Raw genomic sequence first — 59,048 nt, 5'->3', positions numbered from 1 at the left:
GATTGACCCAATGCGATAGATTGACCCAACATGATAGATTGACCCAATGTGTTAGCGATTGACCCAACGTGATAGAGAGATTGACCCAACGCAATAGATTGACCTAACACGATAGAGAGATTTACCCAACGTGATAGAGATTGACCCAAATACGATAGAGAGATTGACCCTAATGCTATAGAGAGATTGACCCAATGCAATAGATTGACAATTCCAACACGATAGGTTGACCCAACGCGATGAGATTGACCCAATGTGATAGGGATGATTGACCCAAGGGGTGATAGATTGACCCAATGCGATAGATTGACCCAACGTGATAGAGAGATTGACCCAACGTGATAGAGAGATTGACCCAATGTGATAGATTGACCCAACGTGATAGAGAGATTGACCCAACATGATAGATTGACCCAATGTGATAGAGAGATTGACCCAACGTGATAGATTGACCCAACGTGATACAGAGGTTGACCCAACGTGATAGAGAGGTTGACCCAATGCAATAGATTGACCCAATGCAATAGAGAGATAGACCCAACGTGATAGAGAGATTAACCCAACGCGATAGATTGACCCAACGTGATAGAAAGATTGACCCAACGTGATAGAGAGATTGACCCAACGGAATAGAGAGATTGACCCAATGTAATAGATTGACCAAACATGATAGAGAGGTTGACCCAACGCGATAGAGAGATTGACCCAACGTGATAGAGAGATTGACCCAACGTGATAGAGAGATTGACCCAACATGATAGATTGACCCAATGTGTGATAGAGATTTTGCAATTGGGGAGACCTTGAGTTTATATCTATTGTTTGCTCTCATATTGTTGTGGTTGAAGCGGAAGGTTTCATCGACAGGTAGGCTAGATAGGTAGTTCTGCTCTCGCTGTTTTGGTCTTCCCTGTGAGCAGAGAGGGAGTCCCAGCCCCTCCCCCTGTCTTTGGGGCTCTCTGGCACCCTTCACCCCACCCCCTCCTGTGCAGGCACCAGGGAACCGGGGCATGAGGGGGAGGGGATGCCATCTGTTGGGGTCTCTTGCTTTGACCGGGTTCAAGTGGTATCTATGTCCTTCCCCCCCAGATTGTAAACTTTCCCCTCCCTCCCCTCCCTCTCCCCGGGGTTAGTTCTCCATCCTTCCTCTTCCCAGAAGCCCCCGCAGGTGAAGCGAGCGCTCCAGGCCGTCCTGCCACAAGGGAGCCCCGACATTTCCGTTGCTAAGGGAAGCCGTTGTTAAGCAAGCTTTGGCTCCCTTTTCCTTAGCCAAAGGAGTCCCTGCATCTCTTCGGTCCTTGAAGGGAAGCCGGCTCCCTGGGGACTTTGGGAGTCTGAATGTTGATCACGGGGCCACAGAGAGCCTGCAAACGGTCCTAAAGTGGGGAAAAATGGCCACGGGTCATTTTTTTCCCCAGTCCCGTCGTAACGTCAGTTGCTAAGCGATCTTTTGTAAGTCGAGGACCAGCTGCACTGCAGAGGGGCTCCCAAGAATTTCTTTTTTTTAAAAAAAAACAAATTTTATTGATTTTACAATTAAAAACAAATCAACAACACACACACAAATAGAAAAGCAAAAAAGACAAAGAAAGAGAGAAAAGAATGGAAAACGATTAAAAAAAACATTCTCTTTTTCGACAGTTTAATAAGATTTTTTCTTTCCGTAGTTTATGCCGTATACACACACCTTATCCGTATGAATATTTATATGTCCCTCGTATGAATTTGTCCTAGTCTTTTTCGCCTTGTAATATAAAATCTGTCTTTGTCCTAACCATTTATACCAGCAATTCCAACTATTATATTGAAGTATCCTTATTTTTTAAGGCTAAAGTTAATTTGTCCATTTCTGCACAATCTGAGATTTTGGGGGTGATCCTCTCCTCTGTAGGTATTTGAGGAAGCTTCCAACATTGGGCAAAAGCTAATCTGGCCGCTGTTAATATGTGTATTGTTATATATTTCATCTTTTTTTGATAGTTGTTTCTCAAAAATCCCCAACAGAAAAGATTCTGGTTTATACTCGATCGGTTCCTTGGTTATATCTTCCAGCCAATTCTCTGCCAGTATTTTGGGGGCTTCTGTACAGGACCACCACATATGAAAAAATGTTCCATCTTTTTTGGGGGGTACATTTCCAGCATTTCAGACTCCTATTGGGGCGCATCTTCGCTTAATCTCGAAGGAGGACGGTGCCATCTGTAAACCATTTTATAAGCGTTTTCTTTGCATGCCGCCAATTTGGTAATCTTATTTTTTCTACTCCAGACCTTTTTCCCCCATTCTACTAAAGTGATGCTCCGTCCTACGTCCCTACTCCAGGCTATCATATTCCCTTGGACTTATTCCCTTCTTCGAATTCTACTTCTAATAAATAGTTGTCAAATGTAGTTATATTTTTTCTTTAAAAAAAAAAAAGTTTTATTGATTTTAACAACGAACAAAACCACAGAACACATAAAACATAAAAACATCCTCCTCCTTCATAGATTTACAAACAGTGTATCGGTTGGTTTACCCCTTTTTTGTGCGTGCATCCATTTCCTAGTCGCCATTATAGTTTATATTACATAATAACTCATATTATCAATCAACAATTGTACAACCTAGTATCATTACTAAGAAATCATTTGATTATAATTTTGTTAATTCATACTTTAACGAGATAAGTGTAATTTACTTAATTTATTTTACAACCAATCATAAAATCATACCAAATCTATCTTAATAAAGTTTTATAAAAATAGTATCAAAGAAAAAAAAGAAAAAAAGTATATATTCATTATATCCTAAGTTTCTAAATATTCTATTAGTATGTGTTATTATCTAACCATTGATAAAAAAAGATCCCAAACTTCATAAAATTGTTTTATCTTCTTGTTCTCTAATTTCAAATGTCAATCTACTCATTTCAGCACAATCCAATTTTTTTAGTATAGTTTATTAATTTTTACTATTAAAACCAATCACAATACATACACAAATAAGCAAAAGAGAAAAAAAGAAAGAAGAGAGGAGAGGAAGAGAGGGAAAGAATTTTGAGAAAAGAAAGAAAAAGAAAGGGGGAAGAAAGAAAGAAAGAAAGAAAGAAAGAAAGAAAGAAAGAAAGAAAGAAAGAAAGAAAGAAAGAAAGAGGTAACAAAGTAAAAAGTATTCTTATTTTAACAGTTTGCAAGATCTTCAATATTGTCTTAATAGTTTCTTCCTCCGATGGAATTTTCTCACTCTTTTTTTAATTGGGAATTTTACCTGATACATATAATAAAAATTAGAAGTATTTGATTGTAAATGTACTAACAGTGGCTAGGATTGTATTTGCTAAAAATTGGAAATGTAGTTATATTTTTTCTTATCTGATCCTAGTAAAACGTTGTCTGGTTGCTGGACTTTACTGTTAATTCCAAGAATGTCAAGCTGCCTGGGGACTTGGGGAGTCTGAACGTTGGATCACGGGGCCACGGAGAGCCTGCAAACGGTCCCAAAGTGGGGGAAAGATAGCCACAGGTCATTTTTTTCTCCCCCAGTCCCGTCGTAAGGTCAGTGGCTAAGCGAACTTTTGTAAGTCGAGGACCAGCTGCACTGCAGAGGCGCTCCCAAGAATTTATAGGCTCTTGAGCGCCAGGAGACCCCCCCCCCTCCTTCCCTCCCCCCCTCCCTCGGCTGGAGGGAGCGGCCAGGGCTGGCTAAGGAAGATGGTTGCCGGGGCGCCGGTTGGGCTCCGCTCAGAGGAGGGTCTCTGCCAGGAACGGCGAGGAGGGGGTTCCTGTGGCTACCACCCCACCCTTCCTTCCTTCCTTCCTTCCTTCCGGCGGCTTCTCAGGGTGGGTGGTCTCCCGAAATAGGCCGCCTTTCAGGGCCGGGCCTCGCTTTGCCCTTCCCTCGGCCAAGGCGGAGCTGCGCCAAGCCTTCAGCCGGGCTGCAGAGCTGTCCACAGGCGGAGGTGCTGGAGCGACCAGCCAAGGCCAGCGCCGGCCTCCCCCGTCTGCCTTGGAAGCCCTCTGCACGCGCTCAGAGGCTGCACGCCATGGGCCCTCGGGATGAGGGGGACGGGGGAGGGGAATCCAACCCCCTTCTTTTCCAAGATCGTCAGATTTCAGGGTGCAAAAGACTAGAAATGCGGGCTGAGGGGGCCTGGAAGCCCTCTGCACGTGCTCAGAGGCCGCGCGCCATGGGCCCTTGGGATGAGGGGGACAGGGGAGGGGGAATCCAACTCCCTTCTTTTCCAAGATCATCAGATTTCAGGGGTGCAAAGGACTAGAAATGCGGGCTGAGGGGGCCTGGAAGCCCTCTGCACGCGCTCAGAGGCCGCGCGCCATGGGCCCTCGGGATGAGGGGGACAGGGGTGTGTGTGAATCCAACTCCCTTCTTTTCCAAGATCGTCAGATTTCGGGGTGCAAAAGACTAGAAATGCGGGTTGGGGGAGGGGGTTGCGTATCTTGTAGCCCCTCTCCGGATCTGACCCCTTCTGGCCTCCTTGCGACGGGGGGGGGGGGGGGAGGAAGCGACCCAGACACGTGAAGCGCCCTCGCACGTGAACCTTCCGCTTCGTTTGGCCACGGAGGGAGGAGGCCGGCCACAGTTGGCCGCGGGCTTGCCCCCAACCTTGGAGCTGACCCGAGAGAGAGAGACCCCCAACCAAACGTGCCAGGGGGGCCTTGGGCCTCCCAGCCAGAGGAGGGAGGGGAGGACAGAGCGGGCATCCTGGGAGGTTGAGCGGCTTGAAAGCGGAGAGTGTCCCCCCTCGCCCAGAATGGCTCAGCGGTCAGCTGTCCACTTTCCAGGGAGGGGCGCACACGGGGGGGGGGAGGGGAGACTCCAAAGGAAACGCGCTTCGTCCCGTCCGTCCCCCACCCCCAATTTGCGGGAAGTGAGAGGGAGCGACGAAGAGGGGAGGGGTATCTTTTTCCAGGAGCCCCAAATCTCCACACACCCCCTTCCCTCCCCCTCCCCACCAGACTCCTGCAGACCGTCGGGGATCCCGTGTGGGGGGGGGTGCTTGGTCTCCTGGGAGGAAGGGGCCAAGACCAGCCCCCTCCCCTCCCCTGGCTAAGGGGACTTCTCCTCCTCCCCCCTCCTCCCGCCCCGGCGGAGGAAGGGGGCAAGGCTCGCGAGACGTGGCCGCGGCCGCGCGGGGAGGCAGGGCTGGGCCGGCTGGGCTGGGGGGGGAGGGGGAGGAAGGGGGGAAAGAGGAGGGGGGGGGCGCCACCGCTGCCACCGCCGCCACCGCCCGCCCGGCGTCGCAGACGCAGCCCAGCCCGCGGCAGTGGCAGAAGCAGAGGCGCCCTCCTCCTCCTCCTCTTCCTCCTCCTCCAAGGTAACGGGGTGGCGCCTGTGGGGGGGGGGTGGGGGGAGAAATAGTTCCCAACCGGGTTCATGACGACCCCCCCCTCCCTCTCCCCGCTTCCCTGGGCGTTTGCTCGGGGCCTACAGCGAGACCCCCCTCCCCTCCCCGTCCGGGAGCCTCCTCCCCTCCCTCTCGCCAACCGGAGCGCGAAGTGACCAAGCGATGGGGAAACCTGGGCTCTCCCCCACCCCTCGCACCCCCAACCCCTCCCCCGGGCCGGAGACTCCCCACGAAGCCCGGCAGGGGGAGTCCCCCTAAGGTTTCCCCCTGGCTCTGAGCCTCTAGGAATATGCAGAGCGCCCCGGAGTCCTCCTGGCGCAGGTCGAGGCGGAGGGTGGGGTGTGGGGGGGTTGGTTGGAGGAAGACCCGGGTTTTTTTGGGGGGTCTCCCGTGCAGGAGGGACACCTTGGCCGGGACCCCTGGGACTGACAGCCCCCCACCCCCGAGCCACCTAAGCCGAGGAGGCCAAGAGTTCGCTTGCAAACCCCCCGCCAAGCCTGTCCCGCGGCCAACACAGCAGCTGCAGGAAGCGGAGAAAGGGGGCAAGGGGGGGCCGGCAGGTCTATTAAAAACCTGGACCGCCTCCGGCCGGACAAGGCGAGCGAGAGGCTTCCAGAATCACCCAGACTAGCCGGGCCCCCTCCTCCTCCCCCAGCCCTTCCACGCATGCTCCGGCTGGACACACGTGGGGCTGCTCGGCGCCTTCAGGGGTCTCCAAGTGGCCTAGCGTCTCCCCTCCCCCTTTTTCCCCTTCCAGGGCTCCCCCCAGAACAGGTGGGGCTGAGGCGCCTCGGTTCCTCCCAAGCGAAGGATGGGGAGTCTTGGGGGAGGGCAGGGGAGAGGGCAGGGGAGGGTTGGCCTACTGCAAGGCAAGGGGCCTTGGCCCAAAGGGAGCCCAGGTGGGGCTGGGGGCTGCAGGAGAGAAGGCCCCGTTGGAGCCCCCTGGCCCAGCAGTGGGACGCTCTGGCCTACATAGGGAGAGATGATAGATGAATAGAGATAGACAGGGACAGTTAGATGGTGGATGGATGGATGGATGGATGGATGGTAGGTAGGTAGGTAGATAGAAAGATAGATAGATAGATAGATAGATAGATAGATAGATAGATAGATAGATAGATAGGCAAGCAGGCAGGCAGGCATAGTTAGATGATGGATAGATGATGGATAGACAGACAGGCAGGCAGGCAGGCAGGCAGGCAGGGATAGATGATGGATAGATGATGGATAGATGATAGGTAGGTAGGTAGATAGGCAGGCAGGCAGGCAGGCAGGCAGGCAGGCAGGCAAGGATAGATGTTGGATAGATGATCGGTAGGTAGGTAGGTAGGTAGGTGGTAGGTAGGTAGGTAGATAGATAGATAGATAGATAGATAGATGATGATAGATAGAGGTAGATAGATAGATGATAGATAGATAGATAGGCAGGCAGGCAGAGTTAGATGATGGATAGATAGATAGATAGATAGATAGATAGGCAGGCAGGCAGGCAGGCAGGCAGGCAGGCAGGCAGGAAGAGATGATAGATAGATGATGGATAGATGGATGGATAGATGATAGATGGATGGATAGATAGATAGATAGATAGATAGATAGATAGATAGAGGCAGAGATAGATAGATGATGGATAGATGATAGGCAAGCAGGCAGGCAGGCATAGTTAGATGATGGATAGATGATAGATAGATAGATAGATAGATAGAGAGAGAGGCAGGCAGGCAGGCAGGCAGGCAGGCAGGGATAGTTAGATGATGGATAGATGATGGATAGATGATAGATGGATGGATGATAGATAGATAGATAGATAGATAGATAGATAGATAGATAGATAGCAAGCAGGCAGGCAGGCATAGTTAGATGATGGATAGATGATGGATAGATGAGACAGGATGGAGGCATAGATAGATAGAGGCAGGCAGGCAGGCAGGCAGGCAGGGATAGTTAGATGATGGATAGATGATAGATAGATGGATAGATAGATAGATAGATAGAGAGATAGATAGATAGATAGATAGATAGATAGATAGATAGATAGGGAAGCAGGCAGGCAGGCATAGTAGATGATGGATAGATGATGGATAGATAGATAGACAGGCAGGCAGGCAGACAGGCAGGGGATAGATGATGGATAGATGATGGATAGATGATGGATGGATGGATAGATAGATAGATAGATAGATAGATAGATAGATAGATAGGCAAGCAGGCAGGCAGGCATAGTTAGATGATGGATAGATGATAGATAGATAGATAGACAGACAGGCAGGCAGGCAAGCATGGAAGGCATAGATAGATAGTTAGATGATGGATAGATGATAAACAGGTAGGTAGGTAGGTGGAGAGATAGATAGAAAGATAGATAGATAGATAGATAGATAGACAGACAGATAGATAGATAGAAAGAGAGAGAGAGAGAGAGATGATGGATAGATGATGGATAAGTAGGTAGATGGATGGATAGAGATAAATAGATGATAGGTAGATAGATAGATGGATAGAGAGATGATAGATAGAGAAGCTGGACCGGCCTGGCTCAGCTTTTCAGGCGCTTTTCTCGGCCCGAATTCCCCTCCGCTCCCTTCGCAGCACCAGCTGGCCCGCTTCTCAACAGGCTCCTGTTCCCAGGTCAAGCATCCTCCCCCCACCCAGCCACCCACCTCTCTCTCTCTGCTCTCTCTCACACACACACACCCTGGGCCTCGAAGGATTTTATCCTTGGATCAAATTGCGAAGAGGAAATCTCCTCCGCTCAACCCTTAGAGCAAACATTCTTTGCCCCCATTCTTTGCCTTGGATGTCCCAAGTGCCCAAACTGAAGCCCCCACCCCGCCCCGCCTCTCCTTCCTCAACTGCCCCCACCCCTCCCTTGGGCGGGGGTGGGTGGGGGTGAGCCTCCCTCCTGCCCCAAGCACAGGCGGCCACGTCTTCAGCTTCTGCGAAGGAGGGACGGGCTGTGTGTGCTCTCGACACACCCTCTCTGCCCCAAAAGACTGCAAGGGGGGGAAGCAAGTCAGACCTGTGGCTTGTGACGGCCCCTGGGTGGAGGTGGTGGGGGGCTGGGACTCTCAGCAGCCACCCAAGAGAAGGGAGAGGCGCCCCTTTGAGCCCCATGTGCGTGTCCTGGGTGGCTGGGCGGGGCCTCCTTGGCTGATGTGGCTCAAACGGCAGCTGCCATGTCTCCACACCAAAGGGCCACCGGTCACGAGGCCCGGCCTGCCCCCACATTGGAGGGCTTCGCTCCAGAGCCGCGCTCTCCAGTCGCGCTCCGTCGTCCTTCCCTCGCCGACCTGCCCGCTCCCATCCCTGACGGGTTGGCCTGAGCGAGGACGGGCGCCCGCCAAGACCGGCCCGCGGGCCCGTCACCTGCGGAGCGCAGGCACCTGTCGCGGTAATCCCCCCGGGAGGCTAACGGAGGGTCCCCGTGGAGACAACAAACCCCCTCCCCACTCCCCACCACCGTCTGGGCTCCTCCCTTCCCCTTGCAGCCAGGCCGGCCTCTGCGGAGGACTTTGGCCACCCGAGATCGAGGCGCGTAGGAGGGGAGGCTGCCCACGGGAGGGGCCCTTCCTAGGGCCAAGGCAGGGTTTGGGTGGCGGGACTGTGGGGCAGGAGGTAGCCAAGCTGCCACGGGTCAAAGCCAGCCCCTTCCTTGTGGTGCTGCCAGCCCAGGAGACAAACACGCTCAGGTGTCCGGCTCAGTTTTCAGCTGCTAATCCATGGGGAGGAAGGGAGGGAAGAAAGGAGGGAGGGGATTCCTCTCCTGACCGATCCGTGATGACAGCAAGGATGCTGGCGCTGCTGGAGCCTTTTCCCTGCCTAGCCTCGCTGTGGGGGGGGGGAGGCAACAGCTGCTACCCCCCCTTCCCCCTCCCCCCCTTGCCTGAGAAGCGTCTACTTTGACCCCCCATCCTGGGCGGATGTCCGAGGCCTCAAAGGGGGGACCCCCGTCTCTCTCTCTCTCCTTTGAAAGACAGTGCCGGGCCAAGAGGGGGGGCACTTCCCTTGGCACCTGCTGGGAGGCCCACTACACACACACACACACACACACACACACACCACACACACACACACACACACACGTTTTGTCTCACTTACTGGCCCCCTCACCCAGGCCCGGTTTATTTCTGACCCGAGTTCTTTAAATAGCCCAACAGCTGCCGGGCAAGGGGCCTACAGAGAGGAAGTGAGGAGGGAGGGGTCCAAACACCCCCCCCACTCTGCTTGGAGGTCTCCTGTCCTCCCTCAGCCCGAAAGGAGCCAGACCCAAGCGAAGCCCACCCCCCCCCCGGGATGAGCGGTGGGAGGGAGTTGGCGCTAACGGTGCTTCGAGCTTCCAGCTACCTACTACAACCCTGCTCCCTGCGGGAATCCAACCCCCCTCGTCCCCCCGAACCCCTTGACCCCAGGCAGTGCAAAACTCTACCTGGAAGATGGCTTAGCCGCCCCCCCAAAAACACCCCTGGCTGCATCCGCCCTTCCCAGTATCCTACGGCAGGCGGGAATTCTCTCCCCGTCACCCCAGCGGTTCCGGCTAGAAATGCAGCTTTGGACCGATCCTTCAGGCGGGCGGGGGGGGGGTGATCCTGTTCACTCTGATCCTGTCCAGCGGCAGCCAAAAAAGCCCCCCCACCTCCCCCACCTCACACCGCGGAGAAGCCCCTCCCCACAGCAGTCCCGCTTCCTGGCCTCGCCAACCGCCTTTGTCCGGGACTCCCAGGCTAAAAGAGGCCGTAGCTCAACCGGTGTGGAGCATTCTTTGCAAGCAACCTTTGGGGTGCGGGGGGGCAAGGTGGGGGGGGCGCTCTCTCCACCGGTTCCCATGCCCCCTTTTCCAGGGCTCCGGCAACCGAGGACGTCTAGAGAGAGGCCCGCGGACGAAGACGCGGAAGGGACCCCCCGCCTGTCTACGGAAACGCGCTCCGCCGTTTGGGTAGGCTGACTCCACAAGGCCTGCTTTGATTCTCGGGGGAGGGGGAGGTAAAACATGCCTCTCCCCTCCCCCTTCTGAGACCCACAAAAACTCCCCTGCGGAGCCGGAGGGTGGATCCCTGGCGGTGGTGCAGGGGGAACTTTCTGAAGCCATTTTCTCCCCTCCCCCCGGTCTCTGCGGAGGCCCCACCCAGCCCTTCCACCAACCCCAAGAGTGGGGGGGCGCCCTCCCCACCACAGCACCCCAAAGCCAGTCCCCTCCCACAGCCTGCTGGCAGAGGAAAGGGTTCAAGTGTCCCAGGGAAGCAGAGGCTCCTGGGACAGAAGGGGGAAGAAGCATCCTGTGCCCACTCCCCACCCAAATGGGGGCCCCCCGATCCAGTCCTTTTGGGGGGGGGAGTGTCTGTGCCCCAAGAGCCAGCGAGGGACACCATCGACCAGGTTGGAGACGGCCCGGATGACGTGAGAGAATAGGTCCGCAGAGATACAGGTAGGCCGTTTAGCATGTGACAACACACACGCACACACGCACGTACACACCCTCCATTGCCCCCAAAAGTCACGCCAGAAGGGGTGGACAGGTAACCTTTCCCTGGCAAAGAGACGGATTCCTTCCAAACAGCCCCCCACCCCCCCATCCCCCCAAGCTTGGGAGGCGGAGCCCTTCTAGAAGCTTCTGGGCAGCCTTCCTCCCAGGCGGCGTCAACCCTGGCAACGCACCAAGAGCCACACGCAGCCCGCCCACCTTCCGTGGACGGAGAGCGACACGCTTTGGCTAAAGACTCCGCCGTGGGCTGAGACACACACGCGCACCACACGCACCCCGCCCGATCACCGGCCTTCCCTCTTCCTCCGTCCATCCCCTCCACGGCCAGGCCCTCCCGGGGCCTTAGCACCATGGGACCAGGGCCACGCACCTGGGACCAGCCCCTACCTGCTAGGGAACGGGACGTCTTCGATATAGGAAGAACCAACCGTCGATCAGCACACAACGGGGGGGACGGGGCTCCGTAAACTGGGGCTACCTTATCACTCCTTCCCGCTTCAACGACAAAGGCTGAGGATGGGTGGGCCAATGAACTGGCCCCGTTGGGAAGGGGGGGGCGTTCAATACTCCTTTTAGGAAAGCCGCTTTGTGACGCTCTCAGCAGCCTGGCTCAGCTCCCCCCACCTTAACAGTCAGTCCCTCTTGGGGGGGGTGGGGAGGAGGCCGCTCCTGGCTCCTCCTCCCACAGCCGCTGCTATCTGCCTGGATCTGATGGGCTCAGTCGCAGGCTTGGGCCGAGCTGATAGGCGACGGAAGGGTCTTTATCAGGTGGCCCAGAGCTGCATTTCTCACTTTGCCCCCCTCCTCCCCTCCCCCCACACACAGATGCCCTCCTACCAGCCTGGCAAGATGCCCGCGCCGTGGCCTTGGTGGTTCCAGCTTCTCCTTTGCATCCTGTCGTCCGTAGCGGTCTTGCCCGGCCGGGCAAGCGAGCTGAAAGTCTCCACCCAGATGGGCTGGGTGCGTGGACTGAGCCTGCCGGTTCTCGACGGCCACGTCTCGGCCTTCCTGGGCATCCCCTTTGCGGAGCCTCCCGTGGGCAGGATGCGCTTCCTGCGCCCCGAGCCGGTCAAACCCTGGCAGCACGTCCTGGACGCTACTTCCTATCGGCACGCCTGTTACCAGATGGTGGACAACAGCTACCCAGGTTTTCACGGCACGGAGATGTGGAACCCCAACCGGGGCATGAGCGAGGACTGCCTCTACCTCAACATCTGGGTGCCCTCCCCGCGCCCCAGAGATGCCCCCGTCCTGGTCTGGATCTACGGAGGCGGCTTCTACAGCGGCGCGGCCTCCCTTGACGTCTACGACGGCCGCTTCCTGACCTACACACAGAACGTCATCCTGGTCTCCCTCAGCTACCGCGTGGGGACCTTTGGCTTTTTGGGCCTCCCGGGCAGTCCGGAGGCGCCGGGGAACATGGGGCTGCTGGACCAGCGCTTGGCCCTGCAGTGGGTCCAGAACAACATCCATTATTTTGGAGGCAACCCCAGCGCGGTCACCATCTTTGGGGAGAGTGCCGGGGCCGCCTCGGTGGGCATGCACCTCCTTTCCACCCAGAGCCGCGGCCTCTTCCAGCGGGCCATTCTGCAGAGCGGCGGCCCCAACGCACCGTGGGCCACCGTCACGCCTGCCGAAAGCCGGCGCCGGGCGGCCCTTCTGGGAAAACAACTGGGCTGCCACTTCAACAACGATTCCGAGCTGGTCAGTTGTTTGCGCTCGAAAAGCCCACAGGAGCTGATCGACGAGGAGTGGTCCGTCCTGCCGTACAAGAGCGTTTTCCGCTTCCCCTTCGTCCCGGTCATTGACGGGAACTTCTTTCCGGACACCCCGGAGGCCATGCTGAGTTCGGGCAACTTTAAGGACACCCAGGTGTTGCTGGGCGTGGTGAAGGACGAGGGCTCCTATTTTCTGATCTACGGGCTGCCGGGCTTCAGCAAGGACAACGAGAGCCTCATCAGCCAGGCCGACTTCTTGGAAGGGGTGCGGATGGGCGTGCCTCACGCCAACGACATCGCCACCGAGGCCGTGGTGCTGCAGTACACCGACTGGCAGGACCAGGACAACGGGAGAAGAACCGGGAGGCCCTGGACGACATCGTGGGGGACCACAACATCATCTGCCCCGTCGTGCAGTTCGCCAATGACTACGCCAAGCGCAACAACAAGGTGTACGCCTACCTGTTCGACCACCGGGCCTCCAACCTGCTCTGGCCTCCCTGGATGGGGTCCCCACGGCTACGAGATCGAGTTTGTCTTTGGGTTGCCCCTCAACGACAGCCTGAACTACACGCCCCAAGAGAAGGAGCTAAGCCGCAGGATGATGCGCTACTGGGTCAACTTTGCCCGGACAGGGTAACTGGAGGGGGCCGGGGGTGCTGGTCAAGGAAGGGGGAAGGTAACCAGAGGGGACTGAACTGGGGAGGGGGAGCAGCCAGGGGGCCTGGATCAAGGAAGGGGAGGGGGCGAGATGGAAAGTTGGAGGACGCGGAGGGAAGCGGGAGACCCGGCAGGCACGGAACGCCGTCTTGTAAAAGGAGAACTTGACCGTTGACGGCAAGAAAACGAGTGTCCAGGTCTTCAGGCCTCCAACACAAACGAGAGACGGGCGAGAGGCCAACTTGGGTTGGCAGCTGCACCAGGAAAGGGGACTTCTAAATGGGGAGACCTCCTGGGAAGGCTTGTCCCTGCACACAGCTGCGTGATGACGCGCGTCAGAAGAGAGACCCTGAAGGTCTTCTAGCCCAACCCTCTGCTTAGGCAGGAGGCCTCCTTCTACGGGACCTCTGGTTCTAACTTGGAGACCGAAATGGGGGCAGGGCCAGAGGGAAGTTCTGGGGTGGAGCTGGATTTGGGGGATCTGGCCTGGGGAGAAGGGGAAGTACGATCGGGGCGCCCCGCACGGGGCTGAAGGGCAGCCGGGAGGCCGGCCTTGTCAATCGCCGGTCCCCCTTTCTCTCTCGTCCCAAGGAACCCCACCGACCCCGCCGATAAGAACGGGGCCTGGCCCACCTACACCGCCTCCCGGCCGCAGTACGTCCAGCTCAACACCCAGCCGCTGGCCCCCCCAACCCAGTCTGCGGGCCCAGATCTGCGCCTTCTGGAACCACTTCCTCCCCAAACTGCTCAACGCCACAGGTGAGCCCCCCGGAAGGGGGGGGAAGGGCTGTGGAGGGACGGGTGCCGGGGACGGGGAGGAAGGCCGCGTCCAGCCTAGCCGGAGGTGGGGAGAGAGGCTCCTCCCGCCTTCCTCTGGCCGGTCATGGTCCTCCACTGACCGGCCTTGGCGGCCCCTCCCTTCTTCAGGCTGGGTGGCCTCTTCTGCCCCCCGCAAACTGCCCCCCGCCTTGGGTCAAGACGCCGCCGTTGTTGGTTTCCCTCCGCTGAGCATCCTTTGAGTTGCTCAGGCCAGCAATTGGCCTCACCCACTCCACACACACACACACACACACACACAGCCCGTAGGGGCAGGGGAGAGAGGAGGGCTGGCTTGCACCCTTCCTTCTCTTCTCCCTTGTAGGTTTTGCAGCATTTACACCGCTGCCTCCTCTCTCTCCTCATGTCCTGAACGGCCCCCCCACCCCGCAAGTCTGGGGCGGGTGGCAGGAAGTGGTGCTGCCAGGAAAGGGAGCCCAGTGGCGGTTAGGGGGTGAGAGGAAAACTCGCCGCAGCTGCTCAGGGCACCGGTGCCAGGCAGAGTCCTGGAGGGGCAGGAAGGGGTGGGGGGGTCCTGGGACCCAGAGTATCTGAACCGCCCCCCACCCTGGCATTTCCACCTACCTGGGAAAGACCCAGTCTTGCTCTAAAAAGACTTTGGGGACCCTCTTGTGTAGGGAGTTTTCCCTGCGGCGGCTCCGCAAAGCACCGGAGCACCGGCTTTCCGGATGTAGCCAGGGCCTTTGGGATGGAGGGGAGGGGTTTTTGCAAGGACATTGGGCAGCGAGGGAGGTGGGAGAGGGCAAAGCGGGGTGGGGTGTGAGTCAGCCCCCAGACACCCACCCCCTCTCCGATGAGGTTCCTTCAAAGCTCTGGAGGGTGGCAAGGTTTCAGCCGGCCTTGGGACCCCTTCCCAGGGGACGGGGGTGGGGTGGGGGAGATTCCAGTCAGGGTGGGTGGGTGGGTGGAGAGAGTGGGGAGGGGCTGGACTCCCAGCTCTGGGAAGAGGAGGAGAAGAAGGGGAGGCTGCCGCCCCCTGCCGGCGGCCTTGCTCCCCGCAAGGAGCAGCCGCGGCTCCCCTGGCGTTTTCCCGAGGGCGTCTCCCGGCCCCTCCGGCAAACCGGCTGATGGTTCTGGGCCCCCGTGGCGGTTCGGGCCGGATACCTGCTGAACCGGGGCATGGGGGTGCAGCCCATTCTTCTCAGCTGGGAAACGACCCATAAGCCCCTTCCTGGCTGGGCTGGAGGAACCAGGGGGACGGGGGACGGACGGACGGGGGACACGGGGACTGATCCGCGTCTCCCAGCCAGAAGAGAAAACAATGGTGATGCCTTTTAGCTCCCCCTCCCCATTTCCTCCTCCCCAAAGCAGAATGCCCCCCACTCCAGAGGGGGTCTTCCACCGGGCCCTTCCGCCTGCCGACCCCCTCCTCACTCGATGGCCTCCCCTTAACCCTTCTCTCCCTGCTCCCCCCTGTGTCCCTGGATATTCGTGTCTCCCCTCCCCCTTTTTCTCTCTGCTGCCTCTCCCCCTCCCTTCCCCCAGACAACATTGAGGAAGCGGAGCGCCAGTGGAAACTGGAGTTCCACCTCTGGAGCGCCTACATGATGCATTGGAAGAACCAGTTTGACCACTACAACAAGCAAGACCGGTGCTCGGAGCTGTGATGGGAGGAGCTGGTATCGCCCCCCCCACGACGCCCCCTCCCCTCCCACGACGAGGAGCCGGGGAGGAGCCCAGCGCCAGCCGTCCCCCGCCCCCCAGCAGCAAGTTGATCTACTGCACCTTGGGGAGGCCGACCCCCCAAACACCCCCCCGCCCTCCCCCTGTCCAACCAGCCCCGCCCCCCAGCAGGGCTTTTGTAAATAATATTTATTGAAAAGAAGAAATCTATCGTCTATATCTATATTTGAACTGTATATAAAAGCCGGCGAATCCCCTCCCCCTTCCTCTGCTTTCTTCCAGTCGATCCCCCCGCGCCGATCGCAGACGCCGTCTCGCCCGGGGCTAAGCGCGGCTCTCCCTCCCCTCCCGGCGGACGATCGGGACCCTCCCCGCATGCCTGGCCGACGCTCGCGGACCCCTGTGTTTTGCCCCCCACCCAAAAATAAAGTTCTGGATCCCGAGCGCTGGTCTCTCTCTCTCTCTGCCTGGTTGCGCTGGAGGGGAGGGGAGGTGAGAGGGAGGGGCCTGTGGGGTCAAACCAGGGCCTGCGGGGGGTCTTGCGGGTGCCGGGGGCTCCTTCCTGGGCGGGAGGCGGGGGCGCGCATCCTTCCCCACGGGGACTGACCGATGTAGGGCTGGCGGAGGGAGGGGAAGCGGGTGACTGACTCCTCCCCCACACACCTGGGTTTGCAAGGGGGGAGAAGAGCGGCTGCAGGTGAAGCGCAAAGTCCTCCTCCCCCCTCCACACTCCGGAGCCTTGGGTGCGAATCCCCGTCCTTCTCCGGCCGCTCTCGGGAACTGCTGCGCCACCTTCTGCCGCGCCCAAGACCCCATTTGGCGCTCCAAGATCCTGAGGCCGGAGCGCCGGGCGGAGCCCCCGTGGGGGAGCTCCGAGAAGGGGCGGGGCTTCCCTCGCCTCCCTGCCCCGAAGTCTTGGGGAGGAGGGGGCGCGGGGGTGCGGGGCTTAGTGTGGCTCCCCGCCTATAAACACTCGCAAAAAGAGGGAGGGGCGGGGGAGGGTTGGAGAAGCCCCTCCCCCATGTTAAGAAAATGCCAGCCAAGCTTCCTGGCTGGGGAGGGACGGGGTCCCCAAGCGCCCCTTGGCCACTTCCCTCCTCCCCCTGCAGGAAAGAGGCCCCCTCCCCACTTCCCTCCCTCCCCCTGCGGGAAAGGAGCCCCCTCCCCACTTCTCTCCCTCCCCTGCGGGAAAGGAGCCCCCACTCCCCACTTCCCTCCCTCCCCCTGCGGAAAGAGGCCCCCTCCCCACTTCCCTCCCTCCCCCTGCGGGAAAGGAGCCCCCTCCCCACTTCCTTCCCTCCCCCTGCGGGAAAGAGGCCCCCTCCCCACTTCCCTCGATCCCCTGCGGGAAAGGAGCCCCCCCCACTTCTCTCCCTCCCCCTGCGGAAAGGAGCCCCCTCCCCACTTCCCTCCCTCCCCTGCGGGAAAGAGGCCCCCTCCCCACTTCCCTCCCCCTGCGGGAAAGAAGCCCCCCCCACTTCTCTCCCTCCCCCTGCGGAAAGGAGCCCCCTCCCCACTTCCCTCCCTCCCCCTGGGGAAAGGAGCCCCCTCCCCACTTCCCTCCCTCCCCCTGCGGGATAGGAGAGCCCCTCCCCACTTCTCTCCCTCCCCCTGCGGGAAAGGAGCCCCTCCCCACTTCCTCCCTCCCCCTGCGGGAAAGGAGAGCCCCTCCCCACTTCCCTCCCTCCCCTGCGGGAAAGGAGAGCCCCCTCCCACTTCTCTCCCTCCCCCTGCGGGAAAGGAGCCCCCTCCCCACTTCCCTCCCTCCCCCTGGGGAAAGGAGCCCCCTCCCCACTTCCCTCCCTCCCCTGCGGGATAGGAGAGCCCCTCCCCACTTCTCTCCCTCCCCCTGCGGGAAAGGAGCCCCCTCCCCACTTCCCTCCCTCCCCCTGCGGGAAAGGAGAGCCCCTCCCCACTTCCCTCCCTCCCCCTGCGGAAAGGAGCCCCCTCCCCACTTCGGTGGAGGGTCCAGAGGAAAAAAGGGGCTATTAGGGAGCCCTTGGCCCACCTCATGGGGTGGGGGGTGGGGGGTTGGAACGAACCTGGCCCATTGCAAAGGCCCAACAGATTGCGGGGGAACTGTACCTGGGGAGCGCGTGTGTGTGTGTGTGTGTGTGTGTGTGTGTGTGCGCAATCGGCAGGATTCTTTGTATTGTCCCTGTTCAAAGATCCGCTTTGTGTCTTGGGATAGTCAGTCTGCCCCCCTCCCTCGGTGAAAGACCAGTAACGGCTCCCTTCTGGTCACCCATAGTGTGTGGGGGTGGACTAGATGACCCTGGACACGCCCTCCCTCAGCCCCCACCTTGGCCCCCAGGAAGGTGGGGGTTTCCGGGAGCCGTGCAGACAGGGTTACCAACCCACCCCCATTTCCTCCCCGCCACCATATTGGCCTTTCCTGCCTTCTCCCCCCCAAAAAAAATCCTTCCCACAGAGCCCCTGAATCTACGAGTCTGGGGGAGGAGGAGAGAGGCCCTCTTAGCCTCTCCTGTGGGGGGGCAGCCTGCCCCCCGGTGGAGCCCCCCGTGGCTGTTGCAATTGGGGCTTGCAGCCAAGCCCCCTTGGCTGCCCTCTGACCCTTCCCTGCTACTGGGAGAGGCGGGGGGCAGGAACGGGGCTCATCCGGGGAGGGGTTGACTGAGGACGGGGGCGGGGATTCCCTGTCCCATGAGGCTGCCTTGTCCAGAGCTGGGATCTGGGGTCGCCGTGCAGGGGGCGGGTAAAATGGGCTCCCATTCCCCCGTCGGCAGATTCGTGACGGAACCAGCGCACACGGGTGCACACACACACAGAGAAACACACACACACAACCACACGTTTCAACACCGCCACGGCCTTGTATGTTAAGAAAGAGCCAGCCAGTGCTTTCCCCAGATGGGGACCAGGGGTGGGGTGGTGGGGTGGGGTCCTCCAGGCCCACGGGGGTGAGGGGTGTGTGTGACCCCTGCCCAGGCCGAGACCGAGCGACCGTTGGAAACGCTGTGGGGGACTGCCAAGCCAGTCGCACCAAGTTGGCACGGCGACAAACTCAGCCATTCAGGCCGGCGGGAGAGCCCAGCCGAGCGAGAGCGGTTCAAAAGCTCGGGATTTTTTTCTGGGGAACCGAAGTCCGGATCGGTACCAAATTTCACACACTTCCAGGGGGGCCTGGCCTCCTTTCTGAATTTTTGACAGATTTTTCCCAGCACCCCAAAGGGGTTTATTCAAGTGTAGAAAGTTGCGCCGGGGGAAAAAGGGCCAGTCTTTTCTCACTTGCCCTGTTTTTTTCCCCTTTCTCTCTCTCTCTCTTTCTCGTTGCCTTCCCCAAACGCAGCACGGAAGGGGCTGGCAGCTCTGGGGGGGGGAACACACACAGGGGGTCACCCTCTGATTTTCCTTATTTTTGGGGGGCTCCCAATTCTGGATTCCCTGAAAAACGGGGGACGAATCTTTGGAGCGAAGTGCAAGGACCTCCCAAATTAGTTGGAGCAAGAAGGGGAGATGATCCTATTTTGGGGGCGGTGAGGGTCTCCCCCGTGGATCCAGAGAGAACCGAATGCCAAGATTGGAGAGAGGGGGCGGTAGGGCACACCCCAGGCTTGGCTTGGCTTGTGCGGTGGCTGCAAGATATTTTTGTCAGGGCTAAACTTAAGACTTCTGGGACCCAGGATCCCTGATCCCCCCGAGGGGGGGCGGCGGGGTCTTCAGAGCAGGTAAGTCGGGGTGTGGGGGTGCACAGGGGTGGGGGGTGGCGGGTCTCTGCCTCAGAAGAGACTGCTAGGCCAGAGGCAGGCAGGGCTCTCGGCTCGGTGCCCAGAACGACACCCTGGCTGCTAGCAGGCCCTAGTCAAGCGTTTGCCAGTCCAAAAATGGGGGTCCCTCGGAGGCGCGCCCCCCAAATTGCCATAATGTTCCCCCCCCCCACCAGAGGGAGTCCACCGGGGTGGGTGGAAGCAGCCCTGCAACAACGGCCGAATCGCGCCCTGAGCGAGGAAGGGGGACCAAAGCAAAGCCAGGCTGGATTTCGGGAGGAAGCTGGCAGGTGAGGCTCTCCTCAGTTCCCCACGCCACCCCACAACCCCACGGAAGGCACGTTTTTCCCCTCCCCCTGTGCAGGAGCGTTGGACGTTTCCGAGGACCCCCACCCACCCTTCTTCCAGGGACCAGGCCCCGGTGGGGGGAGGAGGGGGGTGTCACACAGGGCCGGGCTGCCGAATGACGGGCTCCCACCCTGCCAAGGAGCCCCCCGATTTGAAATGGGGGCTGCGAGAGGACCAGAGAGGTCAGGCCCCGGACCGGTGGAGACCTCAGCCCCTCCAGCCCCTCCCCATCCCATCCCATGTGTTTACGGGGTGTCCCCCCACCCAAATCGGTCTCCCTCCCCAGAACTCCTCTCTTGCCTTGGGGAGGGGCTTTGTTCCACCGCCTGGGAAAGCAGGGCCCCCCTCCACCCCGCCCCGGTTTCCAGATTTTTCTTGTTTTTAAGAGCCACCCCAAGATCGCCCCAAACTTGGTGGCAACTGATACCATCGCCCCACTTCAAGGCGGCGGGGTGGGGAGGGGGCAGCAAGGTCCCCACAGACGGTTGCAGAAGTGGGACCACCGAGGGGGGACTCGGGAGGCAAGATGGCGGAGGCCGCCCAGATATTTTTTTTTCCCGCCCGGCCGATTGACACCCCGGGTCCTATTTTTGGGTCTGAATGCTCCCTGCCCCATAAAGGGGTGTTCCAGAGCCTCCCTCCCAAATCTTCCGACTTAGCAGATGGCGGGCTGACTATCTGTCACCCCTCCCCTGCTGAGAACCCCCTCCCCCTGCGCTGTTCTTCCTTCCCCGGGGGTGACAGGAGAGGACCCAAGTGAGGCCCACGGCTGCCAATCTCACCTGGGGAGGCCCGTGGGGTGGGGAGGGGGGAGAGAGAAGGAAAGTCCTTCCCTACGGCCTACGGACGTGGCGATAGTGCAGGCGGGCCGGCCCCACCCGTCAGGAGCAGCCAAGTCCTGGACCATTGTAGGCCTGGGGGGGGCAAGGGGGGAAGGCAGGTCTTGGGTGCTGACTTGACCTCTTCTGCAGAATGCCTGATGCTTCCTCACCCCCCACCCCGGTGCATTTGGGGAGGGGGCGCGAAGCCCTGGGTGAGGGGGCACCAGGCCGGAGCATGTCTGCTCCCTGGAGTCCGCGGCTGCAAGCTGGCCAGGCAAGGAGGCCCTTACGCTCTGTGTGTGTGTGTGTGTGTGTGTGTGCGCGCTGCATGTGCTGCGGGGCGGAGGGGGGTCCAGTCCAAACCAGCTTTAGGCGTTGTCCGTCTTCGTTTTCCGCTCAGCAAAAAGTGGGCCGCGTCATTTATTTTTTTGGGGGGTGGTGGTGGTTCTTAGGGCCCACTTGGACACACCCCCGTCCCCCGTTTGGACCAGCTGGTGCTGCTATCCCCCTCCCCCCGCCTGCCCTCCCGCCCACCCCGCCCCCATCCCTCAAGTTCAGGGGTGGCGGGGTGGAAACTGGGGTCTCCCCCACCCTGGCTGACAGATCCCGGGAAATTGGGGGTAAGAGGTTCAACCTCCCCCCTGTGCCTGCGGTCACCCCGCTTTTCTCCGCCCTGAGGGCTGATGGGAAGTCTGACAGATGCGAGGAAGGGCGAGTCGGTGGTCTTCTTGCTTCCTGTGTCACACACACACACACACACACCCCAAAAATCCGTTCCGAGCCACACGGATGCTGGCCGTCCGCGGCAGCAGCACAACATGGTTTGTTGCCAATCCGGAACCCACAACCCATTTTGTGGTGCTAACGCGAGCGGCCAGGACGCCGCCTTCTTCGACCGGCAGCCGGGCAGAGGCCAGCCACCCCCCTCCCGTCCCCCGCCTGGAACCAGGACTCACCTCGGGGGGAGGGAGGGGTCCCCACCGCACCCCCAAACCCACTCTGCCAACCCAGCTCTAGCAGCACCGCAACACTGGCACCGCGACTGCTGGCGGCCAGTGTTCCTTGTGCTGCTGCAGTGAGGGGGGGCCCTGTCGCCGCTCTGGAGGAGGGGGGGGCATCCCACCCACCCCTCCCTCACCCCAAAAACACACCCAGCGAGCCAAACCAGAGCACAGCAGCCTTTATTGGACTTCAGGGGGCAGGGGACGAGGAGAGGCACAGACCGCCTGGTGGGCAGTGGGGAGGGGGCCCCCGCAGCCAGGTCCTGCACGGGGGGGTGATGGTGGTGGTGACGGCAAGAGGGGGAGGGGACATCCGGTTTCAGCGGGAAAGCAGCGGCAGGTCGGCTCCGCCGGGCGTCAGGAAGCATCCGGGCTCCAGGTTCAGGCTGTCTGCAAGAGAGAGAGAAAGAACGGGGGAGAGAGAGAGAGAGAGAGAGCGGGGAACCCTCCCGCGATCCCTACCCTGGTCAAGCTGAGCCTCTTGGCGGCTGGTGGTGCCGCCTCACCCTCCTCCTCCTCCCGGGCCGCGTCGCCGTTCAGGGCTCACGGTCAAGTCCGACCGGGCTTCTACGGGAGCCCGGGCCGGGGAGCAAGGCGCTCACGGTCAAGTCCGACCGTGGCTTCTTACGGGAGCCCGGGCCGGGAGCATCCCTACCCTGGTCAAAGCTGAGCCTCTTGGCGGCCGGTGGCGCCGCTTCACCTTCCTCCTCCTGGGCCGCGTCGGCCTCATTCAGGGCGCTCACGGTCAAGTCCGACCGGGCTTCTTACCGGGGGAGCCCCGGGCCCAAAGCAACGGGGAACCCCCCGCGATCCCTACCCTGGTCAAAGCTGAGCTTCTTGGCGGCCGGTGGCGCCGCCGCCCTCCTCCCGGGCCGCGTCGGCTTCGTTCAGGGCGCTGAGGGTCAAGTCCGACCGGGGCTTCTTGCCGGCGGGAGGCTCCGGACCGGCGGGCGGGACCGGTGGCGGCTTCCGACCGGCGGGCTTCTTCGGGAGTCGGTGGCGGGAGGCGGCGGCGGCGGAGGCAGCCCGGCGTCCTCGTAGGCTTTGCGCTTGGCGGCCGCCTTCAGCTGAGCCCTGCAAGAGAAGAATGGGGGGAGGAGAGGGAGGGGCTCCGGTCACCGGGAGGAGGGGGAGGGGGACCGGGAGGGGGGAGGGGAAGCGGGGGCGGCGCTTACACGGTCCGGTCCTTGATGAGGGCGCTGATGCGGTGCAGGTCGTCGCCGAAGCGCTGCACGGAAGCCCGCAGGAGGGCGATCTCGGCGTCCGTCCACTTGGCCCTGCCGGGAGGCGGACAGTCAGCGCCGCCCCGGGGAGACCCGATCCTCCCCCGCCCCGCAACTCACCCGGCCGGGGAGGAATCCGCCACCGGGTGCAGCTGCATGGTCAGTTCGCCCAGCTTGGTGAAAGCGGCGCCGGCCGCGGAGAAGATCTCGCCCACCTGCGGGTCGGGGGCAAAAAAAAAAGGCGGCTCAGCGCGGGGACCGCGCTCTGCACGCTCTCAGAGGCGCCCTCGCCCCGGGTACCTTGGTGGAGGCGGAGGTCATGGCGGCGTCCCGCTGATGGCGCGGCCGGGCGCATGCGCCCTTCCGCCAGCAGGCCGCTCCCGCCTTCCCAAGCTCTATGGTGCCAGGTGTCACACGCGGGAAAGGTCCGGGCTCCTGCGCCGGCCCGGGGACGATGGGTTCCGGAGGGGGGGGGGCGTCTCTCTTCGGCCCTTCGAGCTGGCTGCGGGCTGCACCGCCTGGCTGTCGATGGCCAAGCCTTGGAGCCCACCGACCCGCTGACTCCCTCCCACCGCCCCCCCCCGGGACCGACCCCAGCCCGCCTCCTTCGGGCGAAGGCAACCCAGTTTGGAAGGCCCTGGCTCTGGCATCCCCCCACCCCGCTTGGAAAGAAGAAGAGCCAAGAAGCCGGATCCAAATTGGTTTATTGCACACACGACTCTCATGGGCACCACCAGCAGCAGAAGGAGCTGGCACCCCAGCGTCCCTTTCCTTTCCCGGGAGGAGGCATGAAATGGGAGCCCCTGCCAGCCCCCTTTCCCCCATGTCCCCTTGGAAAGAAGAAGAGCCAAGAAGCCGGATCCAAGTTATTTATTTCACACAGACTCTCGTGGGCACCAGCAGCAGCAGAAGGGAGCTGGCACCCCCTGCGTCCCCTTTCCTTTCCCGGGAGGAGGCATGAAGTGGGAGCCCTACCAGCCCCCATGTCCCCTTGGAAAGAAGAAAAGCCAAGAAGCTGGATCCAAGTTATTTATTGCACACACGACTCTCGCGGGCACCAGCAGCAGCAGACGGAGCTGGCACCCCAGCGCCCTCTTTCCTTTCCCCGGGGAGGAGGCATGAAATGGGGAGCCCTGCCAGCCCCCTCCTTTCCCCCCATGTCCCCTTGGAAAGAAGAAGAGCCAAGAAGCTGGATCCAAAGTTATTTATTGCACACACGACTCTCGTGGGCACCAGCAGCAGCAGAAGGGAGCTGGCACCCCCAGTGCCCCCTTTCCTTTCCCCGGGAGGAGGCATGAAGCGGGGAGCCCTGCCAGCCCCCCCATTCCCTCTGCATGCCCTTTCTTCCTTTCAGTCCCCGGGCAGCAAAGCGGCGTCACGAGCCCAAGACAAAAACGAAAGACACGGCACGAAGACACGGCTCGAAACCGGGCAGGACTGGCTGCTGGCTGCACCGCCTGGCTTAGCGAGGCCCAAACCTTTGGGAGCCAGGAAGGTGGCAAAGGAGTGGAGGGAAAGGAGAGGAGAGGGCAGGAAAACCCCGCTGCTTATTTACACACAACAGGCCCGTTCGGTCCCCCGGGCGAAAAGAGGAAGGGCGGTGCCCACTGACTTCTTTGGCCTCGGCTTTCAAGAAAAGGGGACCAAGGAGAGAGGGAGGGGAGGGAAACACGCACACATGCAGAACCCCCCCAGCGCCTTTCTCTTGCTCAGGGCCGAGAGGGACACTTTCCTTCATGGGTGTGTGTGTGTGTGTGAAACTGGGGGAGGGAGGGAGGGGCTGCAGCCAAGGAGGATGGGGTCTGTGAAACCCAGGGAGGGGAGGGGGCTGCAGCGGAGGGAGGGGGTCTGTGAAGGAGGGAGGGAGGGGGCTTCAGCAGGGGAGTAGGGGGTCTGTGAAACCGAGGGAGGGGAGGGGGCTGCAGCGGAGGAGGGCGGGGGTCTGTGAAACGGAGGGAGAGGGGAGGGGGCTTCAGCCCCGGAGGAGGAGGAGGGCGGGGGGCCCCATTAGCGGACCAGGTACTCCTTCCGTTTGTTGAGCCGCACTTGGCAAAAGCAGAAGCCGCCCAGGATGAAGTAGAGGCCGGCGGCTATGAAGCAGTTGTAGCTGACTTGGTCGTAGAGCGCGTGGATGGCGCTGACCCCGGTCCTGTGGATGGGGGGAGAGACAGAAGAGGGCGGCTCATTACGGGGAGGGGGGGGAAAAGGGGGTCTACGCACCATAGACCCCCCAGGCCTCGCCCGGCTCTCCCCTCCAGCCCCCAGCCCCCGTCCCTCCCCGAGGAGGAGCCCCGTTCCCAGCCGGGGAAGCTCCTCTTGCAGGCGGGCGACGGGACTCACGTGAAGTCCTTCTCGGTGGCCGGCACGTCTTCGATCAGGACGGCGGAGTGGACGTTGAAGAAGAGACCCAGCAGCACCTGCCAAAACGGGAGAAGCGGGCAGGGTCGGCGGGGAGCCGGGCAGGAGCTTCCCCTCCCCTTCTTCTTCTTCCTCCCGGTCCCCGGAACGCCGCCCGCGTCGCCCGGCCACCGATCGTCCTTGCAGGGGGATCGGCCGGGGCAACCGGACGGCTGGAGGGGGATCGGCCGGGGCAACCGGACGGCTGGAGGGGGATCGGCCGGGGCAACCGGACGGCACCCCCGACCCCCGACCGGCAGGCAGGCAAGCAAGGCGGGCAGGGCTCCTTACCAGCATGATGACCCCCAGACGCTGAGCACGATCCCGCAGGCGGCCATCTTCGGCCCGCAGCACAGCAGCGAAGCCATGGCCCGAAGCCGGAGCTGCCTCTCCCCGACCCCGCGAACCGCCGACCGTCCCGCGGACGAGGCGGCGGCTGCTGCTGCTGCTGCTGCTGCTGCTGCTGCTGCTCCCGCCGCCGCTACAGCCGCCGCCGGCTGCCCTTGGCAGGTCACCAGAGCAGCGCCAACCACTCTTGCAACAGGGAGCGGAGGGGGAGTGTTGAGGGAGGAGGAGGAGCGCCTGACGTGACCTCCCCTGCGTCGGGAAGAGGATGGACGAGGCCGGAGGGGGCGGGGCAGCGCATGGGCTGCTTGAGAGCGGATCGGCCCATTCCGACGGGCGAGACGGGGGCGAGCGTCAGAGGGCGCTTTTGGGGGAGCCTGGATTTCCCTCCACCACCACCACCACCCCCGCGCACTTGGAACAGCCATCTTAGGGTCCAGATCCGCATAAAAGCCCCCAGGCGTCTCAACGGGGCAGAGCGCAGGCAGCAGACACCCCACCGGCCCTGGCGGTGTCACATGGAACAGTCCTGCATAAAAGCCCCGATGCGTCTCCCGGCCCCAACGGGGCAGAGTTCAGGCGGCAGGACCCCCACCCCCACGCTGGCGGTGTCACATGGAACAGTCCTCTTAGTCCAGATCTGCATAAAAGCCCGAGGCGTCTCTCATTCCCAACGGGGCAGAGCGCAGGCGGCAGGACAACCCCCCCGCCCTGGCGGTGTCACATGGAACAGTCCTCTTAGGATCCAACTCTGCATAAAAGCCCGAGGCGTCTCTCATTCCCAACGGGGCAGAGCGCAGGCGGCAGCAGACATCACCGCTACCCACCCCGCGCTGGCAGTGTCAAATGGAACAGTCCTCTTAGGGTCCAACTCCGCATAAGAGCCCCAATGTGTCTCCCGCCCTCAACGGGGCAGAGCGCAGGCAGCAGACCCCCCCACACACACACACACGCTGGTGGTGTCACATGGAACAGTCCTCTTAGGGTCCAGATCCGCCTAAAAGCCCCGAGGCGTCTCCCGTCCCCCAACGGGGCAGAGCACAGGCGGCAGACCCCCGCCCCGCTCCCACCCGGGTCAGGACCCGTGGGTCGAGCATGCCAAGCCCACCCGTCCCAGCAACCCAGAGGCAGTTCACACACATCCAGGGGAAAAAAACTTTTATTCAACTTTGGAAAAATTTTTTAAAAATAATAATAATCATAATCATCCAATCCGAAGGCCAAAAACCTCTTTGGGGCAGCCCCCCCCTCCCCGTCCCCCCTCCCCGATCTTCTCAGGAGCAGGGCTGGGAGGGCTCCTTCTCGTCCGGGGGGCAGTCCACGAAGTCCGCCAACATGGCCTCCGTCTCATCCAGGGGTCCGGCCTGAGGAGGGAGGAAAGAGGCGCACCGTCAGCTGGACCCACCCCTTGCCGGGGTTTGGACCAGGAGCGGCCAGTCGGGGGTCTTCAAGGGGTTCTTCTTCAGGGAGCGGTCAAGACTGACCAGAAGCCGCAGCTCCCCCCGTCCCTCCCCAATAAGGGCCCAGCGACGGGGCTGCTCCCAAGGGGTCAGCCGGGGAGACTGACTGACCGACGGACCGACGGAGGCTCTGGCCACAAACTGGTTTCCCACGGCAAGTTGCAAATCGGCAGAAGACCCCGTGCCCAAGCGGGGTGGGGTGTGTGTGTGAGACCACCCAGGCCCGGAAGAGCCAAACTCCGCGGGCTCGAGTAAGCCAGCCAAGGGCCGTTTTGTCCGAGAGGAACTATGGGGGCTGCAGGCCAGCCGATGGCCCGAAAGGACGTGGGGGAGAGGGGGGTTCCCCTTTGCTCTCGAACCCAGAGCCCCCGCCCCGCCAGCAGAGCCTGGGCCTCACCGCTTCCTCCTTCACTTCCACCACCTCTTCCTCCGTCGGCTCCGTTGGTGGCGCTTTCTCCGGCTCCCCCTGCCCGGCGGCAGAGTCCGGCCCGCCCTGCGCCAGGTCCCCGCTGGAACCGGCTTGGTCCGGCGGCCGAGAGCCCGCAGGGGCCGCCTCCTTTGGGGGTCCCTCCTGTTCCGTGGGGGCCCCCGGCAGGCTGGGCCCCTCCGGCAGGGGGAGAGGCTGGGCCCCGGGGAGCAGAGGCAAGGCCGGGTCCTCCTCCTCCGCCTTCAGCAGCAGCAGAGGCCCCGCCGTCCGCTCTTCCTCCTCCTCCTCCTCCTCCTGCCGCTCCTCCTCCTCGGGGGCTGGAAGGCTTCCTCCTCCACCTCCATCAGGAGCCCGGCTCCCTCCTCCTCCTCCTCTTCCTCTTCCTCCTTCAGGGGCCCGTCTTTCACGGCAGGCAGGAGCGCCGGAGGCGGCTGGTCTTCGCTCCTGCGGGCCAGAGGAGGGGGCAGCCCCGTCTCCTCCTCCTCTTCCTCCTCCGTCAGGCCTTCCTCCTCCTCCTCCTCCTCCGTCAGGCCTTCCTCCTCCTCCTCCTCCTCCTCCTCAAAGTCGTCCTCCTCCTCATCCATCTCCTCAAAGTCCCCCTCCTCTTCGTCAAATTCTTCCTCCTGGGCCGGAAGGGGAGGAAGAGAAGCTACTCTCACACGCACACGCACGAGTAGCTGCCACCGGACCGTCCGCGCTCCAGCCGGGGCTCCGCCGTAGCTGCGCTCCCCCCTCCCCGCTTAAGAGAGTGAAAAGATGGGAGAAGTTATAGAGAGAATACAAAATGGTTAATAAGATATGAAGGGGTGTGTGTGTGTGTGTGTGTGTGTGTGTGTGTATATATATGTATGTATATATATATGTATACATATATATATGGATCTTTGGTTGTTGGGTTTTCTCCCGCGTAAGATTCAAAGTATCTACGCGGGAGAAAACCCAATAACCAAAGATCCACATACAAATACCATGAGAACCTCAGAAAACAAATATATATATGTATATATATATATGTGTATATATGTATGTGTGTGTGTGTGTGTGTGTGTGTGTGTGTGTATATATATATATATATATATATATATATATATATATATATGTATATGTATATATTTTAGGAGAAGGCGTCATACTTCAAAAGCGATTACAGAGGAAATTTTTTGTTAAAGGGAAGAGATTCATAGATGTTTGGTAAAGAACGGACAAAAGACGTAAGTATAATGACTTTGAAATAAGATGAACTAAATAAAATATAATTAAGAGAGTGAAAAGATGGGAGAAGTTATATAGAGAATACAAAAGGGTTAATAAGATATGAAGGGTATATAAGGTGGACATGAATTTGATTTAGGTCTGTCCAAAAAGATGTAACCTGGGGCCAAGTCACTTCTCAAAAGAAGTTTTTTGTTTAGTGTGTGGATGATTTAATTAATAAAATTATTTATTCATTCTAATAAATTAATTCTAAATTAATAAAATCTTGGAGAAATGAAATTAAAGGGAGAGAAATCGGGAAAAGGTATGTATAAATGATAACTAAGGAGGTTTTTGGGGTTTTTTTTTCTCTCCAATGTTTTGCTTTAGGTTATGTATTTTGTGTGCTTAGGATTGATTGAGAATTACTGACACTTTGATAGAAGGAAACACGATTGAATGAAAGCGAAGGGAGAAATAATGAGAAATTGGGAAAAGATATATAGGTGTAAATGGAAGTGTGATAATGTGGAACTATGTTTTAAAAAATAATGCTTTATTTGCCTCGTTGAAACTTATAAGTAATTCTTAGAAAAGGAGGTTTTATACCTCTATGTGTTATATTTTGTTTGTCTTCAAAAATCAATAAAACTTGTTCATAAAAAAAAAAAAGCTACTGACACACACACACACACACACACACACACGCACGAGCAGCTGCCCTGCCACCGGACCGTCCGCGCTCCAGCCGGGGCTCCGCCGTAGCTGCACTCCCGCCTCCCCGCTCTGGGAACCGGGACTCCCCGGCCGCTCCGTCCCGGCCTCACCTCCTCCTCTTCCTCGTCCAGGAATTCGTCCTCGGGGAAATCCTCCTCCTCCTCTTCCTCCTCCTCCTCTTCCTCGCTGCTGTTGATGTTGATGACGGTGGGGTCCTCCTCCAGCAGCGCCGGAGGCAAGGGGGCTTCGGCGGCTACGGCCACCGGGGAAGGCGGCAGGACCGGTGCGGCCGGGGCCGGCGGGGGGATCGCCAGAGTCAGGGCCGGCGGGGCTCTGGGGCGGCCTCTCACAGGCCACCAAAGGGGTGTGGGGAGAGGAGGGGGCGGGCGGGGCGGGCGGGGCGGTGGGGCGGGAGGCGCGGGCCCCGGGCCGAGTTCGGGGCCGCGGCAACAGCAACGGCCGCCTTCCCCAGCTGCCCCTTGGGCACGATGACCACGCTGTCGTCCGAGTCGCTCTCCAGCGAGATCTCCACGTCCTCCTCTTCCTCCTTGTCGTAATGGACGAAGACGGAGCGCCGCAGCTTGGCGCCGGGGCCCAGGGCCGACGCCTCGCCGGGGCCCGGGGAGGGAGGGGGAAGGGGATCCTCGGGGAGAAGCCGGGGAGGCAGCGGGGGAGCGGTCAGCCCCGACAAGGGGAGGCCCAGCAAGCTAGCCGGGAGAGGGCCGGGGGCCGGAGGGAGCGGCCGGAGGGCGGGAAAGGCCCTGGGACGGCCGGGCAGAAGGGGGACAGGCTGGCAGCCGCTGCGGCCACCGCCGCCACCGCCGGGGAGACCTGCGAGGAGCCCGGCAGGTGAGCGGGAGGGCCGGGGAGCGGCATCTGCAGAGAGGGCACGCGAGGGTGTAGTAGGGCGTTGCAGATGACCGAGGCCTCCGTGCAGAAGGACGAGACCTGCGCGGGAGAGAGAGAGAGGCGGGATGTCCGGTAGCGGGAGAATCGGCACGGGGGAGAGCCGTTATTTCGGGAAAACCGCCCCCCTCCTCCTCCTCCGTTCCCACACTGACGCCGCGACAGAGCGAGAAGGCAGGGTGGAGGAAACCGGATGCTCACCAGGAGGTTGGGATCCGTCCGGCCCTGGCTCAGCAACCGGACGGCGCAGTGCAGAGGCGGCGGGCAGGAAGGGGCGGGCGCCAGGCTGAGGGCCAGCAGCAGACGGTAGAGTTCGCGTCGGCAGCCGGCGCTGGCGTAGGGGGAACCCAGAGGCAGGTCGGCCTGGCCCAGCCGGATCAGCAGCGGGATGGCCAGCTCTTGCAGCCTCTGGGGACGGAGGGTCTCTCTCAGCGGGAGGAGTAGAGCGCTCTCCCCCCCTCTCCTCGGCACGGGCACTCCCCTCCCTCTCCCGTCGCCCTCCCTCGCCCCGCCTGGCTCACCGTGTGTAGCTGCTCTCTCATCAGGCTGCCCGAGGTGAGGACGGCCCGGCTCAGGCCTGGAGAAGAGAGGAGGTTTGCTCAAAGGGGGAAGGGCTGGCCCAGATAGCGGGGGACGAGGTTGCTCCCCTTCCAGCGGGGACCGAAGAGGGAGCCTGGCCTGCGCCCCTCCCTCCCCCCCCCTCCCGAGGGCGGAAAACGTCACCTTGCAGAGCCGCCAGGCACACGTCGCTGTTGGCCTGAGGGTCGTGCTTGCGGAACGGGCAGCCCAGGCCGCTCGCCGGAGAGAGTTTGGCTTTCTTCGCGGCGCTGGGTTTCCCCTCCAAGGCGGGGCTTGGCTGGATCTGGGGAAGGGGAGGGGGAGGGGGAGAGCAGAGCACGTCAGGGAGGGCGGCCCCGCCCTCCAGGGCAGAAGAAGGGAGGGGGTGGGGTGGGCTCACCTTCAGGGCGTCGCTCGGGGGGCTGATGTCCTGGATCAAGTGTCCCAGGAGGGCGTCGCTTTGGCTGCTGTGCCCCAGAAGGAGCCCCGAGGCCGCTCCGGCCACTTGGACCCACAGATCCAGCACCTGGTACAGCCGGGCCCGAACCGCGCTGAGGAGACAGGGATCGGGGGGGTGGGTAGGGGCCCCCTGTGGGAGGCGGCCCGAGGCCCAGAGACCCTCCCCCACCAACCTGTAAGGCCGCTGCAGCCCGGGCGAAGGGAACTCCTGGCCGGCTCGCCAAGTGTTCAGCACCTGCGGGAAGAGGCGGACGAGGGCTCCCCCGAAACGCACCAAGCGGGGGCCGCAGCTGCGGAAAAGAGAGAGAGAGAGGGAGGGGAGGCCGCCTGCTTTGAAGATCCAGGCCCTCCCCCCCCAAAAAAAACCCCCTTCTCCCCTCCCTCATCCCTGACTTACGCCAAGATGAGGGCAGCCAACAGATCTAGGGCCTCCAGGTGGATTGAGGGTAGCAGCAACATCCGGAGGGGGCCGTCCCCAAACCAGCTCTGAAAACAAGGGGGCGAGGGTCAGCCAACCCCCCGTCCTGGGGTGGGGGGTGGGGTGGTCTCACTGCTTCCAGAGGGGGGGGCTGTTTTGCGCAGAACCGCCCGGCCAGCTCTAATCTCCAATCCCGCAAAAGTTATTTGGATCCCCTCCCCCGTTACGACGCGCTCCCTCCTCCGAAGACCGCCGGCCAGCCCTCGCCATCGGGTGGGGAGGGGTGTCCCCCTTTGGGGCCTGAAAAATCCAGCCAAGTGGGCGGACGGGCAGAGGGCTCCCTCCTCACCATACTCTTGACCGAGACGTCGAGGGCTCGGCAAACGAGGTCCAGGATGGCCTGGGCGGGGACCGCCACGGGCGCCCCAAAATCGTTCCTGAAAAGAGGAGAGGGGAGACGGGGCAGGTCGAGACGGGCCTCCCCCATGGTCGAACAGCCAGGGAGGGGAAGGGGGTCCAAGGCCCCGACCTCAGCATCCGGCAGAGGCAATTGGCCAAGGCCGCAAAGCGGTGTTTGGCCAGGAGCAGCGGGCTGGCCTCGTCCTCCCACGGTGGCAGCACGACCTCTTCGCCAGGCCCGTCGTAGTGCGGCGGTTCTGAAGGGAAGAGCGGGGAGTAAGCGCTGGCCCATCGGTTGTTCCCCACCCCCACCCCCTCCCGCCGACGGGAACGCACCGCGGCCTCCCTCCGAGGACCCCCTCCCCCCCGAGACCGGCGGGGTCCCCTCCAGAAGCGGAGGCCGCTAAGCTCCTCGCGAGGCGGAAACCGCCGGAAACGCCTGGATCGCCGGCGTCCCACTCACCCGTCTCGGCCCCCTCGTACAGCGTGCCCAGGAGGCGGTGCAGGGTGGCCACCAGAGAATGCGCTTGCTGCTCCCACGACTCCCGGTACTTGAGCCCCTGTGCGAATCCTGCGCCCAGGGAAGGCAGGAGCGCGTAGCACTCGCAGGCCAGCTGGCGGAGGGGGAAGGGGGGAAAGGAAAGCGGCAGGGGTGGCGTGAGCAGCCGCGGGGAAGAGAATGGACTCTCCCCACCACCACTGCCCACCCCCAGGTGGGAAAAATCCCAGCGGAGCACCAGGTGCCGTGCTGAGGACTAGCGCCGTTCGGCCTCGCAAGCGGAAGGTGGCCAACAGCTGACTACAATTGAAGGAGGATGAGAAGCAAACGCTAAAACTTTGTACTGACTTCAAAGAAAACCATTGTTTGATAAGTTGTTCCCCTAGATACATGAAAGTATAAGTTTAATGAATAAAATTGAACAGAAATAAAGGAAGAAACAGGGAGAAGTTGGAAAAGAGAAATAAGATACGAAGTTGAATATATAAGATGCATATTAAATTGTGTGTGGAAAGGTGACAACTTAGAACTATGTTGTACTTAAGTGAGATGTCTTATTTGTTTTGTTAAGCAATTTTTAGAAAAGATGTTCTGTGTTCTGATGTTTTATGTTTTGTTTGTTTGTGTATTCTCTTTGAAAATAAAATTTGTAAAAAAAAAACCAAAACTTTGCGCTGACTTCAAAGAAAACCGTTGTTTTATAAGGGTTCCCATAGAAGCCCGATACCTATTGGAAAAGGAACGCGTAAAATGCTTAAGACTGAAATGAATATTAATTTTAACGATAAGAGATTAATTGCCATGGATTATTGTTTCAATTACATTATAAACTTATAATTTTTTTAAAAAAATATAGTACGTGGCTTTAGAACGTACTAAGCAGAATCCGATTGAAAATTATATATTGTTTTAAGTGTTCAATTTAGGGGAAAGACATAAAGGCGTCATACTCATTATAATTATCTTGCAAAGTATGAACAAAATTATAGTCAAATGATTAATAGCTCAATAGTTCATTAATAGTTCAATAGATCAATCAATAATGATTGATTTATTAATGATTGATCATTGAATACTAGGGTATTCAATTTTGATTGACAATATGAGTTATCATGCAACGTAACTGTAATTGATACTATGAAATGGATGCACAAAAAATTTGTAAACCAACCGACACGCTGCTTGTACATTTATGAAAGAAAGCTGGATGTTTTTATGTTTGGTTTGTTTTGGTTTGTCTTAAAAAACCAATAAAATTGTTTTAAAAATAAAAATAAAGGCGTCATACTCCAATCGGCAATTACAGGAGAAAATTTTGTGTTAATGAGAAAAGAGAATAGACAGAGGAAACAGAACGAAGGATAGTAGTACAATGATTTAAATTGAGAGAAAATAAATAAAACAGAATTAAGAGAGTAAAAAGAAGGGAGAAACAATATAGAAAACGTAGAATGGTAAATAAGATATGAAAGGGTGTATCAAAGGGAGCGTGAATTTGATTTCATGTCTGTACAAAAAGATGTAAGAAAATATTGGAATGTGCTGAAATGAGTCGATTTGACATTTGAAATTAGAGAACAAGAGGACAAACAATTCTATAAAATCTGGGACTTTATCTACCAATGGTTAGATAATAAAATACAATAATAGAATATTTAGAATCTTAGAAAATAACAAATATATAAAGATTTCTTTTTCTTTTTGATGTTACTAGGATAGATTTGGTACGACTATATGATTTGTCATAAAATAAATTAAATAAACTATGGTTATCTCGTAAAGTATGAATGAATAAAATCATGGTCAAATGATTGTTTAATAGCAATACTAAGGTATTCAATTTTTGATTGACAATATGAGTTATCATGCAACGTAACTGTAATTGAGACTATGAAATGGATGCACAAAAAATCTGTAAACCAACCGACACGTTGCTTGTATATTTACGAAAGAAAGCTGGATGTTTTTATGTTTGGTTTGTTTTGGTTTGTCTTTAAAAACCAATAAAATTGCTTTTAAAATAAAATAAAGGCGTCATACTCCAATCCGTGATTACAGGAGGAAATTTTGTGTTAATGAGAAAAGAGAAGAGACCGCTAAAACAGAACAGAACAAAGGATAGAAGGATAATGATTTCAATGGAAAGGAAATAAATAAAACAGGATTAAGAGAGTAAAAAGAGGGGAAAAGCAATATAGAAAATGTAGAATGATAAATAAGATATAAAAGGGTATATCAAAGGGAGCGTGAATTTGATTTCATGTCTGTACAAAAAAATGTCACCTGGGACTTAAGCTACTTTCCAAAAATAGGTTTTATGGTTTCATGTTTGTTGGTTTATGTTTGTTTATTGAAAATTAATAAAATTCTTTTAAAAAAAGGGAAAATAAAATAAAACCAGGCCACCCCACAGAACCAAAGCGGGTCCCCACGGGGCCGAGCGTTTACCTGCTGCAGGTGAGGCGTTTCGGCATCCATGCAAGACAGGAAATAGGTGGCCAATTTGCCCTGGGGGGGGTGAAAGCAAAGCGGCCGGTGAGTAAGCGAGGTCGGAGCAGCGCCTGCGCCCCCCTTCGTCCTACTCCGCGCAACTTTACTCGCAAGGAGCCACAGGCTCGGGGATAAAAAGTCATGCACGCTTGGCATCCTTCCAGGACGGGCAGCTGGCACTGGGGGCAAAAAGGGGGAGAGGGAAGAGGTCAGCCTGGAAGGGGAGGGGAAGGCCACCACCCCGGGGTTTGGGGAAGGGGTGTGTGTGTGTGGGGGGTCTCACCTCCGGTTTGAGAGCCAGCAAGGAGGTGAGGAGTCCAGGAATGTGGTTGGTGCCGATGTCCCGGGCCACTTCGGGCAGCTGGGCGGAGTAGCGCAAGAGGTCTCGGAGAATCGGGACGGCCAGCTCCATGGTGGCGGGCGGATCCTGGGACTTTTTTGGGGGGGGGGGGAAAAGGTAGCGGGGTGAGGCAGGGCTCCCGTCTCGGCGGGGCGACGGGACGGGGGAGGCTCCCCCCGGACTCACCTGGAGCAGGTGCTGGAGGCTGTGCAGCCACCCCAGGCAGTTCTGGGCGAAGGTCTCCGAGCCGCTCTCCGTCACCAGCAGCGAGAGGAGGCAGAGGCCCTCGAAGCTGCCCGGGAGAGCGGAAAAATCAGGCACCAAGTGGAGAGGAATCGTAGAAGAACAAGAGTGGGAAGGGGGCCTTGGAGGTCATCTAGTCCAACCCCCTGCTTGACCAGGAGAGCCCATTCCAAAGATTAGCCTCGGATCAAATTCACAGCCTCTCGATTTGAGACCTGTAGGCCACCAGGGGGCGGGGGAGAGGAATCATAGAAGAACAAGAGTTTGAAGGGGCACCTTGGAGGTCATCTAGTCCACCCCCCTTCTGCCCTCAAATAATGGAAATCGGCTCTCCTGCCTCCCCTGGTCCTTTTGTTCCTTCAAATCAGATGATGAGTTGGAAGGGACCTTGTAGGTCATCTAGTCCAACCCCCTTCTGTGCTCAAATACTGGAAGGCTGCTCTCCTGTCTCCCCTGGTCCTTTTGTTCCTTAAAATCAGATGAAAGTCAGATGGGCAGACTTGAAGGGACCTTGAAGGTCATCTAGTCCAACCCCCCACTCTCAAATATTGGAAGTCGGCTCTCCTGCCTCCCCTCATCCTTTTTTCCTTAAAGTCAGATTATGAGTTGGAAGGGATCTTGCAGGTCATCTAGTCCAACCCCTCTGCCCTCAAATATTGGACGGCTGCTCTCCTGTCTCCCTCGTCCTTTTGTTCCTTAAAGTCAGATGAACAGAGTTGGAAGGACCTTGTAGGTCATCTAGTCCAACCCCCTGCCCTCAAATATTAGAAGGCTGCTCTCCTCCCTCCCCTGGTCGTTTTGTTCCTTAAAATCAGATGATGAGTTGGAAGGGACCTTGTAGGTCATCTAGTCCAACCCCGGCTCTCAACTATTGGAACGCTGCTCTCCTGCCTCCCCTGGTCCTTTTGTTCCTTAAAATCAGATGAACAGAGTTGGAAGGGACCTTGTAGGTCATCTAGTCCAACCCCCCACCCTCAAATATCGGAAGGCTCCTCTCCTGTCTCCCCTGGTCCTTTTGTTCCTTCAAATCAGCTTATGAGTTGGAAGGGACCTTGGAGGTCATCTAGTCCAACCCCGCCCCCTGCTTGACCAGGGGATCCCATTCCAAAGATCAGCCTCGGATCCAACTCCCAGCCTCTCGATTTGAGACCTCTAGGCCCCCCGGGGGTGGGGGGCACTCACCGGGTCTTCATGGAGCCCATCCGGGCGCTGCTCAGGACCAGCAGGCTGCTTAGCGACGACGGCGACGCCTGCAAGGGGACGGGGGGAGAGACTTTCAGGTCGGGGGCGGCGGGGGCGGGGGAGGGAAGGAGATCGGCGCTCTGCACGCGCGCAGAGGCTAACCCGAGCGAGCGGGCGCTCACCTGCGCCTGCGCCCCGCAGTCCCGCGCGCAGCGCACCAGCCCGGCCAGCCCCGGGGGCGGCGGCGGCGGCGGGGACGAGGCTCCCGGGTGAGGCGGCGGCGGCAGCAGCAGCCCCACCAGAGCCTCCAGCGCCAGGCCCGACGAGGGCGCCAAGGAGGCGAAGGGGAGGCGGCGCCGACCCGCCGCCCCCGCCGGCGGACGAGGAAGAGCCGCCGCCGCCGCCCCCGCCGGGAGACGAGCAGGAAGAGGAGCCGCGACGCCCCCCCCCCCGCCGCCACCGCCGCCGCCGCCATCGCGTGTTTCGACCCTTCAGCGCCTGCGCGCCGGCCGGGGAAAGGGGGACGGGGCCGGCTTGAAGCGCGGGGCATGCCGGGAAGAAGGGCCCGAACGCCGCCGTCGCCATGGCGTGTGTCCTCCAGCCCCCTTCAGGGGGCGGACTGCGCCTGCGCGCCGGTCGGGAGGGCGAATGAGGGAGGGACAGGGCCGCCTTGCAGCGCGAGGCATGCCGGGAAGAAGGGCCCGAACGCCGCCGTCGCCATCGCGTGTGTTCTCCAGCCCCCTTAGCCGACTGGCCTGGCGCGGCGGGAGGGGGACGCCTTTACGCGCTGCCGGAAGAAGGGCCCGCCGCCGCCTCCATCGCGGGTTCCCCCCCCGAGCCCGAATGCGCCTGCGCGCCGGCTGGACAGGGCCGCCTTGCACAGCGCGGGGCATGCCGGGAAGAAGGGCCCGAACTCCGCCGCCTCCATCGCGTGTGTCCCCAGCCCCCTCCGGTGGGCCGACTGCGCCTGCGCGCCGGCCGGAGGCCGCCTTGCAGCGCGCGGGGCATGCCGGGAAGAGGGCCCCGAATTCCGCCCGGCCCGCCCAGCGAGGAGAGGCCTCCGCCCCGCCCGGAGCCCTCCCTCCTCCCCCGTCCCCACTTCGGGGACGCTCCCCTCCCCGCCGTGTTCCCGGGAGAGCTGAGAGAGGCGGCGAAGGAGGAGGCCGAGGACCGCGGGGGAAATGATGGGGGAGAGAGCGGCGTGGGCGGGGCCTGGCCCGCCATTGGCTGCTTGGCCGTCCACGTGACGCTGCCCGGCCCGGGCATGGCTTCCTTCTGGTCCGCGCCGCCCTCCCGCCCCGCCGCGCTTCCAGAGCGGCCCCGCCAGTAGCAGCCGCGGCACCTTGAGCCGAAGCCCCGGCGCCGGCATGGGGGAGAAAGCGGGCACCAGGTGGGCTGAGCAGCCTCGAAACGGGCCCGGCCCCAAGCAGTGCGACGCCTCGCCTCGCCTCGCCTCTGCCCGGTCCGGTCCGGATCATGCCCGCCGGATGCCCGGAGACCCGGAGGCTTGCAGACGAGGGCGGCGGCGGCGGGGTGGACGGGGACGGGACGGGATCCCCCCCTGCCCTCCCGCCGCCCCCGGGCCGGCTCTCCTGCTCCGCGGGCGTCGCACCTGCTGCCTGGCACCCCCCGTCCCCGTCCCCTCCCGGTGGGGCGGCTGTGCTTGGGGGGGTGGAGGATGGAGGGGGGGGCTCCGGGCATCGGGGCGACGTGCCTGTATATGGGGAGGGGGTTGTTTGTGTGTTGTGGGGTGGGGGGAAGGTTTCTACTTCTGCCTGCCTACATCCTCTTTTTTTTTTTCCTTCCTTTTTTTCCTGCCGCAGAGTTTTCAAAAAGTCCAGCCCCAACTGCAAAGTAAGTGGCTCCGGCTCCGGTTTGGAGGAAGGGAGGAAGGAAAGAAGGGAGCGGGAGGTCCCGCGCCAGCTGCTTTGCAACCCTCCCCCGCCCTCCCCAATTTCGCCTCGCGGGAGGGGTGGGCCAGGCGGAGTGAAGGAACCCCCTCCGCAATTTCAGCTTTGGAGGGGGCAGGCGGAGTGGAGGAAACCCCCTCTCCCCAATTTCAGCCTTGGAGGGGGAGAGCAGGCGGAGTGGAGGAAATCCCCCCTCTCCCCAATGTCGCCTTGGGACAGAGGGGCAGGTGGAGCGAACGAAACCCCCCTCCCTAATTTCACCTTGGGAGGGGCCCAGGCAGAGCGAAGGACCCCCCCCTTCCCCGATTTCACCTTTGTAGGGGGTGCCAGGTGGACCGAAAGGGTCTGGGGGGGGTCTACACTGCTCTCCCCCCCAACCCCGGTCCCTGGCTCCCCGACTCCTGAAGGAGCTCCTGAGGGCCCCTAGTTGAGCCTCCCCCTCCATCTCCCCCTCCTCCTCCCCCTCCTCCTCCGTGGTGGTGGTTTCCTGTCCTCTTCCTCCCCGCCTGGCCAGCTTCCTTCCTCCCTGCCTGCCTGAGAGCTGCTGGCTGGGGGCCCCCTGCAAGGGACAGGAAGAAAGCGGAGCAAGCAGGGTGGGGGTGGGGGCCCTCTACGGGGTGGGGGGGATCTTTTACCCCAGGGCTGTGCTGCAAGGGGTGGGGGCAGGCCCCTGAGGAGGGGGCCCTTGGGCAGAGCAGAGAAGGGTGGCAGCTGGGTGGCAGCTGCGGGGCTGCTGGAGGCTTGTTGACACGCAGAATCTTCCCCGCGAGGCTCCTGGGCCCAAGTGGGTGGGTGGCTCCTGCCGCTGCCGTCCCCGGAGAGGCGAAGCCGCAGGTGCGGGCAAACCTCAGCGGGATGGGGAGGGGAGTGGCCTGGTGGCTGGAGGGGAGGGGAACAGGATGGAGTCCCCGGCGCTGGGTCAGGTGTATCGGAAGCATCTGGGCAGGCGCAGGTGTTGGACACAGGTGGAGCTTAGGAGCCAGAGGAGAGGTAGCTGCAAATCCCCGCGTGCAGCCCCGATGGGCCGAGCAGCGCCGCCCCCCTGGGCCGTGGGAGGGGAGGGGTCCCTCAGGAGACGGTCACCATCCTCTCCCCTTTTGTCTCCTCCAGCTCACTGTTTACCTGGGGAAGAGGGACTTTGTGGATCACCTGGACAGAGTTGACCCCGTTGGTAAGCGAGAGCGAGGCACGGAAGGAAGGGCCCGGGGGGTTTCCTTTGCCAAAAAAAACAGGAGGGCAGCTGGGGACAGAGAGAGGGGCCGCCATCTCGGTTGTGTTCCCCCGAGGAGGGTGCTGCGTTCAGGTGTTGTTGTTGATGCATCGGCCTGGGAGGTCCCGGAAGGGCGTGTGTGGAGGGGTGGAGACGCAGAATTTGGTCTAAGGGTTCGGCCCAGAAATGGTTACGCTGAAACTGTCAGTGGGGGGTGGGGAGGGGGCTGCCATTTCTGGGGAGGGAGAAAGGCTGGGCCCGGCGGGTCACCCGGGGGTGAGGCCCATGAGGAGAGGTGGTGGAGCGAAGAGTCTGTTCTGTGCTCCTTGTCTCTTGACACCCCCACCTTCCTTTTCCTCCTTTCTCCGTGTCAGACGGCGTCGTTCTGGTTGACCCAGAATATCTCAAGGACCGGAAAGGTGAGTCCGGCGCCCACTCGGATCCTCCCCCGGTGCGGGAGGGGTGGCTGCGCTTTGCCTGGAAGAGGCAAGGAAGGGGAGGCTGCCAGCCTGGCCTCCACAGCTTTCCTTCCGTCCGTCCGTCCAAGACAAGCCTTTGGCCCTTGTGGGAAGCAGCTCGGCCCACGGCCGGCCTCAGGGAACGGACGCTGGACAAGGAGGCAGAATTAAAATGGGGAGGGGGGAGAAGAAAGGGGACCTGGCGCCGCCGTCCGGGACACGGAACTGTCCCCGGCTGCCCTTTGAGTCTCCGAGCTCAACGGGCCCCTGTAGTCTTCCTCACTCTGGACTTCAGACGGGCCACGAGCCCGCTGGCCTCCGGGGAGCAGGGCCTTTGCTCTCCCGCCCTCTTAACGCAGCCTCCTTTCCGGGCCAGTTTTCGTGACGCTGACCTGTGCCTTCCGCTATGGCCGCGAGGATCTGGACGTCCTGGGCCTCTCCTTCCGCAAGGACCTCTTCCTGGCCTCCTGGCAGGCCTTCCCCCCTCTGGAGGGCACCCCGGAGCCCCTCACCCGCCTGCAGGAGCGGCTCCTGCGCAAACTCGGGGCCAACGCCCACCCCTTTAGTTTCATGGTAAGCTGGCCGACCCCCCTCCCCGCAGGCCCTTCCGCCCCACCTCCTGAGGGGGGGGGAGCTGCTCTTTTGTCCCAGGCGGAGCGAAGACCCTCCAACTCCCCGCCTCTCCTCCACAGATCCCCCAGAACCTGCCGTGTTCGGTGACGCTGCAGCCGGGCCCCGAGGACACGGGAAAGGTGGGTTTCGGGGCGGGGGGAGGGTGGCAACGGAGGGAGGGCGGGGGGTTCAGGTGGGAGGAAGGAAGCCCCCTTTCCCCCTCCAAAGTGATCAGACTGGCCCATCCCTGAGACCGGCGCTTTCCTGGCAGGCTTGCGGCGTGGATTTTGAGATTCGGCCTTTTGCGCCAAAAATCTAGAGGAGAAGATTCACAAAAGGTGGGTGAGCAGCCAGCCCCCCTGTTTCCCCCTCCGAGCCGGCAGGGCGGTTTTAAACCAACGCTGCCACCCCCTGCCTGGCATCGGCCTCCTCCCTCCCCCAGGAACTCGGTCCGCCTGGTGATCCGGAAGGTCCAGTACGCCCGAGAAGCCCGGCCCGCAGCCCATGGCGGAGAACAGCCGCCATTTCCTGATGTCCGACCGCTCCTTGCACCTGGAGGCTTCGCTCGACAAGGAGGTGAGATGGGCCTTGGCAGAACCCGGGAGGCGGGGAAGTCGGAAAAGGAAGCGCCGCAAGAAACCGACGCGGGCTTTCGGCCGCTCGTGGCCAATTTCCCAAGGGGTGCGATCGAGTTTCCGCGCTTGGCATCGGCGGCCTCTGCGCTGCTCGGAACGAGCCTCTCCGAAAACGAATGCCATGGACGAGAAATCAATCCAGGGGGCGGGGAATAAAGGTTTGGACGGGGAACCGGACAGCCCGCCGTGAGGAATTGCCCGCCGTGAGCTGCCGCGGTCCCTTGTCCTCCCCACCCCAGCAAACTCCGCCCGAGGGCTGCTTGTCCGGGCCGGGGAGGGGTGTCCGACACCGCCATCTTGTTTTCCTTCCCAACTCAGCTCTATTATCATGGCGAGCCGATCAGCGTCAACGTTCACGTGACCAACAACTCCAGTAAAAGCGTCAAGAAAGTGAAAGTGGCCGGTAAGGGGAACGGCGGCCCTGCTGGGTGGAGCCCTGACTTTGGGGGCGGGAGGGGGAGGAAGGGTTGCTCAGCGGGGGAGGGGTGGGGGGGTCGCCTCAAGGAAGCCGAGGATCCTGCAGGCCACGTGCTGCCCTCCCCCCCACAGCGCCTTGTTGGGGAGCGTGGGGGGTGATTCCTCGGCCCTTCCCTGGGTTAAGCGGCGGGGGGGGGCAGGGGAGGGTCTCCCCGACTGACCTGCCTTCCTTTCTGGCAGTGCGGCAGTACGCGGACATCTGCCTCTTCAGCACCGCCCAGTACAAGTGCCCAGTGGCCCAGATAGAGCAAGAGTGAGTACCCCACCCTCCACAGCGCGCAGATGTTTATTTATTTATTTCAGTTTTGGCAAGTGATTCTAAGATAACGGGTATAAGTAAAAATATGGTTTTCAGAAAAATACATAGAAACATAGAAAAATAAAAGAAACAATAGGACAGGGAGGGTATAAGTAAAAACATAGTTATGAATACATGAAATACATTGAAGAAATATATATAAGATACATAGAGGATACGTATAAGAAAAATAAAAGAAACAATAGGACAGGGACGGTATAAGTAAAAACATAGTTATGAATACATGAAATATATTGAAGAAATATATATAAGAAAAATAAAGAAACAATAGGACAGGGACGGTATAAGTATAAACGTAGTTATGAATACATGGATACATATAAGAAAAAGAAAAGAAAAAATAGGACAGGGACGATAGGCCCGATTAGTGCGCTTATGCACGCGCCCTACGGACCTCCTAGGAAAGGGGTGAGGTCCATAGTAGACAGTCTGAGGTTATTTATTTTTATTAAATGTTTTGTTACATATTTATTTGTCAATCGCTTACAAGATAATACAAGTATATACATAGTTACGAATACATGCATACGTATAAGAAAAATAAAAAATAAACAGCAGGACAGGGACGGTATAAACATATTTATGAATACATGGATACATGTCAGAAAAAATGTCAAAGAAACAATAGGACGGGGACGATAGGCCCGATTGGTGCGCTTATGCAGGCCCCCTACAGACCTCTTAGGAAAGGGGTGAGGTCCATAGTAGACAGTCTCAGGTTAAAGTTTTTGGGGTTTGGGGAAGAAACCCCGGAGTCAGGTAGAGGATTTCAGACATTGACCGCTCTATCATCTATCTATCCATCTATGCATCTATCTATACATCTATCTATCTATGCATCTCTATCTATCTATCTATCTATCCATCCATCCATACATCCATACATCTATCTATGCATCTCTATCATCTATCTATCTATGCATCTATCTATCTATCTATACATCTATACATCTATCTATGCATCTATCTATCTATCTATCTATCTATCTATCCATCCATCCATCCATCCATCCATCCATCCATCCATCCATCCATCCATCCATCCATCTATCTATGCATCTATCTATACATCTATCTATCTATGCATCTATCTATGCATCTATCTATACATCTATCTATGCATCTATCTATCTATCATCTATCTATCTATGCATCTATCTATGCATCTATCTATACATCTATCTATGCATCTCTATCTATCTATGTATCTATCTATCTATCTATCCATCCATCCATCTATCTATACATCTATCTATGCATCTCTATGCATCTATCTATCTATGCATCTATCTATCTATACATCTATCTATCTATACATCCATCTATGCATCTATCTATCCATCCATCCATCCATCTATGCATCTATCCATCCATCCATCCATCTATCTATGCATCTATCTATCTATACATCTATCTATCTATACATCTATCTATGCATCTATCATCAATCATCGATCAATCATCTCTTGATCATCTATCAATTGATCATCTATTGATTATCTATCATCTATCCATCCATCCATTTTTTCTTGTCAAGCGATTGTAAGATAACAAGTATAAGTAAAAACATATTTATGAATACATGGATACATGTCAGAAAAATGTCAAAGAAACAATAGGACGGGGACGATGGGCCCGATTGGTGCGCTTATGCACGCCCCCTACAGACCTCTTAGGAAAGGGGTGAGGCCAATCGTAGACAGTCTGAGGTTAAAGTTTTTGGGGTTTGGGGAAGAAACCCCAGAGTCAGGTAGAGGATTCCAGACATTGACCGCTCTGTTATTGCTGAAGTCGTATTTCCTGCCATCAAATTTGGTGTGGTTTGAGTTTGAGTTTGACTTTGTATCTATTGCATGCTTTTGCATTGTTATGGTTGAAGCTGAAGTTTTCATTGACAGGAAGGACATTGCAATGTATGATTTTACATACTATACTTAGATCAGACCGAAGGCGGCGTAGTTGTAAGTTTTCTAGGTCTAGAATTTCAAGTCTGGTGGTGGCATAAGGTCTTCTACACCGAGTAGAGGAGTGGAGAACTCTTCTCGCAAAATATTTCTGGACTTTCTCCACGGTGTTAATATCCGATACGTAATGTGGGTTCCAGGGTGCTGCGGGAGTAAGGCAGGACCCTCCTCTCGGTCTCATGGCCTTGAGGGCTTCATTTTACTTACTATCCTTAGGTGGAGTAGTTGTAGTTTTTCTAGGCCTAGAATTTCGAGTCTGGGGTCATAAGATATTATTATTCATAATATTCCCTTTCGTCTTCTCCTTCCTCTTCGACCTCGGGGGTGGGTGGGAAGAGACCTATATTTTCCCACCTCTGTCCAGGAAGCTCTAGGGATGCCTCTGTGTGTGTGTTTGTGTGTGACCCGCCTCACCTGTCCCCCTGCCAGAGACCAGGTGGCCCCGAGCTCCACCTTCTGCAAGGTTTACACCCTCACCCCGCTGCTGACCAACAACCGGGAAAAGCGAGGCCTGGCGCTGGACGGGAAGCTGAAACACGAGGACACCAACCTGGCTTCCTCCACCATGTGAGCCGTCTTGGGCCCCGGAGAGGGGAGGGGAGGAGGCGGCAGCCCGGAGCCCCATGAGGCTCGGAGTCCTCAAGACCTCGGGACCCACGTCTCTCTCTCTCTCCGGCAGCGTGACGGAGGGCATCAACAAGGAAGTCCTGGGCATCCTGGTCTCCTACCGGGTCAAAGTGAAGCTGGTGGTTTCGCGGGCGGGGTAAGACCTCGGGGTGGGGTGGGGGAGGACGGTCGCCCGGTCTTGACCCCCGGGGACGACCCAAGACCGCCAACTTCTTCTCCTCTCCCCGGCCAGCGACGTGGCGGTAGAGCTGCCCTTCGTCTTGATGCACCCAAAACCGCCCGAGCAGCCCTCCCCGACGCAGGCCCCAGCAGGTGAGGCCCTCCCCCTTCCCCTCCCCTGCCCCCTCCCCTCCCTTCTCTCCAACCGCTTCATCCCTCCCTCCCCCCGCTTTCTCTCGCCCTTCCCCAGATATGCCGGAATCGGACGCGCCGGTCGATGCCAACCTGATCGAGTTTGAGTCCAAGTAAGTTGGGTGTGGCGGCGGTAGGGGGGGGAGGGTCTCTTGAGGGGGGGGCACACTGGGGGATCAGAGCCCCTCCCTGCCTGAGCTGTACCACCAATTCAGCCGTCGGGGGTGTGTGTGAAGCAACGCCCCCGCTCCCCTGCCAGCTTTCGCGCTCTTCTTCCTCCGACGCCCCCCCCTCCTCCTTCCGCGATCGGAGCAGCTGCCTCGGCCCTCCAGGCTCCAGGGTGGCTTTTTTTCGGGAGGGGGGTCCCAACCCAACTTTTGGGTGTGGTTTTGCCCTCCCTGCTTCCTTCCCTCCCGCCTGCCGAAGATTGGGGGGCCTCCGAAGACGCCCCTCCCTCCGGCAGACAGGGCCCGTCCTCCTGGTACTCGGAGGCCGGGCTGTCTAGTTTTTTTTTGGGGGGGGAGACCCTTCCCACCCCCAGTCAGCAACTGCAGTGGAAGGGGGGGGGTCAGCACCCCCTTCAAACACTGACTCTCCCCCTCCCGTTCCTTTCTTCCCTCCCCCCTTCCACCTCCGCCACCAGCTACGGGCACGACGACGACATCGTCTTCGAGGACTTCGCCCGCCTGCGCCTCAAAGGCACGAAGGACGACGAGGAGGCCGACTACTTCTGCTGAGGGGGGGGCCTGGGTGGGGCGCCCCCAACGACCCCCCCCAAAAGCATCCCAGCCAGGGACCTTCCCCACCCCTCCCCGATCGCTGCGGTGGGGTTTTCCCGTGACTACAATTGGGGGGGCTTCCCCTGCTTTCGCCGCCTCCTTTTCCAAGCGGGATTTGGATGTATATAACGAGGACCCCCTTTCTCCTACCCCCCCAGCCCCCCAATTCCCCCTCCGCCCGTCTCGCGCACTGGAGTCATTTTTTGGGCATTAACTGGTCAGATGGTCCCCTCCTCAAGTACCCCAACCTGCACCCCTCTTTTATAGCCATTTTAAAACGCTCCCTCTCCCCACCCCAAAAAAAGCGGGGTTTGGCGCCGCTGCTCCGGCCCCAGGTGAAGGACGGGGGTGGGGTGGGGGGCACCCTTGGCCAAACCCCCCACCCCCCTTTCCGCCCCGTCCCAGACGGAGCAGCCGTCGGCCCCGAGCGAAGAGCAACTGAATAAAACCGTGAACTTCCAAAGTGGTTTTTATTCGTTTCCGGGGCATAAAACGGGGAGGGGGATGCGCAACGCGGCTTTTCGGCGCAGCACCGTCAATTCCCCCCGTTTTGGCGGCGGAGGCCGGCGTTTGGGGCGCGGGGGAGAACAAACCCCAACTTGGTTGTAGCACCGTGCGGAAAACTCCCACCGTCACCATCACCGCGCCGGATCTTCCTTCCAGCACTTCGATCCCCAACCAGCGGAGGACGAATCCGGAGGACTCGCATTCGCAGCCGTTTTGGGGTGCGGCGCCCGATAGCCGCGCTTCAAGGGGAAGAAGCAGCTGCGGTGCTGCAATGGAGAGAGAGAGACAAGCCGTGGGGGTCCCTGAGACTCACACACACAACACGCACACATACACACTTCCCAATCAGCCACCTACCTGTCGGAGAGAGACAAGTTGTGGGGGTCCCTGAAACTCACGCACACACACACACACACACACACACCATCAGCCACCTACCTGTTGGAGAGAGACAAGCCGTGGGGTCCCTGAGACTCACACACAACACGCACATACACACTACCCAATCAGCCACCTACCTGTCGGAGAGAGACAAGTTGTGGGGGTCCCTGAAACACACACACACACACACACACACACATCAGCCACCTACCTGTTGGAGAGACAAGCCCTGGGGGTCCCTGAGACTCACACACGCACACACACACCCATCAGCCACCTACCTGTCGGAGACAAGCCCTGGGGGTCCCTGAGACTCACACACACAACACACACACACACCCCATCAGCCACCTACCTGTCGGAGAGAGAAAGCCCTGGGAGTCCCTGAGACACACACACACACACAAACACACCCCCATCAGCCACCTACCTGTCGGAGAGAGACAAGCCCTGATGGTCCCTGAGACTCACACACACAACACACACAAGCACACATCCCATCAGCCACCTACCTGTCGGAGGGGTCCGTGGGGTCCCTGAGACTCACACACGCAAAAACACACACAACCCAATAGCTGCCTACCTGTCCGAGAGAGACAAGCCCTGCTGGTCCCTGAGACTCACACACACACACACACAACATACACATACACACCCCATCAGCCACCTACCTGTCTCCCCAGGTAAGGGGTCCGGATTGGGGTCCGGCTCCTCCTCCGCTGACTCGCTTCCCCTTCCGGCCACCTAGCAGAGGAAAACCCTGAGTCCTTTCTTCAGGTACCCCCTCACCTTCTCCTCGCCCCCCAGACAGGTGAGCTCCAAAGGAAGCAGCGCAGGTGACCCCCCATCCCGGCTCCTCTGCCTACCTTGGCCTCGTCTTCCTGGGAGGAGGGGCTCAGGCCGCCGCCCCTGCCTTCCGTCCGACGCCCCATCAGGCCTGTGGGCAGAAAGGGGAAGGGGGGGGGAGGGCAGAGGGTCAACAGGTGCAGCTCCCCACACCTGCCCCTCCCAACACACACACACACACACACACACAAGAGGCTGTGCAAAGGCTTCTGGCGGGGTTTCTCCCCCCAGCAGCATCTTAGGGGGCAGAGGGGGCAGGTTTGTGGGGCAAGGCCTGGTTTGGGGGTGGGGAGGGGAGGTGAGACTGCCCGGGAGGGGCAGGGGAGGGCAAACTCACTGTCCGGATTGGCCCCTCGCCCTGGCCAGCTTCTCCTGCAGACGGGACACCTTCCTCCGGTACCTGAGGGGGAGAGAAGAGAGAGGGGGAGAGAAGAGAGAGGGGGGGGGAGGAAACCCAGATTGCAGAGTCCCGAGGGAGGGAGTCTGCCCGCTCTGCCCTCCCCCTCTACTCACTTCTCCTCCTGCTCCATGGCCCGGTTGACCCGCGTGGCCTCCAGCGCCTTCTCCCGCAGCCAGCGGGCCTCCAGGGCCAGCCTCCCCGCCTGGGCCTCCCGCAGCAGCGCCCTCGTCTGGCTCAGCTCCGCCCGCAGCGCCTCGTTCTCCCGGCCGAGCGTCCAGGCGCGGGACTCGGCCTCCTGGCGCTGCCGCTCGAGCGCCGCCACGTCCCGGGCCAAGCAGCCCAACCTGGGGAGGGGAAAGAGGCAAAGAGGGCTCAGCGGGATTCGGGGGAGCGTCCTGCAAAAAGGGGTGGGGGATTCCCCTCCCCACGAGACTCTGCAATCTGGGTTTCCTCCCCTCCCCTCTCTCTTCTCTCCCCCTCTCTCTTCTCTGCCCCCTCTCTTCTCTCCCCCTCTCTCTTCTCTCCCCCTCCCCAGGGACTCTGCAATCTGGGTTTCCTCCCCTCCCCTCTCTCTTCTCTCCCCCTCTCTCTTCTCTCCCCCTCCCCAGGGGACTCTGCAATCTGGGTTTCCTCCCACTCCCCCTCTCTCTTCTCTCCCCCTCTCTCTTCTCTCCCCCTCCCCAGGGGACTCTGCAATCTGGGTTCCTCCTCCCCTCTCCCCATCTCTCTTCTCTCCCCCTCCCCAGGGACTCTGAAATCTGGGTTTCTCCTCCCCCTCTCCCCCCCTCTCTCTTCTCTCCCCCTCCCCAGGGGACTCTGCAATCTGGGTTTCCTCCCCTCCCCTCTCTCTTCTCTCCCCTCTCTCTTCTCTCCCCTCCCCAGGGGACTCTGCAATCTGGGTTTCCTCCCCTCCCCTCTCTCTTCTCCCCCTCTCTCTTCTCTCCCCCTCCCCAGGCGACTCTGAAATCTGGGTTTCCTCCCCCTCCCCTCTCTCTTCTCTCCCCCCTCTCTCTCTCTCCCCCTCCCCAGGGACTCTGCAATCTGGGTTTCCTCCCCTCCCCTCTCTCTTCTCTCCCCATCTCTCTTCTCTCCCCCTCCCCAGGGGACTCTGCAGTCTGGGTTTCCTCCCCCTCCCCCTCTCTCTTCTCTCCCCTCCCCAGGGGACTCTGCAATCTGGGTTTCCTCCCCTCCCCCTCTCTCTTCTCTCCCCCTCCCCAGGGACTCTGCAATCTGGGCTTGCTCCCCCTCCCCCCACCTCTACCTGGCGCGCTGCTGCCGGCTCTCCGCCTCGGCGCTCCGCAAAAGCTCCTCTAGGAGGGCGACCTGCTGCTGCTGCTGCTCTTGCCCGAGGAAGACGGGAGGGCGTCTCTGGGGGGAGGGGAAGCGGGAGAGACCCCCTCCTCGTCTGCGGAGCGAAGCGGGAAAAGAAAGTCGGCTCCCGTGGCGGGGAGTTCCGCAGACCCGTCCGGCCAAACTCCCCCCCCGTCCCCGCTCACGTCGCTCCAGCAGGCGGCGCAGTCCGCGCAGGCGCCCTTCCCGCGCCTGCAGCTCCGCCCTCACGTGCTCCCGCCAGTCCCCGCGCCGCATGGCTTTTCCCGCCCCTCCCGCCGCCCGCACAGCCCGCCGGGATTTGTAGTCCCTTGCCTTTTTTTTTTTTCTTAAGCGGCCGCCCCCGAGGGCGCAGGCGCAGACAACATGGCGGCGGCAGTCCCGTGCTTTTCTTAAGCCGCCGCGCCCGATGGCGCAGGCGCAGAGATGATGGCGGCGAGCCTCCCGTGTTCTTAAGCCGCCGGTGCCGAGAGCGCAGGCGCAGCAAAGATGGCGGCGGCAGTCCCGTGCTTTAATTAAGCCGCCGGGCCGAGGGCGCAGCCGCAGAGATGATGGCGGCGGGGGCAGTCCGTGCTTTACTTCAGCCGCTGGGCCCGAGGGCGCAGCCGCAGAGATGATGACGGCGGAGGGGGCAGTCCCGTGCTTTTCTGCCGGTCCCAAGGGCGCAGGCGCAGACAACATGGCGGCCGGGGCAGTCCCGTGGTTTTCTTAAGCCACCGCCCCCAAGGGCGCAGGCGCAGACAACATGGCGGCGCCGTTAGTCCCGTGCTTTTCTTAAGCCGCGGGTCCCGAGCGCGCAGGCGCAGACAACATGGCGGCTACCGGGTCCGCGGCCTACAGCGTGGGCCTCGCTAACGAGCGGCTGCGGCTGCTGGAGGAGCTGGAGCGGGAGATCGGGGCGGCGCTGCAGAGCGCAGGTGGGGCCCGGCTAGGCGGGGAGGCCGGGAGGGGACCGGGACCCACGGGGACGCCCCTTCCCGCTGACCTGCTCCCCGCTCCCCCTCCCCGCAGGCACGGTGATCCTGGAGCTGTCCAAGGAGAAGCCGAGCGAGCGGCTGCTGGACCGGCAGGCGGCGCAGTTCGGGGCCTCGGTGCAGAAGGTGGAGGCGGAGCTCTCGGCCCAGATCCGCTACCTGACGCAGGTGAGCAGGGGCGGGGAGGGAGGGGGGGGGCGATGATGGGGACCGGCTGACCTCCCCCCCTCTCTCCCCCCCCCCCGCGCAGGTGGCCACCCGGCAGCCCCACGAGGGCTCGAGCTACGCGGCGCGCAAGGACTGCCAGATGGCCCTGAAGCGGGTCGACTTCGCCCGCCTCAAGCTGGCCGAGCTGGCCCGGGGCTGCGAGCAGATGCTGGAGCAGTAGAGAGCCCCGAGGAGGAGAGGAGGGCGAGAGGAGCAGGAGGAGAGGAGGGCGAGAGGAGCAGGAGGAGGAGGAGAAGAGGAGGAGGAGGAGGAGGAGGAGGAGGAGAAAAAGAGGAGAGGAGGAGGAGGAGGAGGAGGAGAAGAGGCAGAGGAGAAGAAGAAGAGGAGGATGAGAGAAGAGGAGGAGGAGGAGGAAGAGAAAAAGAGGAGAGGAGGAGGAAGAGAAGGAGAAGAGGCAGAGGAGGAGGAGGAGAAGAGAGGAGAAGGAGAAGAGGAGGAGGAGGAAGAGGAGGAGAAAAGAAGAGGAGAAGGAGGAGAGGAGGAGAAAGAGAAGAGGAGAGAAGGAGAAGGAGAAGAGGAGAAAAAGAGAGGAGGAGAAGGACAAGAGGCGGAGGAGGAAGAGGAGAAAAAGAGAGGAGAAGGAAGGAGAAGAGGCGGAGGAGGAGGAGGAGGAAAAGAGGAGGAGAGGGAGAAGGAGAAGAGGAGAAAAATAGAGGAGGAGGAGGAGGAGAAGAGGAGGAGGAGGAGAAGAAGAAAAGAGAAGGAGAAGAGGAGGAGAAGAAGAGAAGAAGGAGGAGGAGGAGGAGGACAAGAAGAGGAGGAGGAAGAGGAGAAGGAGAAGAGGAGGAGGAGAAAAGAAGAGGAGGAGGAGGAGAAGAAGACGAAGAGCGGCAGGGGGAGGAAGAGGAGAAGGAGAAGAGGAGGAGGAGGGAGAAAAAGAAGAGGAAGAGAAGGAGAAGAAGAGGAGGAGCAGCAGGAGGAGGAAGAGGAGAAGGAGAAGAAGAGGAGAAAAAAAAGGAGAAGGAGAAGAAGAGGAGGAGGAGGAGGAAAGCAGGCACCGTTGGCTCCCTCGCACCTGCCTCCATCCCCGGGCCTCCTTCCCTGGATGCCAGGTTGTGAGGAAGCCCCACAAATCCAGCGGGTTGCTTCGGAAAGAAAGTCCACTGGATGAGCTGAGATGGGGGCGAGGGTGTTTTACACACACACGCACGCACACCGATTGTGAGCTGCCTCTGGTGGAGGCCTCTGTACCTGGAGCCAACCCAGCCCTGAACCCTCAAGGCAGGACGGAAGGACTGTGCTGTCCAGGCCTAGTTATAGAGTTCATGGGATTTGGGATAGTTAGTTAGGAATTGGGAGCTGTCCCCTTAAGGGAATGCACCCTGGGAGATGTAGTTAAGGGTATCCTGGGACATGTAGTTCCTGTCATGCAGTCACATCTGTCATCCGGATTGGTCACTGAATGGACCCTCGGTGGGAGGTTTCTTCGCTCTTGCCTGAACACCCAGCCTCACGGTAGCATCTCTACTACGGGATGAAATAGGGGATAGAAAGATAATACTATCCTTTTACACAATGGTTTCAACTGGGTAAAGAATTGGACATTCGATGCATCTTGACATAACTGAGTTACCTCTACTTTCTGCCTCTACTACTACGGGATGAAATAGGGGATAGAAAGATATTACTATCATTTTACACAACAGTTTCAACTTGAAAGAATGGGACATTCGATGCATCTCGACATAACTGTGAGTTACATCTACCCTCTGCCTCTATTACTATGGGATGAAATAGGGGATAGGAAGATAATACTATTCTTTTACACAAGGGTTTCAACTGGGCAGAGAATGGGACATTCGTTGCATCTCAACATAACCGTGAGTGACCTTGAGGATGCCTACTATAATCCAATAAAAGAATCTTTGTTCTTCTATCTGTCTGTATACGCAGCAAGCGAACCGGGCGACCTTGGAAAGCCACCCCCCCCTTCTCTCTTGCCCCTTCAGGGGGCGGGGGGCATAGGGAAACCGGCCGGCCCAGGGGAAGAATGCCTGGGCATGTGTGCAAAAATGTCCCTTGCCGGCTCCCGTAGCCCTTGGCGGCTAGGTCCCGGCCTCTCTCTCTCTCTGCCTGGGGACTTCTGGGAGTTGAAGTCCACCCTGTTCCGGTTGCCAAGGAGGAGAAACGCTGGTTGGAGGGGAAGGAGGGGAGGGGAGGGGGAGTATCAAGGGCCGGGCTGATGGGTGTCGTCCCGCGGCGGGACACCTGCCCAGCCGGAGCCTCCTGGTGCTCCGGTCTGTTCCTGGGGAAGGCCCCTTCCAACTCTTTCAATCTGTGTGCGGGGGACGGACGGACTAGGACTAGGTCCCTTCCAACTCGCAATCTCTGTGACCTCCCTCAAGGTCCCTTCCAACTCTTTCCAATCTGTGTGTGAGGGGACGGACTAGATGACCTCCAAGGCCCCTTCCAACCTGATGACCTGTCAATCTGTGGGGGTGTGGGGGATGTGCCTCAGCCTTCCAGATAGATGACCTCAAGGCCCCTTCCAACTCTGTCAATCTGTGTGGGGGGATGGACTAGATGACCTCTCAGGTCCCTTCCAACTCTGTCAATATGTGTGTGTGGGGGACGGACTAGATGACCTCCAAGGCCCCTTCCAACTCTGTCAATCTCTGTGTGGGGACGGACTAGATGACCTCCAAGGTCCCTTCCAACTCTGTCAATCTGTGTGTGTGTGTGGGGGGGACAGACTAGATGCCCTCCAAGGCCCCTTCCAACTCTGTCAATCTGTGTGCAGGGGATGGACGGACTAGATGACCTCCAAGGCCCCTTCCAATTCTGTCAATCTGTGTAAGGGGACGACTAGATGACCTCCAAGGCCCCTTCCAACTCTTTCAATCTGTGTGCAGGGGATGGACGGACTAGATGACCTCCAAGGCACCTTCCAACTCTGTCAACCTCTCTGTGTGTTGGACTAGACAACCTCCAAGGTCCCGTCCCCCACAGATTGACAGAGTTGGAAGGGGCCTGGAGGGCATCTAGTCCATCCCCCCACAGATTGACAGAGTTGGAAGGGGCCTTGGAGGCATCTAGTCCATCCCCACAGATTGACAGAATTGGAAGGGGCCTAGGAGGTCATCTAGTCCGTCCCCCCCCACAGATTGACAGAATTGGAAGGGGCCTAGGAGGTCATCTAGTCCGTCCCCCCACACAGATTGACAGAATTGGAAGGGGCCTTGGAGGTCATCTAGTCCGTCCCCCCCACAGATTGACAGAATTGGAAGGGGCCTTGAGGTCATCTAGTCCGTCCCCCCACAGATTGACAGAATTGGAAGGGGCCTTGGAGGGCATCTAGTCCGTCCCCCACAGATTGACAGAGTTGGAAGGGGCCTTGAGGGCATCTACTCCATCCCCCCCACAGATTGACAGAGTTGGAAGGGGCCTTGAGGGCATCTAGTCCGTCCCCCACAGATTGACAGAGTTGGAAGGGGCCTTGGAGGGCATCTAGTCCATCCCCCACAGATTGACAGGGTTGGAAGGGGCCTTGGAGGTCATCTAGTCCGTCCCCCCACACAGATTGACAGAGTTGGAAGGGGCCTTGGAGGGCATCTAGTCCGTCCCCCAAAGATTGACAGAGTTGGAAGGGGCCTTGGAGGGCATCTAGTCCACCCCCCACAGATTGACAGAGTTGGAAGGGGCCTTGGAGGGCATCTAGTCCATCCCCCCACAGATTGACAGGGTTGGAAGGGGCCTTGGAGGTCATCTAGTCCGTCCCCCCACACAGATTGACAGAGTTGGAAGGGGCCTTGGAGGGCATCTAGTCCGTCCCCCCACACAGATTGACAGAGTTGGAAGGGGCCTTGGAGGGCATCTAGTCCGTCCCCCAAAGATTGACAGAGTTGGAAGGGGCCTTGGAGGGCATCTAGTCCGTCCCCCACAGATTGACAGAGTTGGAAGGGGCCTTGGAGGGCATCTAGTCCGTCCCCCCACACAGATTGACAGAGTTGGAAGGGGCCTTGGAGGGCATCTAGTCCATCCCCCACAGATTGACAGAGTTGGAAGGGGCCTTGGAGGGCATCTAGTCCATCCCCCCACAGATTGACAGAATGGAAGGGGCCTTGGAGGGCATCTAGTCCGTCCCCCCACACAGATTGACAGAGTTGGAAGGGGCCTTGGAGGGCATCTAGTCCGTCCCCCTCACACAGATTGACAGAGTTGGAAGGGGCCTTGGAGGGCATCTAGTCCATCCCCACAGATTGACAGAGTTGGAAGGGGCCTTGGAGGGCATCTAGTCCATCCCCCCACAGATTGACAGAATTGGAAGGGGCCTTGGAGGGCATCTAGTCCGTCCCCCCACACAGATTGACAGAGTTGGAAGGGGCCTTGGAGGTCATCTAGTCCCCCCACAGATTGACAGAGTTGGAAGGGGCCTTGGAGGTCATCTAGTCCGTCCCCCCACAGATTGACAGGGTTGGAAGGGGCCTTGGAGGGCATCTAGTCCATCCCCCCACAGATTGACAGGGTTGGAAGGGGCCTTGGAGGTCACCTAGTCCGTCCCCCCACACAGATTGACAGAGTTGGAAGGGGCCTTGGAGGTCATCTAGTCCGTCCCCCCAGAGATTGACAGAGTTGGAAGGGGCCTTGGAGGGCATCTAGTCCATCCCCCACAGATTGACAGGGTTGGAAGGGGCCTTGGAGGTCATCTAGTCTGTCCCCCCACCACACAGATTGACAGAGTTGGAAGGGACCCTTGAGGGCATCTAGTCCGTCCCCCCACAGATTGACAGAATTGGAAGGGGCCTTGGAGGGCATCTAGTCCGTCCCCCCCACACACAGATTGACAGAGTTGGAAGGGGCCTTGGAGGTCATCTAGTCTGTCCCCCACAGATTGACAGATTTGGAAGGGGCCTTGGAGGTCATCTAGTCCATCCCCCCACAGATTGACAGAATTGGAAGGGGCCTTGGAGGTCGTCTAGTCTGTCCCCGCACAGATTGACAGAATTGGAAGGGGTCTTAGAGGGCATCTAGTCCGTCCCCCTCAGATTGACAGAATTGGAAGGGGTCTTGGAGGGCATCTAGTCCGTCCCCCTCAGATTGACAGAATTGGAAGGAGCCTTGGAGGGCATCTAGTCCGTCCCCCTCAGATTGACAGAGTTGGAAGGGGCCTTGGAGGTCATCTAGTCCGTCCCCCTCAGGTTGACACAATTGGAAGGGGTCTTGGAGGGCATGTAGTCCATCCCCCCACAGATTGACAGAGTTGGAAGGGGCCTTGGAGTTCATCTAGTCCCCCCCCAGATTGACAGAATTGGAAGGGGTCTTAGAGGGCATCTAGTCCATCCCCCCACAGATTGACAGAATTGGAAGGGGCCTTGGAGGGCATCTAGTCCATCCCCCACAGTTTGACAGAATTGGAAGGGGCCTTGGAGGTCATCTAGTCTGTCCCCCCACAGATTGACAGAGTTGGAAGGGGCCTTGGAGGGCATCTAGTCCACCCCCACAGATTGACAGAATTGGAAGGGGTCTTAGAGGGCATCTAGTCCGTCCCCCTCAGATTGACAGAATTGGAAGGGGCCTTGGAGGGCATCTAGTCCGTCCCCCTCAGGTTGACACAATTGGAAGGGGCCTTGGAGGGCATCTAGTCCATCCCCCCACAGATTGACAGAGTTGGAAGGGGCCTTGGAGTTCATCTAGTTCCCCCCCAGATTGACAGAATTGGAAGGGGCCTTGGAGGGCATCTAGTCCATCCCCTCAGATTGACAGAATTGGAAGGGGTCTTAGAGGGCATCTAGTCCATCCCCCCACAGATTGACAGAATTGGAAGGGGCCTTGGAGGGCATCTAGTCCACCCCCCACAGATTGACAGAATTGGAAGGGGCCTTGGAGGTCATCTAGTCTGTCCCCCCACAGATTGACAGAATTGGAAGGGGTTTTAGAGGGCATCTAGTCCGTCCCTCCCTCAGATTGACAGAATTGGAAGGGGCCTTGGAGGGCATCTAGTCCGTCCCCCCCTCAGATTGACAGAATTGGAAGGGGTCTTAGAGGGCATCTAGTCCGTCCCCCTCAGATTGACAGAATTGGAAGGGGTCTTAGAGGGCATCTAGTCCGTCCCCCCTCAGATTGACAGAGTTGGAAGGGGCCTTGGAGGTCATCTAGTCTGTCCCCCCACCACACAGATTGACAGAGTTGGAAGGGACCCTTGAGGGCATCTAGTCCGTCCCCCCACAGATTGACAGAATTGGAAGGGGCCTTGGAGGGCATCTAGTCCGTCCCCCCCCACACACACAGATTGACAGAGTTGGAAGGGGCCTTGGAGGTCATCTAGTCTGTCCCCCCACAGATTGACAGATTTGGAAGGGGCCTTGGAGGTCATCTAGTCCATCCCCCCACAGATTGACAGAATTGGAAGGGGCCTTGGAGGTCGTCTAGTCTGTCCCCCGCACAGATTGACAGAATTGGAAGGGGTCTTAGAGGGCATCTAGTCCGTCCCCCTCAGATTGACAGAATTGGAAGGGGTCTTGGAGGGCATCTAGTCCGTCCCCCTCAGATTGACAGAATTGGAAGGGGCCTTGGAGGGCATCTAGTCCGTCCCCCTCAGATTGACAGAGTTGGAAGGGGCCTTGGAGGGCATGTAGTCCATCCCCCACAGATTGACAGAATTGGAAGGGGCCTTGGAGGCATCTAGTCCGTCCCCCTCAGATTGACAGAATTGGAAGGGGTCTTAGAGGGCATCTAGTCCGTCCCCCTCAGATTGACAGAGTTGGAAGGGGCCAGGGAGGTCATCTAGTCTGTCCCCCCTCAGGTTGACACAATTGGAAGGGGTCTTGGAGGGCATGTAGTCCATCCCCCCACAGATTGACAGAATTGGAAGGGGCCTTGGAGGGCATCTCAGTCCGTCCCCCCCACACACAGATTGACAGAGTTGGAAGGGGTCTTGGAGGTCATCTAGTCTGTCCCCCACAGATTGACAGATTTGGAAGGCGCCTTGGAGGTCATCTAGTCCATCCCCCACAGATTGACAGAATTGGAAGGGGCCTTGGAGGTCGCCTAGTCTGTCCCCGCACAGATTGACAGAATTGGAAGGGGTCTTAGAGGGCATCTAGTCCGTCCCCCTCAGATTGACAGAATTGGAAGGGGTCTTAGAGGGCATCTAGTCCGTCCCCCTCAGATTGACAGAGTTGGAAGGGGCCTTGGAGGTCATCTAGTCTGTCCCCCCTCAGGTTGACACAATTGGAAGGGGTCTTGGAGGGCATGTAGTCCATCCCCCACAGATTGACAGAATTGGAAGGGGCCTTGGAGGGCATCTAGTCCGTCCCCCCACACACAGATTGACAGAGTTGGAAGGGGTCTTGGAGGTCATCTAGTCTGTCCCCCACACACAGATAGACAGAATTGGAAGGTGCCTTGGAGGGCATCTAGTCCGTCCCCCTCAGATTGACAGAGTTGGAAGGGGCCTTGGAGGGCATCTAGTCCGTCCCCCTCAGATTGACAGAATTGGAAGGGGCCTTGGAGGGCATCTAGTCTGTCCCCTCCCACAGATTGACAGAGTTGGAAGGGGTCTTGGAGGTCATCTAGTCTGTCCCCCACACACAGATAGACAGAGTTGGAAGGGGCCTTGGAGGTCATCTAGTCCCCCCACAGATTGACAGAGTTGGAAGGAGCCTCGGAGGTCATCTAGTCCTTCCCCACACACAGATTGACAGACTTGGAAGGGACCTTGGAGGTCATCTAGTCCGTCCCCACACACACAGATTGACAGAGTTGGAAGGGGCCTCAGAGGTCATCTAGTCCGTCCCCCCACACAGATTGACAGAGTTGGAAGGGGCCTTGGAGGGCATCTAGTCTGTCCCCCCACAGATTGACAGAGTTGTTAGGGGCCTTGGAGGTCATCTAGTCCGTCCCCCACACAGATTGACAGAGTTGGAAGGGACCTTGGAGGTCATCTAGTCCTTCCCCCACACACAGATTGACAGAGTTGGAAGGGACCTTCGAGGTCATCTAGTCCGTCCCCCACACAGATTGACAGAGTTGGAAGGGGCCTTGGAGGTCATCTAGTCCTTCCCCCCACACACAGATTGACAGAGTTGGAAGGGACCTTGGAGGTCATCTAGTCCTTCCCCCACACACAGATTGACAGAGTTGGAAGGGACCTTGGAGGTCATCTAGTCCTTCCCCCCACACACAGATTGACAGAGTTGGAAGGGGCCTTGGAGGTCATCTAGTCCTTCCCCCACACACAGATTGACAGAGTTGGAAGGGACCTTGGAGGTCATCTAGTCCTTCCCCCC

At 59.1% G+C, this 59,048-nt stretch overlaps 7 protein-coding genes across 8 annotated transcripts; 3 read left to right on the top strand and 4 right to left on the bottom strand.

Moving 5' to 3' along the window:
* Positions 1-8,517: 8,517 nt before the first annotated feature.
* Positions 8,518-15,682, top strand: ACHE (acetylcholinesterase (Yt blood group)). The gene is given in 8 exon segments (XM_087919028.1): positions 8,518-8,732; positions 10,180-10,274; positions 11,646-12,888; positions 12,891-13,047; positions 13,049-13,174; positions 13,790-13,883; positions 13,885-13,957; positions 15,521-15,682. Coding segments are annotated over 6 exon segments (1,815 nt in total). The 5' UTR covers positions 8,518-8,732; positions 10,180-10,274; the 3' UTR covers positions 15,643-15,682.
* A 6,063-nt stretch (positions 15,683-21,745) lies between these two features.
* On the bottom strand, positions 21,746-23,198 carry BACC1 (BPTF associated chromatin complex component 1). Its single transcript, XM_087919000.1, is given in 7 exon segments — positions 21,746-21,946; positions 22,212-22,266; positions 22,409-22,548; positions 22,551-22,630; positions 22,732-22,833; positions 22,900-22,994; positions 23,080-23,198. Coding segments are annotated over 7 exon segments (564 nt in total). The 5' UTR covers positions 23,101-23,198; the 3' UTR covers positions 21,746-21,875.
* Positions 23,199-23,968: 770 nt separating this feature from the next.
* Positions 23,969-25,666, bottom strand: RNASEK (ribonuclease K). Its single transcript, XM_087918999.1, is given in 5 exon segments — positions 23,969-24,625; positions 24,773-24,928; positions 25,120-25,196; positions 25,468-25,478; positions 25,481-25,666. Coding segments are annotated over 4 exon segments (294 nt in total). The 5' UTR covers positions 25,545-25,666; the 3' UTR covers positions 23,969-24,625; positions 24,773-24,786.
* A 998-nt stretch (positions 25,667-26,664) lies between these two features.
* Positions 26,665-37,288, bottom strand: PELP1 (proline, glutamate and leucine rich protein 1). Its single transcript, XM_087919026.1, is given in 23 exon segments — positions 26,665-26,885; positions 27,379-27,717; positions 27,720-28,031; positions 29,430-29,770; positions 29,773-30,061; positions 30,064-30,267; positions 30,427-30,633; positions 30,747-30,802; positions 30,949-31,087; positions 31,184-31,334; positions 31,416-31,532; positions 31,640-31,728; positions 32,010-32,097; positions 32,190-32,316; positions 32,523-32,673; positions 35,007-35,066; positions 35,156-35,227; positions 35,332-35,481; positions 35,575-35,680; positions 36,814-36,881; positions 36,996-37,161; positions 37,163-37,264; positions 37,266-37,288. Coding segments are annotated over 23 exon segments (3,447 nt in total). The 3' UTR covers positions 26,665-26,795.
* Positions 37,289-37,801: 513 nt separating this feature from the next.
* On the top strand, positions 37,802-46,618 carry ARRB2 (arrestin beta 2). Its single transcript, XM_087919055.1, has 15 exons — positions 37,802-38,203; positions 38,637-38,667; positions 39,834-39,894; positions 40,308-40,352; positions 40,768-40,964; positions 41,084-41,143; positions 41,275-41,341; positions 41,446-41,579; positions 41,957-42,041; positions 42,296-42,368; positions 44,828-44,965; positions 45,078-45,161; positions 45,258-45,337; positions 45,435-45,489; positions 46,020-46,618. The coding sequence occupies exons 8-15, from the start codon at positions 41,508-41,510 to the stop codon at positions 46,111-46,113; spliced, it is 681 nt and encodes a 226-aa protein (XP_087775181.1). The 5' UTR covers positions 37,802-38,203; positions 38,637-38,667; positions 39,834-39,894; positions 40,308-40,352; positions 40,768-40,964; positions 41,084-41,143; positions 41,275-41,341; positions 41,446-41,507; the 3' UTR covers positions 46,114-46,618.
* LOC148123695 (uncharacterized) lies at positions 46,607-49,891 on the bottom strand. Of its 2 annotated transcripts, XM_087919050.1 has the most exons (6): positions 49,551-49,891; positions 48,403-48,633; positions 48,227-48,289; positions 47,910-47,980; positions 47,715-47,787; positions 46,607-46,928 (listed from the first exon to the last, which is right to left on the bottom strand). In XM_087919050.1, exons 1-6 carry the CDS (start codon positions 49,874-49,876, stop codon positions 46,904-46,906), a joined length of 789 nt encoding a protein of 262 aa, XP_087775176.1. In that variant the 5' UTR covers positions 49,877-49,891; the 3' UTR covers positions 46,607-46,903. The 2 variants fall into 2 exon arrangements, with proteins under 2 accessions (XP_087775176.1, XP_087775175.1); XM_087919049.1 differs by lacking the exon at positions 47,910-47,980.
* Positions 49,892-50,353: 462 nt separating this feature from the next.
* Positions 50,354-52,694, top strand: MED11 (mediator complex subunit 11). The gene is made up of 3 exons (XM_026725877.2): positions 50,354-50,535; positions 50,630-50,760; positions 50,843-52,694. The coding sequence occupies exons 1-3, from the start codon at positions 50,430-50,432 to the stop codon at positions 50,978-50,980; spliced, it is 375 nt and encodes a 124-aa protein (XP_026581662.1). The 5' UTR covers positions 50,354-50,429; the 3' UTR covers positions 50,981-52,694.
* Positions 52,695-59,048: the final 6,354 nt, after the last annotated feature.

Source organism: Pseudonaja textilis, unplaced genomic scaffold, assembly GCF_049901715.1.
Source record: "Pseudonaja textilis isolate UNSWEBS1 unplaced genomic scaffold, rPseTex1.2 PTEXSCF23, whole genome shotgun sequence".
In the NCBI taxonomy this organism is placed as follows: Eukaryota; Metazoa; Chordata; class Lepidosauria; order Squamata; family Elapidae; genus Pseudonaja; species Pseudonaja textilis.
Note: the sequence above shows the minus strand (reverse complement) of the source record. Positions and strands in the feature narration are given on the sequence as shown.

Bases quoted from the DNA above. Each gene is read 5' to 3' on its own strand.
- ARRB2 (XM_087919055.1), top strand. From the start codon at position 41,508: ATGGCGGAGAACAGCCGCCATTTCCTGATGTCCGACCGCTCCTTGCAC. The intron at 44,966-45,077 runs GTGAGCCGTCTT...TCTCTCCGGCAG, and splicing joins AACCTGGCTTCCTCCACCAT to CGTGACGGAGGGCATCAACA. The intron at 45,338-45,434 runs GTGAGGCCCTCC...GCCCTTCCCCAG, and splicing joins CCCGACGCAGGCCCCAGCAG to ATATGCCGGAATCGGACGCG.
- LOC148123695 (XM_087919049.1), bottom strand. From the start codon at position 49,876: ATGCGGCGCGGGGACTGGCGGGAGCACGTGAGGGCGGAGCTGCAGGCG. The intron at 48,290-48,402 runs GTGAGTAGAGGG...TCTCCCCCTCAG, and splicing joins GCCATGGAGCAGGAGGAGAA to GTACCGGAGGAAGGTGTCCC. The intron at 46,929-47,714 runs GTAGGTGGCTGA...TCTCCATTGCAG, and splicing joins CCCCTTACCTGGGGAGACAG to CACCGCAGCTGCTTCTTCCC.
- MED11 (XM_026725877.2), top strand. From the start codon at position 50,430: ATGGCGGCTACCGGGTCCGCGGCCTACAGCGTGGGCCTCGCTAACGAG. The intron at 50,536-50,629 runs GTGGGGCCCGGC...CCCTCCCCGCAG, and splicing joins GGCGGCGCTGCAGAGCGCAG to GCACGGTGATCCTGGAGCTG. The intron at 50,761-50,842 runs GTGAGCAGGGGC...CCCCCCGCGCAG, and splicing joins AGATCCGCTACCTGACGCAG to GTGGCCACCCGGCAGCCCCA.